Source organism: Octopus bimaculoides, chromosome 24 (genome assembly GCF_046866305.1).
Source record: "Octopus bimaculoides isolate indiv1 chromosome 24, ASM4686630v1, whole genome shotgun sequence".
Lineage (NCBI taxonomy): Eukaryota > Metazoa > Mollusca > Cephalopoda > Octopoda > Octopodidae > Octopus > Octopus bimaculoides.
In genome coordinates, this window is record NC_142951.1 from 17,555,818 (window position 1) to 17,627,906 (window position 72,089).

The 72,089-nt window shown below is 38.3% G+C and overlaps 1 protein-coding gene and 1 pseudogene across 2 annotated transcripts; both read right to left on the bottom strand.

The window, feature by feature from the left end:
- Nucleotides 1-1,372: 1,372 nt before the first annotated feature.
- Nucleotides 1,373-54,798, bottom strand: LOC106884428 (protein N-terminal glutamine amidohydrolase). Of its 2 annotated transcripts, none has more exons than XM_052976561.2 (6): nt 54,411-54,798; nt 23,747-23,846; nt 14,806-14,856; nt 11,684-11,829; nt 9,129-9,253; nt 1,373-1,518 (listed from the first exon to the last, which is right to left on the bottom strand). In XM_052976561.2, exons 1-6 carry the CDS (start codon nt 54,521-54,523, stop codon nt 1,397-1,399), a joined length of 657 nt encoding a protein of 218 aa, XP_052832521.2. In that variant the 5' UTR covers nt 54,524-54,798; the 3' UTR covers nt 1,373-1,396. The 2 variants fall into 2 exon arrangements, with proteins under 2 accessions (XP_052832521.2, XP_089197536.1); XM_089341410.1 differs by lacking the exon at nt 54,411-54,798 and adding an exon at nt 54,052-54,171.
- Nucleotides 17,153-23,596, bottom strand: LOC149131212 (uncharacterized; annotated as a pseudogene).
- Nucleotides 54,799-72,089: the final 17,291 nt, after the last annotated feature.

The window sequence follows — 72,089 nt, forward strand, 5'->3', positions numbered from 1 at the left end:
GTGTCTCTTTTGTGTAACCAGTATTAGAGAGGTCGAATTAAGGCAACTCAGAACTATATGTATTTGTTCGTTTCATATTTTGCAGTACCAGCACTAGAGACTGTCTTGCCCAACTGTTACTTTGAGGAACACAACTTGGTGGCTTTTTGTTGTGGCATGAGCACAAGCTGAGTGGTGCATTGTACAGAGGACAATAGAGAGAGCAATCAGAAAAGTAAAACAAAGATCAGGGAGGGAAAAATAGGAGAGTGGAGTGATGAGGTCAGACTTGGGTAAGGAATGAAAGTATTGAATAACCTAGAGAATGTACATTTGTTTAGATAACCAAAGAGAAAAAAGAAAACTCAGTTAATGGGATCTTCTATTAGTTGTTTAATCAATTTAACTGCCTTGTGTGCATTTGGTTGGGTATTTCAGACAAATATGCATTTAATGTACCCTTGCTAACTACCTATTACGCACAAATGAATAGTCTATGAGTTACTGTGTGAAGCAAGGCTGATTGTTTGAATTGCAAAAACAGTCCATCTGACAGACTTCCACGATTTCTGTCCTGTCCAATTTCATTTACAGGGCTCAGATCAAGTTAGGACTACATCTAAAGATGCTTACTCAAGATGCTGCCCTGTGAAATTGAACTTCAGGCTTCACAATTGTAAAGCTACCTTCGTAACTACTAAGACATACCTCTATGTATGTATGTATGTATGTATGTATGTGCTTGTGTTTATGATATATATTGCATCTTTGAAATTGGTTCTTGGAGTACATATAAAGCTATAATAGCATGTAAATATTGAGAAAAAGTCAACTTTTTATCCAGAAGGGTTTTTCAACCCAAAATTTACATGCTGTTGTTTACAGTTTTATATGTACTCTGAAAACCAATTCCAAAAAGGAATTATCCCACATTCTCTTGCACGTTTATAAATTCTTATGACACACAAACACTGATTCACAAGGTTGTGTGACTGGGAATTTTGCTTTGCAACCATATGGTTTCAAGTTCAATCCCACTGCATAGCATTTGGGCAAGTGTCTTCTGAAAACTGTATGAGGCCTTTTGTGCATGCGTGTGTGTGTGTGCTTGTTTTTGAAAGCATGCATACAAATGAACATAAGCATTTATACAACATGGCTTTGCTTGTCTCTGAGTTAAACAGTGATGATGCATTTCTTTTTGACACTGCCACAGGTCAATCTGCACTTTTGTAGATTTGTGGAATAAAAACATCACTTAGTTTAAAAATGCAGGTAAAAGTTGGCAGCAGAAAGTGTATCTAGCCATAAAAATCTTCTTCAAGTAATAGACCAACCTATAATAGTATGGAAAAACAGAATCATGACTGACATGGGACAACAACAACAACTATTTCTATGTTAAATAAGCTTTATTTCAACTCAAACCATTATTTTCATGCAATGCATACTTCTTAATAAAAGATTTCAAACTAAATATTGTTCCATAACCAATGTTAGGGTCAAGGCTTAGAAAATCCTGGAAGTTACTGTCAGTCTCTGTGAAAAAAAAACACAAAGAATAAAAATAAAACATAAGGAAACAACATGAAAGATATATACATGCTTGTAGCTAGTGTGTATATGCATGTGTGTGTGTGTGTGTGTGTATATATATATATATATATATATATATATATATATATACACACACACACACACACAAATATATCATACATTTACCTACTTAACTTTACTGTGAAAAACGTTTTCTTTCCAGTCTCTTCTCAAAGTCTCTAAATTTATTTGCTTCAGTCACTGAACCTCTGAAGAGTTTTGGTTGAACAAATTGACTCCAGAGTTTTTTTGTAGCCAAGTACTTATTCTATCAGTCTCATTTGCTGAATCAATAAGTTACCAGGATGTAAACACACCAACGCCAATTGTCAAGTGGTGGCAGAGAACAAACATGGACACAAAGACACACATCTACGCACGCGCACGCGCGCACATACACACACACACACACACATATTATACAACAGGCTTCTTTCAGTTTCCATCTAACAAATCCACTCACAAGGCTTTGGTTGGCCCAAGGCTATAGTAGAAGACACTAAGGTACCATGCAGTGGAACTGAACCTGGAACCATGTGGTTTGGGGAGCAAGCTTCTTATCGCACAGCCATGCCTATATATATATATATATATATATATATATATATATATACACACACACACACACACACACACACACACACACTTTGTGTATCAAGGCTACCATTGGTTTCATGTTAAGAAAATATCTTAATTTTTCAAGCTGATCACATGGAGGAATTAGTGTTCATCTCCATTTTGGATTAAAACACAGGTGTTTTCTATTCCAAAATGGAGTCAAACACTAATTTCTCTATGTGATCAGCTTGAAAAATTGTTAAGGTATTTTAGGTGGAAGGTGTGCCTTTGTCAACAGATGTGTCACTAGGTTGAGTTGTTGGTTTTATTTGGATATTTAACCTTTTGTTTTGAGAATATGAAGGTTAAAAGCTGTATGTTTAGTCCAATATTTAAATCTTTAAGGCTGACAGACTTAAGTAAACATACCTAATTACAAAGGTTTAAATACTGGACTGAACTTAGAGCTTTAACCTTCATATTCTCAAAACAAAAGGTTATATATGTATATATATATATATATATCCCATTAGTATTCATGAACCCCTATGGTCTAAAGACAACACACCTAATTACAAAGTTTTACATGCAAAAATAAATTCTGAACAATAACGAAACCCCAAATGTAATCAATAAAAATTATCCTTAACATCTCTCCAACACCATCTACCATACAGCCTAATTCTCATTAAACAGAGCCAAGCTTACCCTAGAAAATTTTAACCTAATAGAGACTATATAAAGTCAAGATGGACCCAACTGTACAACACTCTGATCATGGCTTACCTGACTGGAACTTTGAAGGCACTGTCAACACTATTCTTATTAAAGAATAATAATTTGTACTCTACCAAACATACTGAGTAATCCATCAGTTCAATGTAATATTGTTTTTATTATAACATAAAATCAAACATATATATATATATAAGGACATTACTATACATAAATGCCTCACGCTAAGAGGGACTCTAAAGTCAAACTACCATTGGCTTTAGAGTCCCTCTTAGCATGAGGCATTTATGTATAGTAATGCCCTTATATAAATAAGTGTATTTATAGGGGATAAATGATGGATTTTTCCCTTATGAGGTTTTTTCACGCTAACTACTTGATAAATTCTTATAAAGATTTTATCCTATACTTGAATTATATATATATATATCATCATCATCATTGTTTAACATCCGCTTTCCATGCTGGCATGGGTTGGATGGTTTGACTGAGTACTGGCAAGCCAGTAGGTTGGCTCCAATCTGATCTGGCAAGGTTTCTACAGCTGGATGCCCTTCCTAACACCAACCACTCCAAGAGTGTAGTGGGTGCTTTTTATATGCCACCAACACAGGAGTCAGTTGGGGGACACTGGCATCGACTACGTTCAGATGGTGCATTTTACATGCCACAAGCACGGGGAGCCAGTCAGGCAGTACTGGCATCAAACCACATTTGAATGGTACTTATTACATGCCACCAGCACGGGTGCTAGACATGCGGCACTGACATCAGCCACAACTATGATTTTACTTATTTCAATCATTTTACTGTGGACATGCTGGAGCACCGCCTTAAAGGGTTTTAGTCGAAGAAATTGACCCCAGGACTAATTCTTTGTAAGCCTAATACTTGGTCTATTGGTGTCTTTTGCCGAACCACTAAGTTACAGGGATGTAAACACACCAACATAGGTTGTCAAGCAATGGTAGGAGGGACAAACAGACACAAAGATATACAAATATATACATATATATATATATATATATATATATATATATATATACATATACAATGGACTTCTTTCAGTTTCCATCTACCAAATCCACTCACAAGGCTTTGGTCAACTGGAGGCTATAGTAGAAGACACTTGCTCAAGGTGTCATGCAGTGGGACTGAACCTAGAACCATGTGGTTGGGAAGCAAGTTTCCTAATCAATTCAAATAAACAAATAATTAAATTAACAAACAAGAGGACATGAATAAGGAATATAATAGCTTGACACTCAGTAAAAAGAGAGAGTTTTTGACATTTTAAGCATAGTTCTTCATTGGAAAGGAGAAAGGGGAAAAGTCCAAAGAAGGAAAAGAAAATTGGCAACAGCACATGTGTAGTTACATTGCTATATATATATATACAGAGAGAGAGAGAGAGAGAGAGAGAGAGAGAGAGAAAGAGAGAGAGAGAGAAGAAAACTAAGGATTAAATAACTTAAAAGAATACCTCAGTAAGCACTCCATGAAATAAACCTGGCTAACAGAATGTCCACTAAAGAGTATAGTACTACATATAGGCTATTTATACAATTTAACAAATACAACTGTAAATCCAAAGTTACTCACCAATTAAAAGTTTGGGATTTTAATCACAGAATATAACAGTAAATAAATAATGTAGAATTATATTCATAGATACTTTTTACATATGTGTGTAGTGGATACAGCAATATATCTCACTTTTAATTTCCCCACTATATATTGTTATGAGAAACACCTTTTTCTGCCCTCATCGTTGCTGACTCTTACTCTCTCTCTCCCTCTTTCCCTCCCTACCTCCCTCTCTCTCTCTTTGGCTGGGTAACCATGTACTCCCTCTACAGCAAGACATCTGTTTCTGTCTCTCTGTCACACTCTAACCTCCTCCAATGCCTCCTCCTCTCTCAAAATTCCTTGTCTTGCAAGTTACTTGGTGATCCTGTCAGAGTAGGTGCCACTTAAAAAGCATCTGGTCCATACTGTAAAGTGGTTGACATTTGGAAGGCTATCCAGCAGTAAAAACCTTGCCAAAGCTGACCTTGCCTGTGCAAGCACCATGTAAAAAGCACTCAGCCCACTCTGCAGGGAATCCAGCTGTAAAAACCATGCCAAAACAGACACAGAAGCATGGCCTATCTCCTGTCAAACCATCCAATCCATGCTAGCATGGAAGGCGGGCATTAAGCGATGATCATAATGACAATGAACTCCTTTCCAAGTTATTACTAAGTTTAATTCGTCCTTCTAGTTGAATTATTGCACTTAATTCGTTTTTTGTTTTTTTAATATGATCATATTTCATGAAGTTCAATCCTTGTTAGCTTCTAATTCTCAAATATTTTGGAGAGGCAATTTATTTCCTTTGGCTTCCACTGAATGTTGGGTTGCACTCAGCTAACCTTAAATACTTAACTTCCTTCTCTTTAAATTAAACAGACTTTACTATTGACTATTCCTAAATATCTTTCTCACAGACTTCACTAGCATTTAATAACACCAATACCTCCCAGGAATATGAATTCACTATAGGGATAATAAGTAATGAGAGGAAATCTAATATGCCAACTATTAGTTACTCAATTCCACTAATTCTGCTTGTGCCTGTCTTCCAAAAATTCAATAGATATTTGTAAGCTCTGACAAGAATGGTTCATAAGATCACTGTTCCATAAATTAGTTGATTAATAATAGATCAATTACTTTATTGAGTAAGCATGCAACCCATGGTATGTACTGGATACAGTTCACTGAATCATCTAAAACATTTGTAGGTGAATAAAATATCATATGAATATAATTCTCCATTCTGTATTGGATTACTGTGAGAGAGAGAGAGAGAGAGATCATTTAACATCCATTTTCCATGCTGGCAAGATTGCATTGGGCTTCAATGTTAGCTCTGACAGGATTTCTATAGGTGGGTGGCCTTCTTAATGTTGGCATTAAGAAGGCCACCCACTTTACAGAGTGTATTGTATGCTTTTTCTATGGCACTGACACTGGCTGTGTAACTTGCAAGACAGAAAAAGAAGAGAGGGAAAAAGAAAAAGCTCCCACTAGTAAGAGGAGAGTTTTTGAGAGGGAAAAGAGGAGGTGAGTAGCTTTATGCCAGGAGTTAAAACGCTAAAATGACAGAGGGGCAAGAACAGGTGCCTTGCTGTAAAGGAAACACAGCTGAAGGAGATAAAAGGAAGGTAGTGATAAGGGGCTAGAACACATTCTCAAGGTACAATAGGGTGAGCATAACAGTGGGTCATGAGAGAGGAGAGAGTGGATACTTTCATAAAAGTGTGAGAGAGGAGTAACAGATGATTAAAGATAGGGGAAAAGTGAATAATAATAATAATAACAATAATAATAAGAGCACCAAAGTCTAGATGTAGTAACCTTTCGGAGGAACAAACACAAGTGCCTAGTAAATGACGTGACAGTACCAGGAGGTCAACATATTATCATGAAAGAAAGAGAAAAGACTGATAAATATGGAGGCCTGAGATTGCCAAGATGTGGCAGCTACAAGAGTCAAATATAAAGGTTGTCCCTATTGTCATCAGAGCATTGGGTTCAATACCACCCAGCCTGAAGAAACATTTGGAAACTTTAGAAATACCCTACAATCTAGATGTATTTCAAAAGTCGGCATTACTTGGAACTGCATGCATAGTGTGTAAAGTGAAGTCTGTCTGATGTCCTTGTTGTGACTTGACAGACAGTACAAATCTCCGGTAGACACTATCTTCAATCAACAACATCACAATATTAGATACTGTGTGATGTCTTCAATAATAATAATGGTTTCAAATTTTGCCACAAGGGCAGCCATTTTGAGGGAGGGGATGTGTCGATTATATCAACCCCAGTGTTCAACTGGTACTTAATTTATTGACCCTAAAAGGATGAAAGGCAAAGTCAACCTCAGCACAATTTGAACTTGGAACGTAGCAACTGGCAAAATACCATTAAGCATTTAGCCCAGAGTGCTAACAAGTCTGCCTTAGTAATAATAATACTTTCTACTATAGGCACAAGGCCTGAAATTTTGGGGGAGGGGACTAGTCAATCACATTGACCCCCAGTGTTTCACTGGTACTTAATTTATCAACCCTGAAAGGATGAAAGGCAAAGTCAACCTTGATGGAATTTGGATTCAGAACATAGCGATAGGCAAAATAATAACAATAATAGCAGTTTCTAATTTAGGAGCTAGGCCAACAATTTTGAGATGAGGTGTTGGTCAATTATTGATTATATCAACTTGACTGATACTTTACTTTGACACCAAAAGCATAAAAGATAACTTGACCTTTGCAGGATTTGATCTCAGAATGTAAACAGCAAGAAAAAATACTGCAAAGTATTTTCTCTGATGCTCTAATGAGTCTGCCAGACATTGAGGATAATTAAAGAATGAAATGTAATTTTATTATAACTATTGTTGTTATTGTCACTACCACCAGAACAGCAATAACAAAAATTCTAATTTTTGACACAAGGTCAGAGGGGAGATGACATTGGCTCCAGTATTTGACTGGTACTTATTCTATCAATCCAAAAGGATGAAAGACAAAGTTAACCTTGGAAGGATTTGAATGAATAGGAAAAAAATTTGTTAAGTATTTTGTCTGGTGTGATAACAATTCTGCCAGTTTTCTACTCTAGGCACAAGGACTGAAATTTTGGTAGAGGTGGGGATAGTTGATTACATCAACCCAAGGACCCTGAAAGCATGAAAGGTAAAGTTGATCTCAGTTGTATTTGAGCTTAGAACAAAGCTGGAAGAAATGCTAAGCATTTTGTCTGGCATGCTAACAATTCTGCCAGCTCGAATAATAATCGTTTCTACTAAAGTAGCAAAATCTGAAATGTTGAGGAGAGGGCTAGTACTTGACTGGTACTTATTTCATCACCCTGAAAGAATGAAAGGCAAATTTGACCTCAGCACAATTTAAACTCAGAACCTAAAATTCTACCAAGTTCAACTTTGCCTTTCATCCTTTTGGGGTCAATGAAATAAGTACCAGTCAAGTACTGGGGTTGATGATAATAATAATGGGCAGCTGACACTTTCCATCATACCTAGCAAAATAAGCTGAGAATTTTCATCAAAATAATAATGGTTTCAAATTTTGGTACAATGCCAGCAAGTTTGGAGGAGGGGGTAAGTTGATTACATCGACACCAGTGTTCAACTGGTACTTATTTTATCAACCCCAAAGGGGAAATTCAAAGACAGACAAAATACCACAAAGCACTTTGTCTGGTGTCCTAATGATTCTGCCAACTAAAAAGGCTGAAAAGAAAGTTCCATTACAGTTAGTTCTATTCTGATATCCTATCCAACTATATGTTATAGAGGTATATAAGGTAGAACATACAAGAAATCATGTAAAACGATGTGAAAGTAACATTTCCTCATTTGTGGATCGCATGAATCAGTGGAGTAACAGATAAAATATTAAGTTATGTCCTTTCACAGATCCTATCAAAGTCATCCTTGTTTTCTAATTGTATAGTGTGTCCCGGAATTAACTATCTATTTCAATGAAATCAGGCAAATTTTTTAAAATCTGACAGAATTTTATGTTTATTACCTAATTATCATACCAAAACAAATAGATTATAAAACTTATGCCAAAACTTTATTGAAAATTTTCAACATGTGCTCTGTCTGTATCCCTACAAATATTAAATCTATCTTTAGCAGTGTGAAACAATTTTGAATCATTTCAGGAGTTATCTCATGCACTGCTAATTTGAATGCATTCTTTAAGTTCAGCTAAACTATTGTTCCATCCCAGAGATGGTGATAGAGAAAATGATTGCAACGAAATTGAAAAAGAGCTGTTGTAGACAGATAGGCAGGATCCAACAGGAATGAAAATAAAATAATTTTTTAAAATGATGATGATGATGATATAGAATTATAAACAAAATAAAATATTTATACTTTTAACACACATTAAACATGATAAAGATAAATAAAAGTGAGTTTTTAAAAAAATTGACTGATTTCACTGAAATAGATAATTAATTTGGGGACACCGGTATTTTGAATCAATAAAATGAAGTACTATGGTGTTATGTCTGAATCTCTCTCACTGAATATATGGTGTTATGTCTGTGATACAGGTCATTACATGTGTGCATGTGTTTGTGTGCTTCTGGTTCTTTGGAATTAGAGACAGATTGACACTCACATACAGATATGCATGATCAAATAGAGAGAGTAACAGAGACAGACTTACGTTCTGTTCTAATACAGGGATAAGGTGGAGGTTCCTGTCTCCATGCCCCTGTTGAATCCAACATGTGTTTCCGATTGGATGCAAAATGTCTTAAATATATCTTAGCATCAATCACTCTGAAAAACCTGAAAAGTGTGGATTAGGATTGACATTAAATAGTGCATAAATAATGACATTAAACATTGGATTAAGACATAAGATAAGCATTTAAGAAAGGTTAGCACTAATATTAAACAGAAAAATCAGATAATGATTAAGATTGAAAGTACAATCAGGAATAAACTAAATATAAAACTATACTTAGATTAACAATAAATGTTGGTTTAAGACAACGAGCAAATTTAAATAGAAGTAAAACTGATTAAATTTAAATGTAGTATTAAGATTAGGATTAATGTTAAATAGAGGATAAAGATTAGAGTTAATGCCAAAAAGTGGATTAATGTTTAGAATAAGATTGAATTTTATATCATTTTGTGTATCAGTTAAATAAATAAGACTGATACATAACTTTGGCTCAAAAGAGATATGTTGAGGGTAAGTCAATTTAATCAACTCCCAACACATTTTTCTTTTAATGACCCAAAAGAATGAAAAAGCAAAGAAAACACTGCAAATATTTGAACTTAGAATATGAAGGGATGTAACAAAATAACTAAATCACATGACCATCACTATTCCAGTAACCATCACCATCAACATCACCACTATCAACAACATTCTAGAACAGTGGTAAGTCCACTGGTATTAAATATAAACCCAAGCTCTCTCATCTTTTAAAAAAGTGTAGGACAGTAGATAATATAATCCAGAGATATATTGTTTAGAAAAGGCTAAACAATAACATACTCTTGGAGCTCTATTATCTTATCCATTCAGCTCAGACACACCTACAATAACCCCAGAATATGAAAACAGCATCCTTACAACACTGTCTTCTCAATCTACACGCATATTCAACACCCCAGAACACTACAACAATTTCCAAGCAGTATCGTTCCTATTCAATTCAGATACATCTACAACACCCCCAAAACACTGCTGTTACACCATCCATCCTGACAATACTATCTCTTCCACTAGCCCAGACTAACATAAGGAACATACACAAAAGAATAGCTATAACATCAATAGCCATTTACACTGCCTGAAATACACCGTTATGATAAACACCACCGACTGTCATGTTCTAAATCCACTTTGCACACCTCCAAAGTGGCTACCACTAGAATCTACTATTGAATTTACTCTTTTCTAAACATTTGGGCCAGATTCTTGGTCTCAAGATAATTTCCTCATACTAGCCTTCGAGAACCTGAAAAGAGTCACGTGGATTGTCCTTGCTGTAAACTATAAAACATATTCACACACAAAACTCATAGACATACTAACTCTTAGATGCAAATAAACACACAAACATAAACACAGATGACTCAATAACTCTTAGCTCAAATATACTATAGAACACATCGATAAACCATTAGCCAACACTATATGCCATAATGAATGTAAACATTACAACTATATACACAAGCTTATTATATATAGATAATGTTTACATTCATAACGTTCAGAGTGCGCTATAGGTACTTTCAATAGTACATTATAGTAATGAAATGAAACACTCAACACACCAGAAATTTAATAGTCCAACTAACTGGCATGTTAAATAGGCAAATTAGCCTATCCAGTTCAGCCACTCATATCAGTGGGTTTTTAAGCAGTGTGAGCATGGATTATTATGAGAGGTGCACAGCTGTTGATGACACTCCAAGCAGAGTTGAAATGCACAGCAACATATACAGATGTTCCTTTTTCCACTTCCAAGCATATTGTATAATTTAGAGATCATGTTCAAGTTTGTTGTAACATACATTGTTGGCTAAAAATCTATACAAGTGCAAACATGGCTGTGTGGTTAGGAGCTTGCTTTCCATCCATGTGGTCCTGTGCATGTGACATTCTCCAGCACTCGCTGCACAATCTGGGAAGGCCCACAACCTCCCTTGCCACTGCTAAGTAGATTACTGGAATTTTGGTTACTGTGACTGAACTTAGGATAAATACTGGAGTGGTTTCCCATTGCCTTCTCTAGGAAGGTGGGATCTGAATTCAGAATGTAGAGAGCCAGAAGATATACCATAAAGCATTCTGCCAACACTCTATCAATTCTGCCATTCTCCCACTTGCAAATTAACATGAAATGATGTCTTTTGCTCAAAAACACAATGCACTGCTCAGTCTGGGAATCAAACCACAACCTAGCAATCACATGTGCAATATGCTAACCACTAGGCCACATGCCTTCACAATAGAATACCAGGTTTTAAAAAAAAGTACTGGAGTCAGTTTGTTCAACTAAACTCTTCAAAGTGGTGTCCCAGTATGGCCACAGTCCAGTGACTGAAACAAGTAAACGATAGAAGATAAAGATATTCCATAGTACATAATAATAATAAAGAAATTAAACACTTAATACACCAATAATTTAATACTCTTGGATACAAACAAATCTGTACTTTGAAAAAGGGAACAGTCGCAATATACATATATACCTGTGATACTGTGGCTGTAGTATATCATCTGATTTAATTGCTTCATTAATATACATCTCCAGTTTACAGGGAAAAGGCAAACTACTATCCAGGTCATATACATAACTCTCTCCTTCTAGTCTCCACAGAAATATGACATGATAATCCTGGTTACATAAACAGAAAAGAAAAACATGAATTTCAATTTACATAATTTTTAGGACTATTAATTTCATCTTTACAATGTCATGAAGGTGGGGGAAAAGATCTAAGAATAAACCATTATTCTTGGCTTTCATTAATTTGGAGAAAGCATTTAACAGGATACTACATTCAGTAATTTGGTGGGCTCTGAGGAAACAAGGTGTAAATAAATGGTTTGTGTAGGAAATTCAAACTATGTACAAGGATGTTGTAAGCAAAGTAAAAGTTGGCAATGACTTCAGTGATGAATTTAATGTGGAGATAGTAGTCTATCAAGGATCAATCCTCTCCTATTCATCATAATCCTGCAAGCCACCACTGAGAAGCTGAAGACTGGCTGTCCATGTTGAACATTTATTTCTTATAGCCGAATCTATAGGGAAATAAGAGACAAAAATTCCAGGCATGAAAGCTAAACCTGGAATTGAAAGGCCTTTAGGTAAACCTAGCAAAGACAAAGGTTTTAATAAGTGGGAAAGACAGGACTCTGCTACCATCAGGGAAATGAAATAGCTTTGCTCAAGATGTAGAAAAGGAGTTGATAAAAATTCTATAAGCTATACTTGATGTAAGCTATAGGTATAGACGTAGTGTAATCCCTGACAGGCTATTTGATGATGTAAGCTTCATATGCAATAGAGGCATTGAAGCAGTATGTACAAGCACATCTGAAACCGAGTCTCATAGATGCCCAGATAGCTCATTAAAGGTAGTTGATAGCTTTTGTTATGAAGATGTAATTAGCAAGAGAGGTAGTTGCTCTAAAAATATTATCTTTAGATGACTATCATCTTTAGAACTCCTGCTGCCCATTCCCTCCTCTACTCTTCTGCATCTCTCTATCTTCCCTAGCTCATGGGTTTTGTTTCATCCACCCTTCAATCTTACCCATTTTGACAATCTGCCTCCTCATGCATGTGTGTGCTTATATTCATATACAAATACTATAGGTAATTTGGTTTTTAGAATATTTAGCCTGTGTCACAAGAGGTGGCTAAAAGAATTAGCAAAAGGAAGGATATGTAGCCATAAAACACTGCCATACCAGCAGGGAGAAATAGATGTAAAACAGTGTATGTGTGTGTGTGTGTGTGTGTGAATCTACCAAGATGCATATCAAATTTACCCATACCTCAGTAGAGTAAGAAAATGAACAACTCCAGCCAATTCTTGACTCCAATTGGGATTTTATAAGAGGTGTCTGCATTACATGACCAATCCCAGAGAAACAAGTAACCAATTTGCATATAAGTGTCCCAACATTCCATATATGTATTTAATAACATTTTGACTCAACTCCACTTGACTTCAAATTTTGTAGTAATAGGACACATCCATTTCATCAGATGCTTGGAAAATGAATAGAGAGAATTTTAAATGTAATACAAAATGACTTCTAGACATTCAAGCCTTCAATGGAACCTACACTTATCAATCTCTCTCATACTGCTAACTTTACCCCTGTACTTGGCTAGCACAGCTTTCCCAAGTTATTTGTCAATACCTAACTTTCTCAATAATCACTAGATCAGAGAACAAAGACCTTCTCTAGGTTAACAATACCTAGACATAGAAGTTTATTTCTGGCTAGATATTTTTGCAGCTGTCTTACTAGAAAATAGCATCAGAAGAGCTTCTTCCTGGCACAAAACCAAACTGCATAGCAATCTCTGTTAACTCTCTTAGTTCTGCTATAACTCAGTTGGTAGCTTCCTATAGTTGAATATTTCTGTAGTTTTCCCTTCTAATACATTGACTTTGACCTTGTAGCAGTTGACAATATTTCTATATCAGTCATTGCGTATGACACCCTCTTGCACTACACAGTTTATTATGTAGGTGATCAGTCCATATCCCACTCCAACAGATATGTTACGCATCTCAACAGTGATTCCTAATGGGCTAGGTGCCTTTCCTGCCTTTATATCCTTAATTGCTTATGTACCATACTGCTGTCAACTTGGACAGCTAGCCTCTATGTTAGATCTATTTGAGCTAGACTCTCTTTCTCCCATACATTTGTTTCATTCAACACCTTGTTGTAGCACTTTCAAATCTCTTTCTTTTCACTAAATGTTAGAGGAAGCATGTTGTCAGCTTTTTAGACATATTTTCACTCATACACTGTCTTGCAAGCCAAAATACCTCACATGTCTAATCCACCTGTATTAGAACATTGACAAACTTCTAACTATGGGCTTCTCCTCTTGCCAGATATACAGGGTATCTTGCTTCTATCATTTCCTTTTGCTGAACTGCAAACTTAAGGGGATGTAAACAAACCAATGCCAGTTGTCAAGCAGTGTGGGAGAGGCAAACACAAAAACATGCAAATATACATATATACACACACATTCAACAGGCTTTTACACAGTTTTTGATCTACTAAATTCACTTACAAGGCATTGGTTGGTCTGAGGCTAAAGTAGAAAACATTTGCCTAAGGTACAGCACATTGGTTGCAAAGTGAGCTAGTTAGCCACAGTCATGCCCATGCCTTATGGTGAGAAAAATAAAATCATAATCTGCTATAGAATAAAATTTTAATAATTGATGGAGAACCATTGTGGGAATTTAGTGCAGTAAATGATAAATGTAGAGCTTGGTGAAATTTCCTCAATAAAACCTGCAGTAATGTCAGCTAAAAATGGCTGCATTTAATGAAATAAATTTAAATAAATAAAAGTGTGACATTAAAAGTATATGCCAGTGAACCAATAGATAACAATGTCATTACCATAGAATTAGAAAAAAAAAGAACTAAGTTCTAATCCAGACTGGTATTTATATACATATCTAAGAATAAGACACTTAATGACAATTGGAGATCAAAGTGATCAAAAAAGAGTATAGATGTAAATATTAGAACATTTTCAAGTCTAAAAGTGAAGATGAAATAAAAAATAATAACTGTAAGGAAATTCTGTTTGATGACTTACCCATACAACTGGTTCATTAGGCTTCCCAATTTTCTGGTGCCAGATAGGAACCTAACAAGAAACAAAAAAACATTTATTTATTCTTTTACTATATATATATATATACTAGCAGAGGCCCGGGAATGAAATTGCTGCTTATATACTGGAAGAAAGAAAGCAAAATATGCTGTATAGAAATTTGAGGACATTCTGTAGATGGACTCTCAGATGAATGATGGCTGGGCGCCTCTCATGAATGGGAAAATTGAAGATGCGCCAAAAAGCCTCATTGGTACTTGGAAACTTTTACGAAAATTAAAATGGGAATTAAATGAAAAAAATGATTTACGTGAATATCCTCACAAGAATAATTGAAATAAACGGCGATTGTGGAACCCCCCACGTATGCACGCACGCACGCACACACACACATACACACACAGAGTATCACACATCAGATGAAATGGACGTTTGTGTGTGTGACAGAGAGAGAGAGAATGATAGAGAGAGGTTTGTTGTCAAGTATACGTACATGCATAAATATACATACATCTTTGTGTGTGAGTGTGTGAGTGTGTGAGTAAATACTACATACACACCGCTCTCTCACTCTGTCTCACACACACACGCACACATACATACAAAAATGATGGATGCATATGACAACACACCCCTTGACTCACTCACACTCTGTCTCTTACAAACACACACATACATAAATGTATACAAACATATTTACAAAGACACGTGTGTATGCGCGCGCGTGTGTGTTGTGTGTGTGTGAGAGAGAGAGAGGCGGGGTGAGAGAGAATATCGCGAAGAATGAATGAAATAAACATGAAATGAAAAAGTCGTATAAATAAAAGCTCTTGTACGGAATGTTTAAATTTGTGGACTTAGTAAATATTTTGAAACTTTTTAAAGAAGTGAATCATAAATATGAAGAGCCTAACATTTATCCGAGGTCAAATTATTCATGCATCACAAGTATGGAAGCATTTGGTGAAGTCGATTTCATTTGAAAAGCGAAGGTTTTTGCCGTTGCTACATCAATACCGGAAGTTGACATTGCATCACAAGTATGTAAGCATTTGGTACAAAAAAGTCAAAATAGAGAGTGAAGCTTTTTGCCGTTGTTACGTCAATACCGGAAGTTGGCATTGAGGAACCTTTTTAAAGAAGTGAATCATAAATATAAAGCAATATTATTTATTTTTAATTTAAAAAATCAAATAAAGAGCCTTACATTTATCCGAGGTCAAATTATTCATGCATCACAAGTATGGAAGCATTTGGTGAAGTCGATTTCACGTGAAAAGCGAATACACAGACATCTCTGTTTTATATATTAGATATATATATATATATATATATATATATATTACTGTTCTCAGTCATTAGGCTGCAACCATACTAAGATACTCTCTTCAGAAGTTTTAGCTTATGATAAATAGATGGATAGTCAGACAGTCAGAAAGATACATACATATATATATATATATATATATATATATATATATATATATATACGTGTGTGTGTGTGTGTGTGTACTGTTGTTTCAATATCATGGTTGTAAATGAGCATCACAGTCATACTAGCAACAGTGTTTATTTCGAGTCTTCTATGAAAAACATTTCTAACCACTGAGAAATATTACCTTGCTTTGAAACAGGTGAGGATTGATGACAGGAAAGGTATCTATCTGGCTGTAGAAAATCTGCCTCAATAAATTCTGTCTGACAATTCCAAACATGGAAATGTGGACATTAAATGATGATAACACACACATATACAAATGTACAGTCATACACACACACACATAAACATACATGCACATACATAAGCACAACATGAAACATCAAAACAACATATAAAGGCGAGAATAGTTGCCAGGGAAGCATATCATGTATGCATGCCTTTAATATAAATGATAGAACAGGTTGGAGGGCAGAGAGTGGAAAGATACATTACATTGTGTAACATCATTCGTTCTTGGCTAGCAACTGTTATTTCCTATTTACTTACCTCTAGAAAGTATGAAAAATGGCTAATATTTCATTCAAACTTTGCTTTTATTATATTTATTCAAAGCTCAAAGAATCCTTCTCTATGGAATCGAACAGTGCATTTGCTAATAATGATATTTCTAAAATTTACCTATTCCATTGGGAAAACTGGTGAATGTGAACATTCTCATTAACACTAAGTAGGAGGACAAAACGGCATTTATTCTAAGATTACACAAGAGAAACCATAAAAGACTTAGAAGTGAGTAGTTTTTTGTGATTTATGCTTATTCTGTAAATTACTTTCTTGAATCAGCCCCCAAATATGGTCTCACATCATGTTTTTGTTATATGATTCTTGTTAGCAACATTCAAAGTCCTGCATGTCCTGGGGAAAGTACTTGCCTAGCTCTTCTGGGTACACCCCCATATTCTCCTTGAATTTATCAAGATAAGCATCAAGGGTATAGACTCTGAGGGACATCCTGCAGCCTACTTTGTCATAGTTTTTCACCAAGGTCTCAACAAGCTCCACCTAGTCTTGGGCCTTCTGATTCCCCAGGAAGCCCCCAAAACACTAATAAAACTGTTCCATGCTGGTTTCTCCATCCAAGTGAACTTCTTTGAGACTTCCTTGCACTCTATGATCTTTAATTGTGGCCTGACAAAGACACAGGCTTTGACTTTTACCTCAGACAGCTTAGGGAAGAAGTCTTGAAGCTACTTGAAGGCTGCAGACTCCTTATCTAGAGCTACAACAAACTGCTTCATAAGGCCCAATTTTATGTGCAGTGGAGGAAACAAACTTTCCAGAGGTCCAACAGTGACTTCCCACACTGAACTCGATCCACTGTGACCAGTGCTACCTGTGATATTGTGCTGCAGTGTCCCTACTATCCCCAAGACAAAGATAACATGGAAACTTGGTAAAGCTACCAAGGAGATCCATCACGAAGACCATCATCTTCAAGTCTCCAATAATGTACCAACTGTTATGAAGCAGCTCAACTTTGAGGCTCCTGGATCAGCTGTCAGAGAGTACATTTTCACTTGCCTTTACGTCCAGATCACAAACACAAAGTTTGAAGGGAATAGTAGTTATTCCCTTTGATTTCTAGATAGAAGCAAATAGGAAGTAACATTTATTGACCAAAGACAAAAAAAAATAAATTTTGTTACAGTGTTATCTACTTATCAACCATACATACATGCTATCTATCTATAATGCATGCATGCTACGTGCAGTTGAGGAAACAATACTTTCCAGGGATCCAACAGTGACTCCCATTGCATGCATGTACACATACATACATATATATATGTATATATATAAATTTTATAAGGAATATTCTAAAAGAATATGTGACTGAACTTATATTAAGTGCTCTATTATTTTGAGCAAATAAATATATATATATGTGTGTTTTTATATCATTAATAAATTTATAAAATTATCAATAATATTCATAGGAAATCAATATTAAAATTTCAAAAGATATATGTCTAATATGACATGGTAATATTTTGAATTATAATTAAATTAAAATTTAAGATATACGAAATATAAATATATATAAAAATATAAATGTACATAAAGATACATGTGTATATAAATGCATATAAAAATTTATGCGTAATTGAGCATAAATATTATAAAGTCTAAAAATAAAGATATTAAACATCTGACGATCGTTTCACGGACATTATTGCAACCACAATGTAATAAAAAATAAGCATACTGGCAATAATTCCGCTCTTCGGAGATGAATGGAATTATAATATATGTGTTAAGAATGAATGGTGTATATAATAAGGTGATATTAATTAAAATATTAAAAATATTGAAAATATTAAAATGTATACTGTCCTTTAAAGAAATTGTAAAAGTAATCCTCCTATAATTTGGAAATATAGCTGAGTTTGTGAGTGTGTGTGTGTATGTGTGTGTGTGTGTGTGTATGTGTTGCATCTGTGGAAATCCACATTCTCCACTTTTTCGTAAAATTTTTTTACATCAATGGAATTTTCTCAATGTGAACTTTCCAGTGCAGTAATTAGATCTTTTAAATTCCATTTACTTTGTGTGATTTAAGGGAGATTTGGCTGTTGTTTCTAGCAACTTTTATATTTCTTCCCTTCTACCTGGAACGGTGTTCTTACACACGCGCTCAACATATAATATAGAGAGTAAGAGTAAAAGAGGGAGGGAGAGAGAGAAAGTGATACATACAAAGTCATAGATTGAACTTTCCTCTCAGTATTCTTTATCTATTTTTCATAACATAGATACGTAAAAACACACACAACCACACATACGTGATCTGTGACAACAACATAAACATTACTCCCGTTCTCTGTTCCTTTCTTCCCCTCTTCTTCTCTCACTCTCTCAAACGCATACACGTGCAAGTAAACACAATCATTCACAAAAATATAACTTTGGAAGGTCATAACTTTCAGAAAAATGAATATGTTTTAATGAAATTTTGTATGCATATATTATTTATTATGTAGGTTCCGAATATACAAAAATTTTCGGTGAAAGTGTTTTGGGAGGAGGTGGGGGTCAATTTTCGGAAATTCCACTTAAATTCCTCTTAACTTCCAGGAAAATGAATATTTTTTCGTGAAATTTTCTACAAATATACCTTGATGTATGTACATTTTGAGCATGTAGGAATTTTGAAGGAAACAACTGCAGGTTATTTTTGAGAAGTGTTCCCACTCGGTGGTGTTTCGGAGCAAGTCGTCCATATTTGTTTCATTTTTCTGTATTATGTGCGTATGTGCATCCGTAGATTTCTAATGAAGCAATAGGCAGTGAAGAGAAGCCGTCATAAGAAAACTTTTAACTACCTCTATTCCTTTCTGCCCCTCTCTCTACCTCTTCCTCTCTCGCTCTCTCAAACTCATACATGTGCAAGTACACAATCATTCAGTAAAATATAACTCATGTTCGTCAATGTTTTGTAAATATACCACGATTTTCACTAGGGTGTTAGGGTTAGAGTTTTAGGGTCAGAGTTAGGGTTTACAGTTACGGCTACGGTTAGGATTGGTGTTACGGTTACGGTTTTAGGGTCAGGGTTAGGGTTTAGGGTTAGTGTTAGGGTTAGTGTTAGGATTAGGTTTAGGATTAGGGTTGGGTAATCGTGCGGGTGTTAATCTGAAAAATTACAGATATGTGAAAATTACCGACCCTTCCATCTATTATAACTTTTGTTCTGTTTAATATATACATAGATTATGCCTCCAAAGAAGAGAGTTTGCTGGGAAAAGAAAGCAACCGGTTTAAAATGACAGCAACAGACTGCAGCAATTCACCACATTCCAGAAGCTACTTTGAACATAATGCAAAATGGTGCATCAACATCTACTGCCCAATCTGATAGAATTCTGGCAAAACTATGTAGCAACAGATCGCCAGCAATTGCTTCATCACAAATTGCCATCCTAGCTCCTGTGAAAAGGGATTACCCTGCTATGGGCAGTGCAAAAAGTTGTTTTGCACAAGCATTTCTATAGCCAATTACACGGATGAAATTTACGTATGCTTAATAATTTTACGCAAAACAGCCTTCAGACTTTCCCTATTAATTTCATCGTCTTTTGAATTATGAACATATTTACATCATAAGGGTTTTTTCGTTGTAAGGCTTTCTTTTTTAGTTGATTTTCACCGAGCAAGAGTTATCGTAGATGGCGTAATAAGTCACACCTGGACAAGGTCGGGTTATACTGCTAGTTATTAATCATCATCATCATCATCATCGTTTAACGTCCGCTTTCCATGCTAGCATGGGTTGGACGATTTGACTGAGGACTGGTGAAACCGGATGGCAACACCAGGCTCCAATCTAATTTGGCAGAGTTTCTACAGCTGGATGCCCTTCCTAACGCCAACCACTCAGAGAGTGTAGTGGGTGCTTTTACGTGTCACCCGCACGAAAACGGCCACGCTCGAAATGGTGTCTTTTATGTGCCACCCGCACAAGCCAGTCCAGGGGCACTGGCAACGATCTCACTCGAAAATCCTACGGGAGCCAGTCAGGCGGTACTGGCAACGGCCACGCTCAAAATGGTGCATCTCATGTGCCACCCACACAAGAGCCAGTCCAGGGGCACTGGCAACGATCTTACTTGGCTTGCCGGGTCTTCTCACGCACAGCACATTTCCAAAGGTCTCGGTCAGTAGTCATCGCCTCGGTGAGGCCCAATGTACGAAGGTCTTGCCTCACCACCTCAGCCCAGGTCTTCCTGGGCCTACCTCTTCCACGGGTTCCCTCAACTGTTAGGGTGTGGCACTTTTTCACGCAGCTATCCTCATCCATTCTCACCACATGTCCATACCAGCGCAATCGTCTCTCTTGCACACCACAACTGATGCTTCTAATGTTCAGCTTTTCTCTCAAGATACTTACACTCTGACGGGTATTCACATTGACATTACACATCCAACGGAGCATACTGGCTTCATTCCTTGCGAGCTTACGTATGTCCTCAGCAGTTACAGCCCATGTTTCACTCCCATGTAGCATGGCTGTTCGTACGCATGCGTCATACAGTCTGCCTTTTACTCTGAGTGAGAGTCCCTTTGTCGCCAGCAGGGGTAAGAGCTCTCTAAACTTTGCCCAGGCTATTCTTATTCTAGCAGCTACACTTTCAGCGCATCCACCCCCACTACTAACTTGGTCGCCCAGATAGCGGAAGCTATCGACTACCTCTAGTTTTTCACCCTGGAATGAGATAGAAGTTGTTCCCTGTTTGTTTACAGTCTTTATTGCACCTGAACATCTGCCACAAACAAAAACTAACTTGCTAGTTAACCTGCCTTTGATGTTGCTGCACCTCGTATGTGTCCATAGCTTGCACCGGGTACATCTTATAGAGTTACTACCTACTCCTTTTCTACATACTGAGCAGGGCCATCTACCTGAAGAGGTTTGTGTTTTATCTACCTTCCTACTTATTAGGATTTTGGTTTTAGCTGGGTTGACTCTAAGGCCCTTCAATTCTAGACCTTGCTTCCACACCTGAAACTTCTCTAGTTCTGATAGTGACTCCGCAATTAGGGCAAGGTCATCAGCACAGAGGAGCTCCCAGGGGCCACCTGTCTTGAACTCCTCTGTGATTGCCTGGAGGACTATGATAAATAAGAGGGGGCTGAGGACGGAACCTTGGTGGACCCCTACCTCTACCTGGAATTCATTGCTGTACTCATTTCCAACCCTCACCTTACTGGCAGCATCTCTGTACATGGCTCGCACAGCTCTCACTAACCATTCTTCTATCCCAAGTTTCCTCATTGACCACCAGATAAGGGATCGGGGGACCCTGTCAAAGGCTTTCTCCATGTCAACGAAAGCCAGGTACAGAGGTTTATCCTTAGCTAGGTATTTCTCCTGCAGCTGTCTCACTAGAAATAAGGCATCAGTAGTGCTTTTACCTGGCACGAACCCAAACTGCATCTCATCTAAATTGATTCGCTCCCTAATTAGTTGGGCTATGACCCTCTCTGTAACTTTCATAACCTGATCTAACAGCTTGATGCCTCCGTAATTATTTGTATCTAAAGCGTCACCTTTACCTTTGTAGCAGTTGACTATGATGCTGCTACACCAGTCATTGGGTATGACTCCTTCGTGTATCACCTGGTTCGTAATACGGGTGACTAGGCTATAGCCAACACTGCCAGATATTTTGAGCATTTCTGCAGTGATTCCTGATGGGCCGGGGGCTTTCCCGGTCTTCATACTCTTAATTGCTTTATCTACCCCGGTACTATCAACTCGGATAGCTGGTCCCTCTATTGGGTCGACATACGGCAGGCTCTCTTCCTCCCATTCATTCTCTTTATTAAGCAATCTATCGTAGTGGCATCTCCAGACCTCTTTCTTTGCATCCTCATTTAGTGCAAGCGTACCATCATCCATGCGAACACATTTCTCTCCTACAACATCACTATTCTCTCTCCTACACTGTCTTGCAACACGAAATACCTCGAGTCTTTGGTCCTCACGGCGCAGAACATTGGCAAATCTTTTCTTATCTGCTTCAAAATGTAAAATAAAAATATGTGTCAGGTATTAACAGAAATAAAAAGTACCTTTGGAAAAGGGTTTATAAAATATTTCTAAAATACATCAAAGACACTGATCCAGGTAGAATAATAACAGATCTTAGGGGAGGTGCGAGATTTAGTCATTCATTGTAAAATTTATATGTTATACAAACTATAAGGGAAGAGAATCTGAAGAGGTTGTAGTGAGGCACAAAGAAATCAGTGCCATTTTGGAACAGCGAGAACTCGCCTGCAACCATTGCCATATGTGAGACAAAAACATGATCTTGTCCGTACATTCCCATACTTTTTTCCTTACATTTCCTGTGAATATTATTGATAATTTTATAAATTTATTAATGATATAAAAACACACACACACACATATATATATATATATATATACACACACACACACACACACACACATACATACAAGGGACATCTTTCAGTTTCTGTTTACCAATCTCATTCACAAGGCATTAATCAATTTCTGGCTATGGTAGAAGATACCAGTTAATGTCCAGGCCATGTGAACAAACCCTAAGCCACGTACTCCTGGATTCAAATCCATAGTATTACATCTTGAGTAAGTGTCATTTTCAACAGCTTTGGTTCATTCAATACCTTGTGTGTGACACTGGTGAGAGGGAAACTGAGTAAAAGCATCTCTGATGGACTGTACCTGTAATTCAAAGATGTAGTCTTGTGACATTTCATACTAATTCCACCTGAGAATGACATTAATGTTGGTGGTTGAGATGGTGGTGCTGATGATAGCAGTAATGAGGATAATGATGATCATCATTTTATGTCCTGTTTCAGCAAGGGTTAAACATCATCAGAGTCCAGGCCAGTTGATGATGTGATGATGTAACAAAATGAGATACTTACTGCCCTATCTTCATTTGAAATAAAGACAACAGAACAGAATTCTAGTTCTTCAGGTCGGTCAATGTTGACAGCTTCACACAGTTTCCATACATTCTCTTCGCTACAATAGAGAGACAAAGAAAGAGGCTGAGGAGATACATATTGGGATAAGATAGAGTGGGTGAGAGATGATGAAAAGGAGAGACAGAGTAATTGAGAAATGAAAGAGCAGAATAGACAAACTGAAAGAAAAACAAAATGAGGGGAGAAGGGAAAAAAAAGTGAAAAATACAAATTGAACAAAAAAAAAAAAAAAAAAAACAGAACAAGAGATTCTTCCCTTGACAATTTATTTATTCTTTAACTTGTTTCAGTCATTTGACTGCAGCAATGCTGGAGCACTGCCCTTAGTCAAAGAAATTGACCCCAGGATTTATTCTTTGTAAGCTTAGCACTTATTCTATAGGTCTCTTTCGCCGAACTGCTAAGATGCTGGGACGTAAACACACCAACATCAGTTGTCAAGCGATGGTGGAGGAGGACAAACACAGGCACGCACACAAATATATATATATATATATATATATGAGTAACAAAGATGTATAGGTGTCAATTCATTATGGTCATTTCAAGTGACTCCTTTAATTGATTAATGAAAACATTAAATCATTTGAAAGAAACCATTCTCTTCAGATGACAGCATAGACTTCAAACATAATGAATACAACCATTTCCTTAACATATTCACATCAATAATGGAACTCAAAATATTTACATTGTTTCTTTTGTTATATCTGTGGCAGAATGAGTTTAGAAAATATAGTAGACTTGTTAAGTCTGCTATAATCTAGAGAGTAGCAGAGGCAATAGTAGTGGTGGTGGTGGTGGGGGAGGATAAAAAGAGTGGTGAATTAGTTACTTATATTTAGAAGATTTTATGTAGAATGTAGTCTTCAACCATTTAGAATTAAATCCATTGAGAGTTGTCAACTGTATTCTAGTTAATGGTGATAAATCAATTAATGTCAGACAATCTACTAGACTCTCAATGTACTGGAACCATATAGCTAGCTTTATCAACACAAAAGGGTAGGTCATAAAGGTAATAGTAAGGGAATGCCTGATTGGGGAAGGGGTGATAAATGGAATAAAGAAGGATGGGGGTGGCCACTACTTATTTTGATTTTCATATTAAAGGGGAATATAATGAAAAACCAAAAGTGATAAGTAATATAAACCTTATGGGTGGAATTTAGAATTGAAGGATACAGGAGGTAGTGAAATATAACGTAGCAAATTTATAATATTAAATTGAGAAAATTCAAATCAATATATAGAATAAAGATAGAAATTAAATTTAAACCCTAATAATGGGATACTTCAGTATATAAGAAAAACTATTAAGATTTTACCAAAACATAGTGTATAGAAGATCATGATAAAAACATTCTATAATGAGTGTATTATGGAATCTAATTATCATATGATATAGAAATACATAGTATATTTTAAACTAATATAAGAACTATTCTCTTCATTATGGGTGGATAAAATATCATAAAGATGGTATCCAATATATAGGGTAATTGAATTAGAGATATACTAAATGTATAAGGGAGTACATTCAGATACAATACTTAAACCAATTTGGGCATGTAAACACTTAATGAATATATTGAATGATCAAAAAATCTACTAAAATAAGAATTCCCCTATCTAGCAAATTATATAAAAATTCTTTATAAATTATCAAAAGAAAAATTGTTTATAAATTATAAACACTAAGAAAGTTTATGAAAGGATATACAGATGAATGAAGATATCAAATATAAATATACAAAAAATTATGAAATATATGTAATTACAAATATAAAAAAGATATAAAATTATACAGTGAGTTTTATGAAAAGAAATTATAAACTGCCAAACCCTTTATTAGCTATAGAAGCCACATAAATGAATAAGAGGGTAACTATAAACACGTAAAATTTAATAATATAAAATATAAAAAATTTATAGAATATTTCTTTACAGAAAGATATAAAAGGTATAAAAGAGATGTAAATAAGGATATAGAATAAAATAAAATAATTATGTTGGTATATTGAAAAGAATTCCTAGACATGTTATTATCTGTAACTATTCTCTTATCACTTTATCTACCAAGGCATTATCTTCTTTTGAGTCAATCAAGAAGTAAATAGCTTCTGTTCCTTTGCTTGCACATCCAGTTCCTGACACTTGTCTCTCTTTAACAGTTGATGCATTGCATTCTGCAGTCGGTGCTGTTTTACAACATACAGTCACTAATCAAACTCAACCTCTGGCATTCTTTTCTCATCAATTAAAGCCAGCTGAACATCGTTACAGTACGTTTGATCGTGAACTCTTAGCGATCTACCTGTCGGTTCATTATTTTCAACATCAACTCGAGGGCCGAGATTTTGTGATTTATACTGATCACAGACCTCTTACATTTGCTCTGTCATCTAAATCAGACAGACACTTGCCTCGTGCTTTTCGCCACCTGGACTACATTTCCCAATTTACAAGTGACATTCGGCATATACCTGAAAAAGAGAACGTATATGCTGACACACTCTTTCATTTCCTGCTGCAATCGATTTAACTGCCATTGTGCAGGATCAACCAGCTCTGGACACATTGGATCTAATTTCTACCAAGTTGTCCTGTTGCAAGTTTGCCTGTCTTCCACTTCCGTCTGCTGAAGGCACAATCCTTTGTGACACAGCTACTTGTACCTGTGAACCACCAGCATTCCATTTTTGATGCCTTGCATTCACTGTCAAATCCTGGAATCGCTGCCTTGGTGAAGCTTATTACAGCTTGGTTTGTCTGGCCTAATATGCTTGGGTACACTCTTGTGTGAAATGCTAGTGTTCTAAAATCCATTGGCACATTCATGCTCCTCATGGACAGCTTTCTCCACCGGAGACTCGCTTTCGCCATGTCCACATTGATCTGATTGGACCATGGCCTGTCAGTCGTGGTTTCTCTTACATACTGACATGCACTGATCGTTTCTCTTGTTGGCCTGAAGCCATTCCAATAGTGGACATTTCCGTTGAGTCAGTTGCTAGAGCTTTCATTTCTAATTGGATTGCTTGTTTTGGTGTTCCAGCTAGGATAACCACTGACCATGGACACCAGTTCAAAGCTTCCTTATTTCATGAATTATCACAAATCCTAGGTGTTCACATTCATATGATCAGCTAACATCCAGCTTCCAACAGGATGGTTGAACGTTTTCACAGGCAATTAAGGCCACTCTACACGCCACTCCAGGACAGAATTCCTGCCTATCATTCTTCTTGGTTGTCGCACTGCCATTAAGACAGACTTAGGTTTATCCTCTGCCAAACGGTACCACCTTGGCACTTCCTGGTACAATGTTAGCACCAGCCAATTCATCGCATCTTGATCCAATGTCATATGTCACCAGACTTTGCTCGTATATCTCAAGTCTTTCACTAATGTATCCACGTGACCAATCTATTCCCTCTCACGTCCCACCGACATTGACAAGTGGACTCATGTTTTTATTCAGGATGATTGTTAGAGGACTGCTCGTTTCTCTCTATAAAGGGGCGTTTCGTGTGCTATCACGCACACCCAAAACTTTTAGTCTCAACATCAATGGTCGGGCAGAGACCGTGTCAGTCAACAGACTTAAAAAGGCATATTTTGAGGTTTCCACACCCTTTGATGACACTGGCCATGCCCACTTTTGATCCTTTACAACCACCTACACATCCACCCGCATATGCACCTTTGACCACACCATCACCTATACCTTTGTTGTCACGACCTAGCACAAACAAACCTTATGTAACCAGGACAGGCCAACGCTGTGCATTGGCCCAAAAAACTTACCAAAACTATTTATATCTGGCAATCTCATTTGTGTTTCTTGTGACAGACAATTGCTTTCTTGTGTTACTGAACAATTCCAATACTCTGCCATTGAACATTTTGTCAAATTTTGTGCATATCAATTTATATTTCTTGCAATTATTTTTTCTTTTTGACTTGTCATATTTTTGTACCATATCTCGTTGTTTGCTATCAGTTACCATCTTTTCTTGTGCCTGCTCCAGTTATTCTCTATTTTTGCACTGGCGATCTCAGGAGAGAGCCCCTGTAGCAAGGCACAAAGAAGCCAGTGCCATTTTGAAACAGTGAGATCTTGCCTAAAACCATTATTTAAGGAAAAGACAACATTTTCCCTCTCATTTTCCTCATGCTGAAAACACTTCGTAGCCAGGAGCTCACAGCAGACTTTTGTCCCACTATGATACCAGATGCATTGTCTCCAGAGGTTATTGAACCTCACGTGTATGGGAGAGAAGGCTAACTATGCACTGCTGGGAAGATGGTTACTGAAAGCAAACCCCTTATACGAAGCACCTATGAATAAACGGTTATTGAATTTACTCCGCCTGAGAACTTCATTCTTCATATTTCCAGCGCCTTGAATCAACAGAATAATTATAATGGAAGAAGATACCCCAAAAGTATCATAAAAACCTTCCTTCCATTATAGGGTAAATATATAATATAATTATGGAAATTTTATAGATTAAGGGGGTTAAGGGTTATTAGAATGCATTATTCAATAGATTTCAAGAAAACAGAGTGAAACCGGAACCATGTGGTTGGGAAGCAAGCTTCTTACCACACAGCCACACTTGTGTCTATTGTTAAAATCTTGCTGAAACCCACAGTACCTTTCATTTGAAGTGTTCACTAAAACAAGATACCAGTCAAGGACTGAGAGTTTATATAATCAATATTCACAACCCCTACAGTAAAGCACGAGATAAAATGTACATTATAAGATTTAATTACATTCCTCATTCAAAAACCTGCTAAAATCAACTAAACTTTGGAAGAATATATGTGTGTGCATGTGAGGGATATCCACTCATGGCCAAGGAATATACCACCACTGACAATTAAGAACTTTGTGTCCTCAGATAAATTTATACTTTACACTTGTGGCTCCGCTGGTGACTAATGAGCCCAACCCTTGATAAACATAGACATTCGAATATACTGCAAACCAAGCTTCCCTTATTCACTATAATGGCAGTGCATCTTCAAGAAGCTTGCTTAAATTTGCTATCTAAAATGTGCATTCTTTTCGAAAATATCCATTCCTTCTTTACTCGTTTCCACCATATATACATTTGTGTGTGTGTGTGTATGTATGTATGTGTGTGTGTATATATATATATATATATATATCATCATCATCATCATCATCATCGTTTAACGTCCGCTTTCCATGCTAGCATGGGTTGGACGATTTGACTGAGGACTGGTGAAACCGGATGGCAACACCAGGCTCCAATCTAAATTTGGCAGAGTTTCTACAGCTGGATGCCCTTCCTAACGCCAACCACTCAGAGAGTGTAGTAGGTGCTTTTACATGTCACCCACACGAAGGCCAGTCAGGCGATACTGGCAACAGCCATGCTCGAAATGGTGTCTTTTATGTGCCACCCGCACAAGAGCCAGTCCAGGGGCACTGGCAACGATCTCGCTCGAAAATCCTACGAAGGCCAGTCAGGCGGTACTGGCAACGGCCATGCTCAAAATGGTGCATCTTATGTGCCACCCGCACAAGAGCCAGTCCAGGGGCACTGGCAACGATCTCACTTGGCTTGCCGGGTCTTCTCACGCACAGCACATTTCCAAAGGTCTCAGTCAGTAGTCATCGCCTCGGTGAGGCCCAGTGTACGAAGGTCTTGCCTCATATATATATATATATATATATATATATATATATATATATATATTGTTGATGTCATAATATACAAACATTTGAGAGAACATGGAAAAATTCTTTTTGGGAATATTGGCTCTCAAGGCACACCACATAAAACTATGAATCCTTTCTCTTCTAGGCACAATGCCCGAAATTTTGGGGAAGAGTTAAGTCGATTGCATCGACCCCAGTATTTCATTGGTACTTAATTTATCGACCCAAAAGGATGAAATGCAAGGTCAACCTCGGCGGAATTTGAACTCAGAACACGAAGACAGATGAAATACAACTAAGCATTTTGCCCAGAGTGCTAACAATTCTGCCAACTCACTGTCTTACATAAGGCTATAAATAACAACATATAAATATTGGATTGAAGAAAACTCTTTCAGACAGCCTCTGATTTTTTCAATCCAATATTTACATGCTTTTATATATATATAAATATATATAATAAACAATGATGATGATGATGATATGTGTGTGTGCAACATAGAGGGCAACTGGAAATTCCTGCATGACAGCTTACTGAGTGCCCCAGACCAAATCTGACTGGGGCAAAGTTCCTTCCAGACCACGTGATGGTGGAATAATACTGGAGACAGGTTTATATGCCAATGGAGAAGCAGAAAAGAAGAAGTTTGCCAATGTTCAGTGAAGTGAGGACCAAAGAACTGAAGTATTTCAGATTGCAAGACGTATGAGAGAAAACTGTGATGTCATAAGAGAGAAATGTGTCCGCATGGATGATGGTGCACTTGTGTTTGATGATTCTGCAAAGAAAGAGGCTTGGAAATGCCATTAGGAAAGTCTGCTGAGCATGGAGAATGAATGAGAGAAGGAGAGCCTGCCAAATATTGACCCAATTGAGGGTTGCATCAACAGTACCTTGTTAGATAAAGCAATTAAAGATATGAAAGCAGGGAAAGCCCCCAGGACATCAGGAATCACCACTGAGATGTTTAAAATAGCTGGTGGTGTGGGTTATGGTCTAGTCACCCGTATTGTAAATCAGGTAGTTCACAAAGGAGTCATACCCAATGACTGGTGTAGCAACACAATAGTCAACTGCTACAAAGGTAAAGGTGATGCTTTAGATAGAAATTACTACAGGGATATCAAATTGCTGGATCAAGTGATGAAAGCCATGGAAAGGATCATAGCCCAACTAATTAGGGAGAGAGTTAGCCTAGATGAGATGCAAGTTTGGTTTTGTGCCAGGTAGAAGCACCACTGATGCTATATTTCTGGTAAAGCAATTGCAGGAGAAATACCTAGCCAAAGATAAACCTCTGTACTTGGCTTTTGTTGACTTGGGGAAAGCCTTTGACAGACTTCCCCAATCCCTTGTCTGGTGGTCAATGCAGAAACTAGAAATAAACGAGTGGTTGGCAAGAGCTGTACAAGCCCTGTACAGGGACGCTGTCAGGTGAGGGTTGTCAATAAGTATAGTGATGAATTCAGGGTAGAAGTAGGGGTTCACCAAGGACCAGTCCTCAGCTCCCACTTATTCATCATAGTCCTGCAGGCAATAACAGAGGAATTCAAGACAGGCTACCCCTGGGGGCTCCTCTATGCTGATGGCCTTGCTCTAATAGCTGAGTTACTACCAGAACTAGAGATGAAGTTTCAAGTGTGGAAGCAAGGCTTAGAATCAAAGGGCCTTAGAGTCAATCTAGCAAGAACCAAAGTCCTAGTAAGTAGGAAAATGGACAAATCACAAACACTTTCAGGTAGATGGCCCTGCTCAATCTGTAGAAAAGGCATAGGTAGAAGCTCCATAAGATGTACCCAGTGTAAGCTATGGACACATAAGAGGTGCAGCAATATCAAAGGAAGGTTAACTGGGAAGATAGTTTTTTGTGGCATATGGCACAAGGGCAATAAATATGGAAAATGAACAGAAAACAGATTCCATCACATACCAGGGGGAGAAACTGGAAGTAGTTGATAGCTTCCACTACCTAGGTGACCAAGTCTGTAGTGGGGGAGGATGCTTGGAGGGTATAGCCACTAGAATAAGAATAGCCTGGACAAAGTTTAAAAAGCTCTTACCTCTGCTGGTAACAAAGGGCCTCTCACACAGAGTAAAAGATAGACTGTATGATGCCTATGTGTGAACAGCCATGTTACACAGCAGTGAAACACGGGCCATGACTGCTAAGGACATGTGTTGGCTTGAAAGAAATGAAGCTGGTATGATCTACTGGATGTGTAATGTCAGTGCATACACGACAGAGTGTAAGTGCCCTGAGAGAAATGTTGGACATAAGAAGTATCAGTTGTGGTATGTTAGTGAGATGACTGCGCTGGTATGGCCATGTGCTGTGTATGGATAAAGACAGCTGTGTGAAGAAGTATCACACCCTAACAGTGGAAGGAACCTGTGGAAGCGGGAAACCCAGGAAGACATGGGATAAATTGGTGAAGCACGACCTTCAAACATTGGGCGTCCCGAAGGCAATGACAAGAGACTGAGACTTTTGGAGATATGCTGTGGTTGAGAAGACCCGGCAAGTAAAGTGAGATATAGCTGTGGCCGATACCAGTGTTGCATAACCAGCCCATTTAAAAGTACCCTTGAATTGCCAGGCAACATGCTGTGCTTAACAAGACCTGTTGAGTCAAGTGAAATTGTAGCCATGGCCAATGCCAGTGCTGCCTGACTGGCACCCGTGCTGGTGGCACGTAATAAGCACTATTCAAGCATGGGTTGATGCCAGTGCTGCCTGACTGATTCCTAATGTCGGTGGCACATAAAAAACACCATCTGAACATGGTCGATGCATGTGTGAAAATAACGTGTTTTTTTTTTGGCAAACCATTGTATATTCGAACATGTCTAATTTCATTTTCTATTTTGTATGTGATATAAGCTTCATTGTTTTTTTCTTACATATTTATTACTATTAATAGTGTTTTTTTCCTGGTTATTTAATACTAATAATATTTTGTCTTAAACCTGTTTCAGTTGCTGACAACGTTTTGTGTTGAAATTTTTCTCTTAGTGCTCAAGTATCAGTTGAGCACTAGGGTCGAAGTAATCTACTTACCTCCTACACTAAAACTGCTAACCTTGTCCCAAAATTTGAAAGCATTATTACAGCTTATGTTAGCCTTTGTACCTATATTAGAAAGGATTATTACAGCTTACGTTTTATTGTCTTTTTTCATTTAATATTCTTCATTTATTCATCATCGTTTTTACATATTAAATACACACTTTGTTAACAACTGTTTTGCAATATTTCATTTTATAGCTCTCTACTTTAAATTTTACATTCTCAACTGTTTGCATGCTTCGCTTGCATTCATTTTCTTTTCACCATATGAAATACTAAGATTACATTGCTATTATCTATATATATATATAAACAGAGTTGTGTGTATGTGCACATGTTCCTTATACATTCAAAAACTTAGTTGCTGATTTTGATGTATGGGGTATCAAAAGATTCAGTAATCTTTCAGCTACCAAATAAACTCTATTTTCATTTACATATTTGAATTAAAAAAATTTAACATTATAATCTTTCCATAAGTTAACTTTCGTAAACAACATTTTATAACACAACCATGACATTGCATTTTTTATACGAGTGTGTATGTGTCTGTGAGTGTGTGTGTGTGTGTGTGTGTGTGTGTGTGTGTGTGTGTTTGCACATTCATTACATTAAGCCAATGACTGAGAAGTATGTGTATGAGTGTATGTGAGGGTGTATCAGTATACATACATTTTTATGATGACTGACACACACATCTAAAGACAGAGAGAGACACAGAGGGGCATAGATAGGACTGAGGTGTGCGTAAATGTATGCCTATGTGTCTGTCTTAATATGTGTGAGTGTCATCATCATCATCATCGTTTAACGTCCGCTTTCCATGCTAGCATGGGTTGGACGATTTGACTGAGGACTGGTGAACCAGGTGGCTACACCAGGCTCCAATCTGATTTGGCAGAGTTTCTACAGCTGGATGCTCTTCCTAACGCAAACCACTCCGAGAGTGTGCTGGGTGCTTTTACGTGCCATCGGCACGAAGGCCAGTCAGGCGGTACTGGCAACGGCCACGCTCAAAATGGTGCATTTTACGTGCCAACTGCACAGGAGCCAGTCCAGCGGCACTGGCAATGATCTCATTCGAATGTCTTTTCACGTGCCAGGAAGGTGACGCTGGTAATGATCACACTCAAATGGTGCTATTTACGTGCCACCGGCACGGAAGCCAGGCAGCTGCTCTGGCAACGATCACGCTCAGACGGTGCTCTTAGTGCTCCACTGGTACAGGTGCCATCACGATTTCGCCTTCGCTTGCCCCAATAGGTCTTTGCAAGCCGAGTTTAGTGTTCAATGAAAGAGATGTTGGCATGGGTGCCAGTCTACAAATTTAGTTCGATTTCGATATCACTTGCCTCAACAGGTCTTCGCAAGCGGAGTTTAGTGTCCAATGAAGGAATGTTATGCATAAGTGGCTGGCTACATCCATGGCAGAGGCCTTGGAGTTTGGTCTCACTTGGCTTGCCGGGTCTTCTCACGCACAGCATATTTCCAAAGGTCACGGTCACAAGTCATTGCCTCGGTGAGGCCTAATGTTCGGAGGTCATGCTTCACCACCTCATCCCAGGTCTTCCTGGGCTTGCCTCTTCCACAGGTTCCCCCAACCGCTAGGGTGTGGCACTTTATCACACATTTATCCTCATCCATTCTCGCCACATGACCATACCAGCGCAATCGTCTCTCTTGCACACCACAACTGATGCTTCTTAGGTTCAACTATTCTCTCAAGATACACTCTGTTGGGTGTGCACACTGACATTACTCATCCATCGGAGCTTACTGGCTTCATTCCTTGCAAGCTTATGCATGTCCTCAGCAGTCACAGCCCATATTTCACTGCCATGTAGCATGGCTGTTCGTACACATGCGTCATACAGTCTGCCTTTTACTCTGAGTGAGAGGCCCTTTGTCGCTAGCAGAGGTAAGAGCTCTCTGAACTTTGCCCAGGCTATTCTTATTCTAGCAGCTACACTTTCAGTGCACCCACCCCAAATACTAACTTGGTCACCTGAATAACGGAAGCTATCAACTACGTCTAGTTTTTCTCCCTGGAATGTGACAGAAGTTGTTTTCTGCACATTTTCAGTGTTTATTGCACCTAAATATCTGCCACATACAAAAACTAACTTCCTAGTTAACCTGCCTTTGATATTGGTGCACCTCTTGTGTCCATAGCTTGCACTGGGTACATCTTATATAGTTTCTACGTAGACCTTTTCTACAGATCGAGCAAGGTCATCTACCTGAAGGGGTTTGTGTTTTGTCTACCTTCCTACTTATTAGGACTTTGGTTTTAGCTAGGTTGACTCTAAGGTCCTTCGATTCTAGTCCCTGCTTCCACACCTGAAACTTCTCCTCTAGTTCTGATAGTGACTCAGCAATTAGTGCAAGGTCATCAGCATAGAGGAGCTCCCAGGGGCATCCTGTCTTGAATTCCTCTGTTATCGCCTGGATGACTATGATAAATAGGAGGGGGCTGAGGACTGAACCTTGGTAGACCCCTACCTTTACCCAGAATTCTTCACTGTACTCGTTGCCAACCCTCACCTTACTGACAGCGTCCCTGTACATGGCTTGCACAGCTCTCACTAACCACTCATCTATCCCTAGTTTCCTCATTGACCACCAGATAAGGGAGCGGGGAACCCTGTCAAAGGCTTTCTCCATGTCAACGAAAGCCAGGTACAGAGGTTTATCTTTGGCTAGGTATTTCTCTTGCAGCTGTCTTACCAGAAATATAGCATCAGTGGTGCTTTTTCCTGGAAAGAACCCAAACTGCATCTCATCTAAACTGATTCTCTTCCTAATTTGTTGGGCTATGACCCTCTCTGTGACCTTCATTACCTGGTCCAACAACTTGATACCTCTGTAGTTGTTTGTGTCTAGGGCGTCACCTTTACCTTTGTAGCAGTTGACTATGGTGCTGCTACACCAGTCATTGGGTATGACTCCTTCGTGTATCACTTGGTTAACAATACAGGTGACTAGGCTATAGCCGATACTGCCAGATATTTTGAGCATCTCTGCAGTGATTCCTGATGGGCCAGGGGCTTTTCCTGTCTTCATACTCTTAATTGCTTTATGTACCATGGTACTGTCAATTCGGATAGCTGGTCCCTCTGTTGGGTCAACATTCGGCAGACTGTCTTTCTTCCATTCATTCTCTTTATTGAGCAATCTTTCGTAGTGGCATCTCCAAACCTCTTTCTTTGCAGCCTCATTTAGTGCAAGTGTGCCATCATCCATGTGAACACATTTTTCTCCTACGACATCACGATTCTCTCTCACACACTGTCTTGCAACACGAAATATTTCAAGTCTTTGGTCCTCACGGCGCAGAACATTGGCAAATTTTTTCTTATCTGCTTCCCCTCTGGCTAAATAAACCTGTCGCCTAGCTTCCCTACTGGAAATGAGGTGGTGAAGCACGACCTCCGAATATTAGGCCTCACCGAGGCAATGACTTGTGACCGTGACCTTTGGAAATATGCTGTGCGTGAGAAGACCCAGCAAGCCAAGTGAGACCAAACTCCAAGGCCTCTGCCAGGGATGTAGCCAGCCCACTTACGCGTAACATTCCTTCATTGGACACTAAACTCCACTTGTGAAGACATGGTGAGGTAACTAAATTTGTAGGAACACTAAATTTGGCTTGCGAAGACCTGTTGGGGCAAGTGAAAGCGAAATTGTGATGGCACCTGTACCAGTGGAGCACCGTCCGAGCGTGATCGTTGCCAGAGCAGCTGTCTGGCTTCCGTGCTAGTGGCACATAAATAGCACCATTTGAGTGTGATCGTTACCAACGTCACCTTCCTGGCACTTGTGCAAGTGGCACGTGAAAAGACATTCGAGCAAAATCGTTCGTCGCCTTCCTGACACTTGTGCCAGAGCACGTGAAAAGACATTCGAGCGAGATCGTTGCCAGTGCCGATGGACTGGCTCCTGTGCAGGTGGCACATAAAATACACCATTTTGAGCGTGGCCGTCGCCAGTACCGCCAGTACTAGCATGGAAAGCGGACGTTAAACGATGATGATGATGATGATGATACATATATATATATATATGTATATATAATACGATAAACGTCGCCCTTTCAAAGCCTAGCCAGGCTCATGGGTCCGGTTTCCTGGTTTCTATGGAGACAGGTGGTGTAGAAAACAAATAGATGCATTAGTATAACGTTCGGGAATTGAAAAAGTCTTTAATGCTTCGAGCCTAAGCTCTTCCACAGAAAGAAACAAGGAGAGAAAAAAATGTGTGTAGTGGTTATCATGGCAAATGATATATATATATATGGAGGCGCAATGGCCCAGTGGTTAAGGCAGCGGACTCGCGGTCATAGGATCGTGGTTTCGATTCCCAGACCGGGCCTTGTGAGTGTTTATTGAGCAAAAACACCAAAAGCTCCACGAGGCTCCGGCAGGGGATGGTGGCGAACCCTGCTGTACTCTTTCACCACAACTTTCTCTCACTCTTACTTCCTGTTTCTGTTGTGCCTGTAATTCAAAGGGCCAGCCTTGTCACACTGTGTCACGCTGAATATCCCCGAGAACTACATTAAGGGTACACGTGTCTGTGGAGTGCTCAGCTACTTGCACGTTAATTTCACGAGCAGGCTGTTCCGTTGATCGGATCAAGTAGAACCCTCGACGTCGTAAGCGACGGAGTACCAACAACAACAACAATATATATATATATATATATATATATATGTATATGTAATTTAATTATATATAAAGGGAATTAACTGTGTATTAATGCCTCACGCTATCGAGGGACTAAATAAATAAAAAAACTACCAAAAATAAGCAACATATTTACCGAAAGTGAGGGAATGCAGCTTTTCAAAATTTATCTCTTAAAAACATTTAACTCAAAGGTAGACCACTGGTTTCTCAATCAAATACAGAAAAAAACTGTAAAGTAACCTGTATTCTTTTGTTCATCAGTACACGTATGGTCAAGATATATAGAAATAAACAAGAATCAACCTACCACGATGTAGCCATCACAGCAACAATGACTTTTGTTCACAATTATATATCCCTGAAGGAGATTTGAATTTATCCAGTTGCATCTCGGTAACATGTGCTTATACAGAATAATATTCAGCACTGACTACTTGATAAATTCTTATAAAGAATTTATCCTATATTATATTATAAATAATTAGAATATATTCAGTGCTGAATATTATTCTGTATAAGCACATGTTACCGAGATGCAGCTGGATAAATTCAAATCTCTTTCAGGGATATATAATTGTGAACAAAAGTCATTGTTGCTGTGATGGCTACATCGTGGTAGGTTGATTCTTGTTTATTTTTATATATCTTGACCATACGTGTACTGATGAACAAAAGAATACCGGTTACTTCACAGTTTTTTTCTGTATTTGATTGAGAAACCAGTGGTCTACCGTTGAGTTAAATGTTTTTAAGAGATAAATTTTGAAAAGCTGCATTCCCTCGCTTTCGGTAAATATGTTGCTTATTTTTGGTAGTTTTTTTACTTATTTAGTCCCTCGATAGCGTGAGGCATTAATACACAGTTAATGTCCTTTATATATAATTAAATATATATATCTATGAAGAAACGATGAATTTTTTCATTACGAAATTTTTCGTTATTTTTTCATTATGAGGTTTATTCACGCTGACTACTTGATAAATTCTTATAAAGAATTTATCCTATATTATATTATATGTATATGTATATATATATATGTATGTATATATATATGTATGTGTGTATATATATCATCATCATTATCATCATCGTTTAACGTCCGCCTTCCATGCTAGCATGGGTTATATATGTATATATATGTATGTATGTATATATATATATATATATATATATATATATATATATATATATGTATATATATATATATATATATATATCAACACCAACAAAAATAGTAACCATAAACAGAAAAAAATTCATTTTTTAATGTCAGGACAACAAACACCGGAGAAAGAAACACTCCAAGAAGTAACATACCCAAAACAATTGGACACATAGACCCTAAGATAATTAATCTTTCCAGAAGAGATCTTGACAATGATGAAACCCAACTTCTGTTAAAAGGCCTGAAATTTACACCTACACCAACAGTCAACCACCATGAACTAAAGGAAGATATCCAGAAATTCTGTCGCAAATTACGACTTGTCGAATTCTTCACCACCAATATTAATAATAAAAATAATAATGAAACCGAAGATTCTTTAGTGAGGAATAAATCAAATTTCACCCCACCAAAAGGCAGAAATATCTACCTGGACCAATATATTGACACCCTATCAAACTTCCCCCTAAAACAAAATACCAAAATTAGGCCGAACATTAACAAATCAGAGATATCTGCACTTAAACGCATACAAAACGATGAAACAATAATAATTAAACAAGCAGATAAAGGGGGGTGCAATCGTCATCATGGATGTGGAATACTACAAGGATTTAGTTGAGGAACAACTAAATGACACAACCTTCTATTGTGAAATACCCTCGAACATAGGCCACCACATCATGAAGAAGATCAACCACCTAGTTTCTAAACACTACAACTCACTCACTGACAATGAAAGAGACTACATCACCAACTTCGAACCAAAACCCAGTAACTTTTACGGCTTACCCAAAATACATAAGTCAGAAAATATTCAACAGGGAGTAAAGGAACAAGGAAGTGAATACATAAAAGTGCTACATCCAAAAGATTTAAAACTTAGACCAATTATAGCTGGCCCAGTATGCCCTACTCACCGTCTAAGCAATTTCGACATTCTTTTGAAGCCACTTTGTACATACATACCCAGTTTCATTTGGGATGACATCGACTTTTTATCCCATCTTCCCAAAACCACTGAAACAAATTCAATCCTACTGAGCTTCGATGTAGTAAGCCTATACACAAATATCCCACATGATTTAGGAATAAAGGCGGTTGAATACTGGGTAAACAAACACAGAGAAGCAATTCCCAACAGGTACACGGTGACATTTATACTAGAATCAGTGAGACTTATCCTGGAAAATAATACGTTCTTCTTCAATGGTAAGAACTATATCCAAATTAAAGGCACGGCTATGGGGACGAGGTTTGCCCCCGTTTATGCGAATTCGGTGATGGGTTACTTGGAACAAAAACACTACCAGGAAATAGAGGAGAGATATAACACCGAATTTAGGAAGCTTATAGAAAAAGCATGGAAGAGATACCTGGACGATTGCTTCATAATCTGGACCAAACCTCAAAGCATTGTGGAAGAATTTAACACCCTCCTGAACAACCTACACCCATCCATCCAATTTACAAAGGAGATGAACAGTAGCAAATTACCATTTCTAGATATAATGGTAATTAAAAAGAACACCGCCATTACCACAGATATATATTACAAACACACAGACACACACCAATACTTGAACTTTAAATCGTGCCATCCACCCCATACAAAACGCAACATACCATACTGCCTAGCCAGGAGAATATACACTATTGTAGAAGATATAGAGACCAGAAATCAACGCCTGATGGAACTGAAAGAATTTCTGCTGAAGCAAAAATACCCATCACGACTCATAGAAAATGGTATTCAACGAGCTTCGAAAATACCCATACAACAACTGAGGACACCGCAAAGAAAAGACAAACAGGAAAAGATCATTCCATTTATAGTGACACAAAATCCATGCCACCAGAACATCTTTAATATCGCCAAAGCGAACTTACCGATCCTTGCACAAAGTAAGGAATTGAGAAATATCATTACAGATCAAAATATAACTCTCAGTAAGAAACAACCTAAAAACTTGAAAAAACTATTAACAAAGGCAAGGTTTGACCTCAGCAACAAAAATCAAACATTCACTGTATCCAAATGCAATGATAGCCGATGCGGCACATGCCGATCAATCCATGCCGGCCCATATATGAACACAAAAACGGAAAATATTCACCAATGCGAACATGAACTGCAAAAGTAGAAATCTAATCTACTGCATCAAATGCCCTAATTGTGAAGAATTGTACGTTGGCCAGACAGGTAATGCACTATCGGAACGCTCACGGGTACATCGACAACAGATTAAAAACCCAGAAGTCCGCCAAATACCACTGAGTAACCATCTAGCAACATGTGGTCATCAAACTTTTATTATATTTCCATTCCATAAACTTTACAACCGGAATGAAATTGAAAGAAAATGCAAAGAAAAGGACTTTATTAAGAAATTCAAACCCACTCTTAACAAACAATGATTAAATCCATCTTACTTGGGGTTTAAAAATCTTATCCCTGTAACCAAAACACAAAAAATCTCTCAGATATCATCATTTCTATAAATAGATTTGGCATCATTTCTAAGAACAGCCAAACACCTACTGGGGTTTAAAAATCTTATCCCTACAACCCACACAAAACAATAAATTAAAATATCATCATTTCTAAAAATAGATTTGACATCAATTCTAAAAATAGCCAAACACCTACTGCTGCCGTCCAAAGGAATTGGTATAAAAGACAGAAAACCAGCCAACTTATTACAGTCTGTTACAGTCTGTCATACCGGCCATGACGAAGGGAAATAGCCCTGAAACTCGAGTCGCCTTTATATATTTATATTTATATATTTATATATTTGATCCTTTATATTGAACACTCAATATTTCATCTACATTCAATACTTTCTTTCATGGTGCCATCCATTTTTATTTTATTTTATTCTATTTTATATTATATATTATATTATATATTGTATATTCCATATTCTATACCCCACATTGGTTCTGCAGGAATATAAATAAAACATAAAAAACAGACAGTGTTGGAACTCTTTTAAACAAAATAATATATATATATATATATATATATATATATATATATATATATATATATATATATATGTATATATATATATGTATATATCCAAGAAAGTTAGGGGTTGTGAATCCAACCCACTAAGGGATAACATCTATCCAGTATACTGCTGGAAGAATACCCAATTATTATTACACTAGTATTTTTTCATTGCATGGCAATTACATTACCAAGTGCAATAAATGGGTGCGGGTAAAAAGTTATTTTACTATTAATTTATATAGCAATAAGAATATGGATGGGATTAATAGGTGGTATTCATCAACTAGCAGACATTGCATTATGTCAATTTACTTGTTTATTTGTTTACTAAAAGGACAATAATAACAATATACAAACACATGTGACATGAACTTTATAAAATCTCTGAAGAGGCCTAGAGAATCATCCCTGTAACTCTATTTCATCTTTTAATTACTTCAGTCTACTAGAGTGATAAAGATAGAATAAGGCATGTCACCTCTGGACTGAAACAGCTGTAAGATATAATCCCATTTTCTGTCACTATATGTTATTTTTGTAATTACTGATATGACATTATATGTCATGTGTTTGTATATTGTTATAATTGTCCTTTTAGTATATATATATATATATATACAATTAAACCTTGGGAGAGGCATTATGCCGGTAATAAACACACGCACTGGTTCAGTCCTTTATTAATTTATATAGTTTTTTGTTAAATTATTTCATTGCACTCTTGCAATCTCTTCAGTAACTTGTCTCTCCACTTCCATTTATTTTGAATATATGATCTAGCGTTGTTTTGGCGTTGTTTCGAAACTGTTTGGTGCCAACTGCAAAGCCAGAAATGTAGTCTACAAAATAAACTGTATGGATGGTGAGTGTAAAAACAGAAACACGACATACATAGGTGAAACGGCAAGAAGTTTGGCTGAGCGTGTAAACGAACATTGGAGGGACTATAATAATCAAAAACAAACCTCGGTGCTCTACCAGCATGCCAAAGAACAACATGGTGGTGTACTGGACAGAATTAGCATAGAAATCCTGTCTAGACACCCCGGTGACGCATCGTTGCGACAAATACAGGAGTCAGTCCTCATAACTGAAACGCAACCAATTTTAAACACCAAATACACGTAGATGAGGGCCTTACAATTGCCCATGGTTGCATGTGTTGTTCACACATATGATGCAGAATATGAACGTAAATAAATTAATTAAAAAAGTCTCTATCTGATCTGATATAAACGAAATTGTTACAAACACACATATGGACGCACATACTTACATATAAGCACGAACACATACCAAACAGTTTCAAAACAACGCCAAAACAACGCTAGATCATATAGTCAAAATAAATGGAAGTGGAGAGACAAGTTACTGAAGAGATTGCAAGAGTGCAATGAAATAATTTAACAAAAAACTATATAAATTAATAAAGGACTGAACCAGTGCGTGTGTTTATTACCGGCATAATGCCTCTCCCAAGGTTTAATTGTATTTCATTCAACACACGTATCCACATCAAGAATCTTGCACACGAAATATATATATATATATGTGTGTATATATGTATATGTATATATATATATATATATATATATATATATATATATATATATGTAAATATGTATACCATAAATCCTCGAGTATAATCCGCATTTTTCCCCCAAAATTTAAAGGTCAAAATCCCTAGTGCGTACTATATACGAGGTTAAAAATGAAAAATATTTTCTAAGCAATGTCCGAGTCTCTATTCAGACGCATTTTGTGATGTCGGGCGTGAAAATACCTTAAGCTAAGCCTGAAAGCAATGAAGTCATAAAAGAATCATCCATAGCTTGCAGTAAGCAACATTTATTAAAATAAAAGTGTTGTATATTGTCTGCACTGGATGGTACTCAGGATGATGTTGTATGGAAAGATGCAATAAATGAAAGTGAATCTTCTGGTGATGACTATGAATCTGACGATGACGGAGATTTACACTACAATGATGCTGACATGTTTACGGACGCACAAATGGAACAGTTATTTGATGCTGAAAGTGACGTTTAATTTGAAGAATTTGAATAAATGTTTTTGCTTTTGCAACTGATAGTGATAAATATGTAAAGGCAATTTACTTAATATTTATTTTTCACTGACGTTATTACTGTTATTTCTTTATTTTCTGCAAACAAAGTGCACAAAAAAGATACATGTTTGCATTATGTTATATAGACAATAATAATAAAGAACGTTACCGTATATATGTTTACAAACCAAGGACGTTATATAGACCTCCTTGACTCAAGTTAGAGAAGGGGTGCGTATTATACACAAGGTTTAGGTTTTTCAAAGGTACAGCCCGCTAAAAATCCCCTGAGTATTATACTCAAGGGCAGACTATACTCGAGGATTTACAGTATGTATATATATGTATATATTTTTTTCCCTCTAGTTTCAGCTCAGAGTTGCGGCCATACTGATGCACCGCCGTTTTGCTACACTGTTATTACTCAGAGCCTCGTCCAATATGTGGCACTTGGTGAAGATTGGAGTTTGATGTAGCTACTCTCATTTGCAACTCTTGCCATGAGGTAGGTTCATCTGGGACTCTCGACAGGAAGAGGTTCAGCTTTGATTTAAAAACGCCTACATCTACTTTGTGCAGGTTCCTCAGGCTCTTTGGGAGAATATTAAAAAGCTGTGGGCCCCTGAAACCAGGCTGTTGCAGTAACTGGTCCTGAAGTGCGATGGTGTTGCTGGGATCTTTGGCACTATGCAGTATCGTCCCATTCTGGCATTGGTGTAGCTTTTAATATCAAAATTTGGCACAATTCCTTCCAGGATTTTCCATATGTATCTTACTGCATACCTTTCCCACCTTCTCTCCAGGGAGTAGAGTCTTAGCTGTTTTAGCCTTTCCCAGTAGCTAAGCAGTTGCAAAGAGACGATCTTCTTTGTGAATCTTCTCTGGATTGCTTCAAGGTCTGCTGTTAATTTCACACTGGTGGGTGACCATAGCTGTGAGCAGTAATCCAGGCGGCTGAGGACCATCACGGTTTCCTTATCTCTGGTTCTGAATGTTCTCAGGATCCATCCAGCCAGTCGTCTGCACTTTGTCGCCATCCTGGTAATGTGCACTTGGAAAGAGGTATCATCACTTATGTCGATACCCAGGTACCTCACTGATTTAGGCTCTGGGATTGAAATTCCCTGCGGAAGTTTCATATTCAGTTTCAGATGCTGGTAGCACAGGACTTGGAATTTTTCAGCATTAAACTGCACATTATTATCCTCAGCCCATCTGTAAATTGAGTCCAACTCCTGCTGCAGATGTACAACATCACTGGGTTTTCTGCGAGACTTTCGTATCATCTGCGTAGTTTGCAAGGGTGGCTATCCGGGCACTTGAGGGCCACTATAAAAAGCAGTGATCTCAAGACAGTGCCCAGTGGAACATCGCTCACTATTTGTGTTTTCATAGAGGTGGCTCCATTAGCCACTACTGCGTGACTTCTATCTTTCAGAAAGTCATGTAACCACTCTCCAAGTTTTCCAGCTATACCAAGATCACGCAGTTTGTGGCATATCATACCATGATCCACTTTGTCAAAAGCTTTTCCAAAATCAAGGTATATTACGTCCACATTTGAGTTGTTGAGTAACTGCCTCAACACCCAGTCATAATGTTGTAAGAGCTTGGTCAGGCAGCTCTTACCTGGTCAAAAGAGATTCTGGGTATCACTCAGCATGTTATTTTCTTCAAGGAATGCAATTAGTTTTCCTCTGACTATCCGTTCCATGACTTTGCTGATGTGTGAAGTCAGAGAGATAGGCCTATAGTTTTTGGTATCTGCTCTGCTTCCCTCTTTATGGATTGGGCATATTATTCCCTCCTTCAGCTTGCTTGTCAACCTGCCATTTGCAAGAAAGCTCTGGAAGAGAATCTGGAGGGGTTTTGCGAGGGCATGCTTACACGATTTGAGGAGGATTGCTGCGAAACCATCAGGACCAGCAGTTGAATTTGTGTCCACTTCATCTATAGCTAGTAGTACATCTTCTTTGCTAATGTTGATGTATTCCATCGTAACTGCCACTCTGGTTATAGGTGAAGCAGCAAAGAAGTCCACTGGTTCATTCACTTGTCTGTGTTCCAACAGGGTGGTAAAGACACTTTTGAATTGGTCATTCAGTACCTCACTGATCCTAGATGGACTGTCTGTGAGGGAACCCTCCTTTTCAAAGCATACAGAGGATGTTTCTTTCGCGTAATGCAAGGTCTTTGGGTTTGACTTAATGTTTTTTATAACCCAGGCTTCTTTGTCTGCTCTCTCTCTCACACAGGATTGTTGCAGCCTTTTTTCAATCTCCATCAGTGTCATTTTTAGGTGGGACCTTTCGCTACTTTTGGGATGCTGGTTGAGTCAATTTGCAACCTTCATTCGTCGTCTCATGAGGATCTTCCTCTCCCTTGGAATCTTGTTCTATTTGTTTTGGCCTTGTGCTCTGGGACATATTTCTGGCATATGGCTTGCACAATAGACATGAAACATTCTAGTTTCATGTCAATGTCTAGTGTGGAGAGACATTTTGACCAATCCTCTCTGAGGATCTCTTTCTGGATCGATTTCCAGTCTGCTTTGTGGAAGTTCAGATTGGAGAGATTTTGGGTGCTTCCTTTAGGTTGTATGTCTCTGGTTTCTTTCAGCCCAAACATAGACAGCTCTATTATGTTGTGATCCGAGACTAATGTTGGCGTCACTTTCACATCATGAATGATGTCCATATTGTTTGTGAAGCAGAGATCCAGAATGTCATTCACTCTAGTTGGTCTGAGAACAGCTTGCTCCATGAATAGGGCATTGGTGAGGTTGAGCAGGGACTCCACCTGTGCTTGCTTGCGAAGAGTCATTCCTGAGAGTATGAGATCTTCAGGCCATTTGACGTTGGGGAAGTTGAAATCACCCATAAGAAATATGGTCACGTGGTGTTCCAGTTTCATGAGGATTTCTTTAATTCTTCTGAGGCAATCTTCAAATTTGCCTATGTGGTTTGGAGCATCCGGTGGGCAATATGTATTGCATATGACTATATTATGTTGTCTTATGTATACAATTAGAGTGTCACATACTAAATTTGAGTATGACAGTAAGACCTGGGGTGTGAGGTCGTCATGGATGTATACAGCAACTCCACCATGACTCCTTTCCCTTCTGTCTGTTTGCAGTATGACATATTTGGTACATGTACTTCTGCATCCTCTATATCAGGGCTGAGGTGAGTTTCCATGAGTGCTATCCATAGGACTTGATTGCATGCAGCAAGGTTTCTCAGGAAAGAAATTTTGCTTTTATTATAACACAACAGGCCCCCAATATTTAGTAAAAATATTGGCGCGATGACTGTGCAGGTGTTAGGGGAGGCCATCCCATGTCTGTTGATTGTGGTGGTCTTGCGCAGTGGTAGGCAAGGTTCCTTGTTTGTACTTGGTGTAGCCAGGTCAACTGCTGCACAATCTTTTGTGCCACTGCGTTGTGCATAATCTCTGAAGAGCGCACTTCTTCGGTGAATTTTTTCCTTGGAGACATTTGTTGTCTTTCCTCAGGGAAGTTTTTCTCCTTAAGGCCTTTGTAGTTTTGGCAGGGTGTCGGGTGGGCAAACCGGCAGTTTTTGCCATCTTCTCCATGCCAACATTTGCCTTGCAGGTTCTTGAGTGCCTTCCAAATTTCTTCTTTCTTGTAGGCTTTTGGATGGCATTGGATCCTCCTTGGGGTTTTCTGTTTTTTGTTTGATGGGTTGGGGTTTTGGTTTTGGTTGTTTCATTTTTGCCTTTTCCTTCCTTTCCATCTTTATGCTTGTGTTTGTGTTCCGTTCTTCCTTTTCTTGTGGTGGGAACTTTTTTCCTCTGGTTGTTCAATTGGGTGAGGGCTCCTTTACTTTGTAGGACCACTGGCACAGAGGGGCTTCTAGTTGCTGCTTCCTTGGCTCCACTATCCTTTTCTGCCTGGTTGTTCACAGGGGTGGGTGATCCATTCTTTTGAGGAACCACTGGATCAAAGAGACTTCCAGGTGTTGCTTCCTTTTCATCTTCTCCATCCTTATCAGCCTTTCCACAATAGTTTTCGATTATGACATCCAGGGTGTCAATGTGTGGTCTGATGAGTGTATAGGATTGAAAGAATTCATTCTTCTTCTGCTCTATCTGATCAGTGGTTCTGTGAAAGCCATTGTTTTTCAGTGCAGCAGTGATGATGTTGTTTGGCAGATCGCCACTAGCAATCATCCATGCTCGCAACAGAAGATTTACTTCTTTCTTCTCCCACTTTAGTGCCAACTTTGTTTTTTAAGCCTAGAAGAGCAGTAGAGGATAGAGAGGAAGTGAAAGATAGCGGGCGGTAGAAAAGAAGAAACACAGAGGGGGGAATAGGGAAAGAGAGGAGATATGAAGGAAAGAGAGAGGGAGATATGAAGGAAAGAGAGAGGTGATATGAGGAAGAGAGGGGGTGATATGAGGAAGAGAGGGGTGTGGGGTGTTAAAGAGACAGAAGGAGGTAGAGGAAGGGGACAGAAAGAGAGACAGAGTGAGGAGAGGAGGGGAAGAGAAAGAGAGACAGAGTGAAGGAGAGGAGGGGAAGAGAAAGAGAGACAGAGGGAGGGAGAGGAGGGGAAGAGAAAGAGAGACAGAGGGAGGGAGAGGATGGGAAGAGAAAAAGTGACAGAGTGAGGGAGAGACAGGAATGGATTAAGGATGTGAGAGAAAGGGAGAAACAGAGTGAGAAGAGGGGGAAAATGAGAAGTATATGAAGGAGAGGGTGAGGTGACAGGAGGAGAGGAAGATGTGAGATGGAAAGGAAAGAGAACTGAGAAAAAAGGACTATATGAAAGCGAGGGAGAGAGGTAGGTGTAAAGAGATAAAAGGAGGGAGAGGAAGCAGTAGTTATGAAAGAGAGAGTGGGAGCAGGTAACAAAAAACGAAAATGTACTATATTAAACTTTTAGTGTAATATATTAGGTTTTTTTTTTTTAATCAATATATTATGGTAGACTGTTATGAAGTAACAAGTACTACGTTTTTGTCAGTTTTAGCACATTTTTTTCGTCGATTTAGGCAATCCCTTGTAACCATGTGGTTTTTTGACGATAACTCTAGCTTGTGTTGCCGACTTTAATGTAATATATTCAACTTTTAGTAAGTAGACCGTTGTTATATAACAAGTTCTACGTTTTTGTCAGTTTTAGCTGATTTTATCGTCGATTTATGCAATCTCTTTTGGGTTGTTTCAGGAGAACGAAAAAGCACGTCTTTCTTCAATGAAACATATATATATATATATATATATATATATATATATATATATATATATACAAGCATACATACACAAACATACATCTTTTATCTTTTCTTTTTAGTCATTAGGCTGTGGCCATGCTGAAGTACCACCTTGAAGAATTTTTAGATGAATGAATCAATCCCAGTATTTGTTTATTTTTTTAAACCTGGTACTTATTCTATCAGCCTCTTTTGCCGAACCAGTACATGATGAGGACATAAACACACCAACACCAGTTGTCAGGCAGTGGAGGGGGACAAACAGACATATATACAGGATGGGGCATGAAGATCTCCCACATTTTGAAGGATATAAAGAACACAACTATCTAGGGAAAAAACTGATTATATTTCTAAAAAATACATAAAAGATAGTTTTGTTTTAATGGGATTTAAAAAGTATATCAGACAAATAGTGGTTGTTGGCAATACATTGATGGAGTTGTTCCCGAGGACCATTAGTACTCCAGATTGTATGGTAGCAGTAAGAGCACCCATTCAGCAATCTTCAAAGTGTTTCACTCAAAAGTATAGTGCAGCACTAGGGATATCAAATTGGAGTTTAAGGAGGATTCTGCATACCCATTTGAAACAACATCATAATAACTGCTGAGCCGTATATGCGAATATTCTTGCACAAGTTCTCACTGCAACTGTTCTTCTGAGTACTGAGGATCACTTCCATATCAATGGAGCTGTAAACAAGCAGAATTTTTGCTATTGGGCTGAACAATAATCCTCATGAACTCCACCAAAGACCACTTCACTCTCATCACATAACTGTTTGCAGTTGCTGACTTTGGTGTGATTGACCCGTACTTTCTTGAAGGTGGTACAACAGTAACTGTTACCTCCAGCTGGTATGTTGAAATGTTGAAGGCCTCTCTGCACCCCAAACTGGACAATTTGGACACTGAACATATGTGGTTTCAACAGGATGGGCCACAGCTCACACAGCATGATGTTCACTCGGAGTGTTGAGGGAAATGTTTCCTGGGTGTTTGATCTCTTTAAGGGAAGATATTGGGTGACTGGCAAGGATACTATCAGGTCAACCCATAAATTCTGTCCGAATTTTGAATAAAGAAAACAAGTGATCAAATGTTATATATAATTGAAATTTAATCATCAATGTACTTTCCCTGATTATCTATGACTTCCTTCCATCTATTTACAAGCTTTTTAATCCCATCAATGTAAAACTCTTCTGGTTTCAAAGCGAAGAACTCTGAAATGTCAGTTTCGACCTCCTCCTGGCTTGCAAAAGTTATGTCCCCCAAATAATTCTGTAAACTACGAATCAAGGCGGCGAGCTGGCAGAAACGTTAGCATGCTGGGTAAAATGCTTAGCAGTATTTCATTTGCCATTACGTTCTGAGTTCAAATTCCGCCAAGGTTGACTTTGCCTTTCATCCTTTCGGGGTCGATAAATTAAGTACCAGTTATGCACTGGGGTCGATGTAATTGACTTAATCCCTTTGTCCCCTCTATGTTTAGCCCCTTGTGAGCAATAAAGAAATAAGAAACAAATGGTAGTCTGAAGGAGCAGGGTCGGGAGAATAAATTGGATGAGGAATTTTTTCCCAACCAAGCTCTTTGATCTTCTGTGATGTGACCTTTGCAGTGTAAGGTTGTGCATTGTCCTGATGAAACATCACTCTCTTTTTTTCTTCAAAGCTTAGTTCAAACGCTCTAATTGCCGACAGTTGACTTGAGCATTGATTGTTGCATTAAGTGGTAACAATTCAAAGTGAATTACTCCTTTACAATCCCACCAGATAGAGAGAAGAACCTTTTTCCCATGAAGTTCCCTTCTTGGTTGTGGTTGAGCTTTTTCCCTTTTACCAAGCCACTGTTTACGGCATTTAACATTTTGATAGAAGATCCATTTTACGTCACAAGCCTATCCAAAAAGAGTGAAATGAGTTCACGAGAATGGAGAGAAGAGCAGATGTCAACTCGGGATTTGCAGTTGCTTTCGGACAATTCATGAGGCACCCATTTTCCAAGTTGTTGAAGATGACGATGAACAGTTTGCACTAAGCTTTATTGTCAATTCTTCAACTGATAATGCAGGATTTTCTTCAAGTAATGCCTCAAGGAGCTTATCATTAAACTCAACTGGACATCCTGTTTGATCTTCATCTTTTGAATTTTGCAAACCACCTTCTGCAAGTTCTTTCATTCAAGCATTCTTTCTCATAAACTGAGTGTATGTTTCGAGTCACTTCAGCTGCAGAGTTTCCTTTTTTGTACTCTTAAAGCATTATGTGCCTTAAATGCTCTTTGGATACTTCCATGTTAGAAAGGGTTTTGATCAAAGAAATTTTAATTCTATTTTTCCGTAAAATATTTAATTTGTTTAAATGTACACAAATGCATAAAAATAATTTTTAATTCCATTAGACATTCTAAAATACCATTAAATTTCATTCAATTTAAAAAAAGGTAAAATTGGATAGACCTTATGGGATGACCTGATAGGTTTAATTAAGCCCTTATGACCTTTTCCATTGGAGATACCTAAATGAAAAATTTTCCAACATCGCCCTTGAACTCTTGAGGATTTAAAGGAAAGGATCAGAGAGGAAATCAGCACAATTCTACCCAAGATGACACAGGGAGTCAGGGAGAACTTCCAGGAATGACTCCATCAATATATTGCCAACAACAGCCGCCATTTTATCTGATATAATTTTTAAAACCCATTAAAGCAAAATTATTTTTTATGTACATTTTAGAAATATAATCAGTTTTTTCCTAGATAGATGTGTTCTTTTTTTATATCCATTCAAAATGTGGGAGATCTCTATGCCCCCACCCTATATAAGACTACATGTATATATACAGGCTTCTTTCAGTTTCCTTCTATCAAATCCACTCATAAGGTTTTGGTTAGCCCAAGGCTATAGTAGAAGGCAATTGCCCAAGGTGTCATGCAGTGAGAATGAACCCAGAACCATGTTGGTAGGGAAGCAAGCTTCTTACTACACAGCTACACCTGGGATATATATATATATATATAAAGTGGGGAGCAAAATTAGTAACCAAGATAAAATGAGTAATTTCTGATTTCTCATTATTTTCTCCCTGCCTGTTCAAAATTGTTATATTGCAAGTATTGCATCATTATTTTTTTGTATTGTTACATTATATTTAAGAGTAAAAATTGGTCAGCATAGTTGTTGAAGTTGAGGGAGTCAGGTGAATGGTACTTTATTTTCAAGAAATTTTTCCTCAACTTTGACCCAATTGTAATGGACTCAATGACTGGCACCTGCGCCAGCGGAGCACTAACAGCACTGTCCGAGTGTGTCCATTACCAGAGCAGCTGTCTGGCTTCTGTGCTAGTGGCCTGTAAATAGCACCATTTGAGTGTAATCGTTATCAGTGTTGCCTTCTAGCACTTGTGCTGGTGGCACGTTAGAAAATCATTCGAGCAAGGTCATTGCCAGTGCCGCTGGACTGGCTCCCGTGCAGGTGGAATGTAAAAAACACCTTTTTGAGCGTGGCCGTTGCCAGTACCGTGTGACTGGCCCTCGTGCCAGTGGCACGCAAAAGCACCCACTACACTCTTGGAGTGGTTGGCGTTAGGAAGAGCATCCAGCTGTAGAAACTCTGCCAGATCAGATTGGAGCCTGGTGTAGCCATCTGGTTCACCAGTCCTCAGTCAAATCGTCCAACCCATGCTAGCATGGAAAGCGGACGTTAAACGATGATGATGATGATGTTGCTAATAAAATATTTGGATAATTTTTGTTAAGCAATCAATATTCTTTTCTTTGTTGGATTCCAAGCCAATTTTTTTGCCCATAATGTCTAATTTGATAATTTTTCAGTTTCAAAAAAATGATGTCTAAAATGTAATGCCTAATTTCAATAATTTCTTCTCTTTAACTGTACAGTGAGTAAATATATCACAAAGAGAAACACTCCAGTAGATCATGATGAAGCTTTACAGAGTGTTTCATGTTGAGTTCCTTTTTTTTATTTAGTCAAGTTTCATTAATTTCATATCATGTGCCATTTTTCTATGATCCTCTTTCATTTGACCTATATATATATATATATATATATTTACATTTCTGATCTTTCTGGGATGGATATTGATGCGTATGAGGGAGAACTGAAGTAACAAATTTAATTTATTTTGTCTTATTCATTTTGCTCCAGCCAAATTTGTCTTTTATATGCTCAAAGAAAACATTATTCTCTGAAATAGTGTTCAGATTGTTATGTTTTTAATGCATTTTAGGAAGGCCAATTCCTTAGCTGATATAGTTTTTGTAAGGTAGTAAACATTTGTAAAAAGATATGTTTAGTCTCAAAGTTAAATATGTAGTAAAAACTCTTCATTGTGCCCCCCCCCCCCTATATATATACACACACACAAATATATATATATATATACTCTATAGTATATATATATATATATATATTTGTGTGTGTATATATACAGGGGCGGGGGCACAATCAAGCTTTGTGAGTTGATTTGGTAGATAAAAACTGAAGTCCATTGTACATATATATATATATATATATATATATATCGACGTGTATGTGTCCCCACCACCACTTGACAACCGGTAGTGATGTGTTTACATCTCTGTAACTTAGCGGTTTTGTAAAAGGGATGAATAGATTAAGTACCAGGCTAAAAAACACAAGTACTGGGGTCGATTCATTCAACTAAAAATTTCTCCAAGACGGTGCCCCAGCATGGCCGCAGTCTAATGACTGAAACAAGATACACACACACACACTTTAAACGCCGAAAATCCGTATTTCCTTTCACACATAACGTGACTAAAACTTGTCTTGCTGATCTCCCTTTTTCTGCCCACTTGTTATAAAATTTAGACATTTTCTAACAAAACAGTATGAATGAACTATGTGTACGCATATATGTGTTGGAGGTGATGTTTCTTTTTGTAATCCAGAACGTAATTTTTTTTCGGGACAACCTTCAGGGTATAATTATCGCAGGTATAGGTGCTGTCTTCTATGAACAACTTGTGCTACTTAATTTTCTTTATGTACAATGTTTATCTTTTTAGGGTATTAAGGAAACAATGCCTAAATTGGATTTTGAATTTCGGAGAACGAGATGCTTAAATACCAATTCATTATCTGTAAGAAATACGACAGGAAATCTATAAACTTTTAATTATGTAATATTATGAACACCGGGAATAAATCATTTTTAATCCCTGAAGCAAAATGTCCTCAAACTAGAATACCTACCCACTTGTAACTTAAGAGTGCTATTACGACGTAGGTACACCACTTACCAGCTAGAGACAATGTTCGTTAGTTTGCATCTAAGTTGTGCAGAGTGAGGTTGAACCATAACCGAGGTATTTCAGTGTAATGGGACAAATTTTCTAACCGGACGGAACACCGGGCAGACCTTTCAAACCGGGAGTATGATAAACTAATAATAATAATAATATATATATATATATATATATACATATATATATATATGTATGTATATATATATATATATATGCAAGAATATCTGTAAACAACTACAGTTTTCTCTCTTTAAAATAAGCAAAAAAATAACCGTACGCTAATACATAAATCAATTACAGAAACATTTATAAATTTCCCTATAAACACACACATATTAATATATTTATCTCACCAGTAATATTTGACGTGCATGCACTGTTTAGCAGGTGGTACAGGACCCCTTCGTGCTATATCTATGGGAAGCTTTTGGCTCCAAGAACTGCTTTCACATTTATTTTCAGACATCTTAGTGCGTGACAAGCCTCATTCTGGGAACTGAGTAGTCGTGGTTGCAGTAGTGATGGTGAGGCGGAATGGTATTGGGGGCGGAGTTTCGGATCAGGACACCCACATAAGTTGAATTTTCTCCGTTTTCACAGCGATTTTTTTCAATTACTTTTTCACCGCGGCCTTCGAAATGATGATGTGGGGGGGCGGGCATCATTTTATGAACAAATTTTTGAAAATTTATGATTTTCTTTTTCACTTCCCCTACTTTCAGACCGATTCTGGCTAATCTGTTCTGTACTTCGCACTAAAAAACCACGTGAGAAGCCTGCCTTATAGGTAAAAGAAAAGAAAATATTTTGGTCAAACTAAAGGGTTTGACCCGGTGGGAAATAAAAAAAAAAAAAAAAATCTAAATGGTGTAAAACAACTTGCTGCGAACGAATATGAAAAAAAACGCGCGCTCGCGAACGGGGGTGGGGTGGGGAAAGGCCTCAGAACATTCGCATCCTGAATGTTCCGAGACGCCTCACCGGAGCCAAGAAACAAAAGAAAAATAGTGTAATAGATGTAAAACGACTTGCTCTGAAAAATATGAAAAAAAAAAAAAACGCGCTCCCGCGAAAGGCGGGGTGAGGAGAGGATTCGGAACATTCGCATCGTCACATATCGTCATTCCATGGCCACTGAATTATAGTGTTTGACCCGGTGACAAAATTGTTTTAAAATTAGTTTAATAGGTGTAAAACAACTTGCTGGGAACGAATATGGAGGAAAAAATGCGCGCTCGCGGACGGGTGGGGACAGGGCTCGGAACATTCACATCGTCACACATCACACACACACACACACACACAAAGAGAAATGGTTGCTTCGCTGCAACATTTAAATATATGTGACGATGTGAATGTTCCGAGGTCTCTCCCCACTCCCCTATTAAACTAATTTTTTTTAAATTTTGTCACCGGGTCAAACACTATAATTCGGTAAATAAGATATTGTTTTGTTGATAAGAGGGTTCAGTCCCACTGTGTGACATAGGGTAAATGTCTTGTACAACAGCCCAGGCCAACCAAAGCCTTTTGAGTGGATTGGTAGACAATAACCATCAGACATTGCAAAATAGTGAGAGTAGATTGTCCTTCTGTGAAACCAGAATTGATGAAAGTGACAAACCAAAATTTCACAAAACTGTAGTAATGATTCAAAATCAAACCACTAGGCAACCAGTCAGACAATGACGAAGAAGCCACAATAGATTCAGGTAATTGGCCTATTAAGCAACCAATCAGCATCAAGCTATCATGTGATTCAATTTTCTAGAACTGTCTGCTTGTGCCCTATATAAAGTCAAATTTTGCACCTAAACTCTTTGCATCGTGTTGAGACCAGCCAGCCCCTTCACACATCTCATCTCTTGTCATGCAGAATGTTGAGGTAGTTGAATATTGTGTCATCAGTCTCACCACATCCAGCTGATGGCTGACATTAGACTGGAATTTTTATCACCACGAATATAGCAAAATTATTTTCCAGTTGTGATGGGCCAGCCACAGATTGCATAAGTACTTGTAAACTCCAAGCAGTATGTCTCTCCTAGTATATATTTATTGCCGTTAGCATTTGTAAAAGACCAACACAGTTAAAACCCTACATGTGCTTAAAAAATCCTCACATCAACAACAACTAGCGATATTGGTGACCCTAGATACAAGCAACATTCAGTTATATTTGACTAAGAAACAGCCAACCATAGCTGTTAAAATAAATCTGACTCATTTAGTGTATGAACATCAACTCACCATGGTGAGAAGAAAAGATCAAAAGAGGTAAAAGTCAATACGCATATAATTTTTACCTTCTGCAGAACACTGTTAAGTGCATCTTTCATCTTGCTCAAAATAAGTCATATCTACCCATCAACACTGAGAATACTCTCTTCTTGTCTAAAATGTGATTCCAAAGTGAAGTTGATCCTGAACTTCTCAAAGTTCACTATAATGGGCATATTCATATTCATATTCCCCTCCATTTGTGTGGTTTCAACTAATTTCAGTTACAAAAAAAAAAGGCAACTTCTCATAGCAGTATGGATATTTCCTCTTTAAGTACATCTAACATAGAATATCTAATACTCTTATCTCTTCCATTTCCTTTGAAGTGCCAAAATTTCGTACAGTGACTCAAGAAAGAATTCAGCCATAAAGAGACACATGCAGTGGCACTTGCCTTGTTATTTTGTACACACTCATGGCTGAAGCACTTCAATAAATCATTCAGTCAACATATTCAACAATGTTCTTTCACATTCACAGCTTAGATATGGGAAAGCAGCAGCTTTCTTTTGTCAATAACTCACGCCATTCTGGCAAGGAAGATGCTTCACTATGTATGCCATGCTCCAACACATTATTTTCCAACGTGAGATGAATATGAGACAGCATGATTCAGCAAACACTTTGATTACACTGGTCAGCAAAATTAAATGTATTATACTCATTATGTATGCAAACCAACATTTTGCAACTAATTTTTCATGCTGATTTCAAAATTTCACTCTATTTGTATGCAGCACATACTAGTTTTTCAGTAGATACATGCAAATATTTACATATTTGTATATATGAAATCATTTATGTCATAAATAAGGACATATTTTTAGAAAGTAAAGGAGTTTATTGAGTTAAAACTCATCACTATCATTCTGCAAAGAGTGAATACACAAAAAATGGGTCTGACAAAGTTAGAACAGCAGAGTTAGAAACATTGTGATTTGGATTTCCTGCAGTGTTCTTGATCTGGTTGATCATGGTAAAGTGTCCAGCAGTAGTCAGGTAGCATACTGTAATTCCAGAAGCCTTGGTACCATTTCTCCATAGCACTAATGTCCTGGTGAAATCTTTCACCATGTTCATCAGACACAGCTCCAAGGTTATCTGTGAAGAAACCCAGATGGGAGTCCAAGAGGTGGACTTTCAGTGACATGCGACAACCCATTGTTGAGTAACATTTCAGAAGATTCTTGATGCCATCCTTGTAGTCCATTGCCTTCTTGTTGCCCAAAAAATTCTCACAGATCCAATTGAAAGCATTCCAGGTAGGCAATTCCAGTTAATCCAGTGTTGTCTTGAAGTTGACATCTTTGAGTACTTCTCTAATTTGGGGTCCAACAACTTTCAACTTCACCTGTGTTATTTTGGAAACTTTTCTACAATATACTCAAACCTTCTCTTCCTTAGTGTCTTTACAAACTGTTTCATCAGTCCAAGCTTTATGTGCAAAGGAGGCAATAGCACATAAGAATGGAGGGCTTCAAATTACCATTAGGAAAAAGCACAGTTTTTAAACTTCATTTTGAAGAGTCAATAAACAAACACCACTCTGCACAATCATGATTTTGTAATAAACATTCAGAAAGTTCATCAATGTTACTGCAAAAGCAAAGTGGGCCTTCAACAGAAAAACACATTTGTCGAACCACATTTCTCTGCCTAAAATAAGTTATATGAAAACTGTGCTCTAGCAGATATTTCTCCTTCAGTCTGGATGCCAACAATTCTGCTTAATCTTTTGAGAGGGACAGGTCTCTGACAAGGTCATTCAGTTCAGCTTGGAAAATTTCTGAGGTTCAAATTATCATCATCAGCCACATAATCGTCCTCAGCAGACCTATTATGACAGTCAGCATCATCATCTGATGTTTCAGTACCATCATCTGGTGGAACTGGAATTGACAGGCTTCCATTGTGAGGCACAGGTCTCATTGCAGAATCCAAATTGGGATACACAAATTTTGTATCTATTCTTCATAGAAAATCCTGTAACATTTACTTTGCAAAAATAACAGTCATTTAAATGGTCTTTCAGCTTCCTCCATATCAAGTTTTGTCTGATGAAATAGGTGTTTCAACATCTCAAACTGTTCAGTCATAATTGGTCTGATGAAATATTTCATCATTTCAAATTCAATATAAGTATAACCGTTTGTATCTATTTCTTACCTGTTTTACAGTGTTTACAATGTCAAGTGCTCCATATTTCTGTTCTCTAGCAATTATTTACATTTCATGATTTTGCATAACTGTTTGCAGCTTTTTTTCAGATTACTTAATTTTTACTGCTCTTTACTTCTTAACATCAATAGCATACATACATACATCATGCATACATCTAATTACACGTATGCTACATTCTGATATTCTCACACAGAAGTGAATGCATACAATGCTTCCATGCTTTGCCTCCAGCCAGTTACTTTTCCCGATAAGATCTCATGGCCATGTTCACATAGTATAAGTTTAAATGGCAGTACATTCAGCATCTTTCTTACAATTTCCTTCAATCTACTCAAAAAGAATACAAATGCTGTTTTCATAACTTTCTTTTCTAAGGAAAACATTTTTTAATCTTTTATCTCTTACTTGTTTCAGTCATTTGACTGCAGCCATGCTGAGAGACCGGGGTTTTAGTCAAACAAATTGACCCCAGGACTTATTCTTTTGCCAAACAAGTAAGTTATGAGAACATAAACACAACACCAGTTATCAAGCAGTGAAGGGGGACAAACACAGACACAAAAACTCACATACATAGATACACAGACACACACACACACACACAAATAATAAGGGTGGCTTGTTAACAATTTTTCAACCGAAAGGCAAAAGTACATACATCACTAAAGTGACTAAGGGTGCTATTCAGCGCCAGTATTGCTAAGAGTAAGAGTCAAAACAACTCAAAACCACAATAAAGTACATATTTTAACCCAAGGCACTGCTGAGAGCCACTGACAAGTGTTAATGTAACTGCAAAATCACTGATGATTTGGCTATGCCTGGTACTTAGAGAGCTTGCCTCCCTTGTCAGTAAATAAGACGGTGTGTTATTGTAGCTACGAGTTGTTTTGGCTCTAATTTCTACGAATACTGGTGCTGAATAGCACCCTCAGTCACTAAAGTGACTTATATATTTTTGCCTTTCAGTTGAAAAATTGCTAACAAGCCACCCTTATTTATAATTTACACCTTTACCATTTACGAAATCAGCATATGATTTCTACAGCGATCTTACAAGTTGACAAGGGTAAGCCATTGATAAGCATTAATATAAACACAAAATCACCGGTGATCTGGTTATGCACGGTGCTTAGGGAGCTTACCTTCTCTTGTCAGTAAATAAGACTGTGTTATTGTGGCTGTAAGTTATTTTGACTCTTATTTCTAGCAATACTGGTGCTGAATAGTGCCCTCAGTCGCCTTGGTGATGTATATATTATATATATACATTATACAAATTATATATATACTTTATATAAATTATTACCTTTGATGGTTTTTATTCCCATGCTGGCCACTTGATAAAATCGGTATTTGAATATCGATCTTATCCTTATTTATATAAATTCATATATTTATTTCGTCATTATATTTACTGCGGTGATATTCTGACCATATTGCACGAGGAGTTTTTAGGCGGGCAATTTAAAGTGGTCGTGTGCATATGTGCATATATATGTATGTATACGTTCGAATATGTAAGTATATCGTATGCTGTGTGTGTGTATATATATATATATATATATATTTGCATTTATGTGCTTTTCTGAGTATATTCCAGTGATGAGGCAAAGCATTTCTTATGCAAAGCCAGAAATCCGGGATCTGGAATTATCCAATAATTTTTTGCTAGTTTATTTTGTCTCTTCCTCTTCTCTCCTGGTGCTATATAAACATTTATTGTGGTTTTAGAGTCAAGCTTTGACTGCTATTTTCAGTGTGGTGGTATCTCTTAGATACCCTAAATTATAATTTTAAATAATCATTACCTTTGATGGTTTTTATTCCCATGCTGGCCACTTGATAAAATCGGTATTTAAATATCGATCTTATCCTTATTTATATATATACAATAGTTTTTTTTCATGGATCTCCCCTCGTAAGATCTCATGGCCATGTTCACATAGTATAAGTTTAAATGGCAGTACATTCAGCATCTTTCTTACAATTTCCTTCAATCTACTCAAAAAGAATACAAACGCTGTTTTCATAACTTTCTTTTCTAAGAAAGACATTTTTTAATCTTTTATCTCTTACTTGTTTCAGTCATCCCCCTTGTAAACATAAGGACACAGGAAATGTGTCAAGACCAATAGGAAGCGGTGCAGCTTCCTAGGTCTAACCAACAGTAGTGTTATTCCCTTCAGGGGACTGTCACATTAAGTTGACAGTATACAACTACTTCATCGTATCACTACTGCATAAATCTCTCTGAGAGATTTAGAAATATATTCTTTCTAAATTTGAAATCAGTGAATGTATTTCACTAGAATTATTATATGTTTACAATAGCTTGACAGGTATCTTCAGAGTTTCACGTTCCTGTTCGTCAACAGTTTTGTTTAGACAAAACTGTCTGACAAACAGGAACATGAAACTCTGAAAAACAGTTTTTGTGATATGTGTGTGTGTGTGTGTGTGTGTGTGTGTGTGTGTAGAGTGTTAAGTGTGATGTACAAAAATAAATATTGAAACAAAAAAAAGTCGTCAGAATTTTGGAATAACTTCTTTCATTTATTTTATACATATATTAGCGCTTTCGTTCGTCTTTCGAACTTGTCAAATATAATTCTGTGAAAATACAGAGATCTTGCTTATTTATATAAAACAGGTGTTTTTTGGGTTTTGTTTATAACAGAACATTGTTTTGTTTTTTTGGGGTGAGTGTATATAAAAAGAAAGGACAAAGAATATAAAAGGAAAGAACTAAAAGCAAAGAAAATACAGGAAGACATTTTTTGTTTTCTTTATATTTTTTATTCATTATTCTGTCTTTTCTTCCCTCTTCTTCCTTTTTTCTTTTCTTCCTTCTTCTACCATCCCTAGAAACCCTCTCAAAACAATACAGTAAGTAGTAAACAAGCTTTTACCTTTTTTTTTTACACTCCTTAAAAAGACCATTTCAATACAAAGGCCCTTCTCTCTCTCTTTTACCACATCCATCTCTCTATCTGTCTGACTATCAGTCTATCTATCTATCTGCTTATACATCTTCCATTGTCTCCAAAGCCTCACCCCGAAAAAAAAAAACAATGTTCTGTTATAGACAAAACCCCAAAAAACACCTGTTTTATATAAATAAGCAAGATCTCTGTATTTTCACAGAATTATATTTGACAAGTTCGAAAGACAAACGAAAGCGCTAATATATGTATAAAATAAATGAAAGAAGTTATTCCAAAATTCTGACGACTTTGTTTTTCAATATATATATATATATATATATATATATATATATATATATATATATATATATATATATATGTAGTGGATCTTGCATGCATGAAGTGGATTCGATCCACGCCAAATTTAAATCAACACTGCAACAGAACTTTTCCCACGGTGGAACAATAGTTTTTCTCTGACCGCAGTTTAATATTTTCCAGATGCCTTTAGCTAGGACCGAAACAATGTCTTCACCACTTGACCCTTCCTAACCTCTTCTACATCACCAAAAGCTAGAATAAAGATAAGACCACCAACTAAATCTATTGTTCTCAATAGTATATCTATCCTTCTAGATCGTTATTAAAGCAAATAAACCCCAAGAAAAATTTAGTTTAGTGACCAGTCGGTGACGACAACAGAGCGAAGCAACTAGTGACAACTCAATTAGTTAGTGAACAGACATCTAGAGATATAGTCACAAGCAGGCAGCCACTAAAGACAAAACGACCAGAGGGAGAAAGAAAGTTACAAGCAGCCAACTAGCTCAATTTCTTTTCTCTGTAACATTACCATATCTCTCTCTATATATATACTACTATGAGAACGTGTACACACATATACAGGCCGAAATTAACTTTCTTTACCTTGCATGCTTTATGAACTGTGTTATACAATTACACTAACCGACCCGTCATGGTATGGCATTTATTAAAGTAACGGTAAATAAATATTTCTTTTCAACTTCGATCACTGTTCATCGTTCATCATACAAGTTACACTGGCAACCCACATCGCTACATAAAAACCTTATCGTTACAATTGGTGACCCCGTGAAAAAAGAATTGCTGTCTTCTGAAACTACATCACCAACAGTCACAACTGTCGACCCCAATGCACTTCACAACAATGCAACACTGCCGACACACAAGGTATTCGCCGACCATGAAAGCCTATAAGTGCAACATTTTGAAAGCTACATGCCCAGAAACTAACTGGAAGGAAATACGGAAGCCCGCACATGCAACCTTTTCGGCACACCCACGCTTTTCATCTCGTCCAGACGTACAGGCCCTGCATTGTCTATGAACTTTGGCACATACATAAGACTCTCTCATAGACTTTCAACAACTCTTTTTTTCTTTGCATGCACATATTTCCATTTTCAGCAGTAGATTTTTCACAAAGGACGCTATTTTCAGCTAAGTTTGTTATTTTTGCTTATTTTATTGTTCTGTTTGCACTGCATACTTTAATTTGTTTACGAGTTACACATTCCGGGAAGCACATATTCCACGATGCACACATTGCGCGATGCACACATTCCGCAAAGCATATTCCGTGATGCACACATTCCACGACGACTCATTTCACTAAAACTGCTAAATTCATGTGCATATCTTTTTCTGAATGTTCTGTTATTATTCATATTTTGCATGTACTTTTTCCATTCGCTTTGAAAATGTATTGTTGCATACACACCCGCATGCACCTTTCCTCAGTGCCTGGCTTTGCACACACATCTGCACACATGGTTCATACACACACGAATGCTATCTCTGTCACATTCATGCACGACTCATGCCTTTCTCGTTTGTTTTCCATGCTCAATGTAGACACAACTCATCTCTGTAAGACCCTAGGTCGGTCACGCATACATAGAGAAAGTTGATTGTCCCTTACAACGCGCCAGCATACCACACTTTTGTTCCTGCACGATCGAGGTTTATAATACCTCATGCAGCGGCTGGCAGCCTCAGCTTTACTGCATTAATCACTGGCATATTCAACACTGCACACTGATTTGTAATCAATGTACTATTGCACTCATGCACTTGCATCTGTATTATGCATCTACTGCCTTGTTTTGCAACATGCCTGCATCACCTCGATTTCAATCCCGACTCAAAGGACGTCGGATGTTCACATGCTCTGCGTTCATGTTTAGACATAATTTCCTCCGTTAGACCCCTGTTTGGTCACGTAATTAACAGAGAAAATGATCTGTCTCACGCATCACTCCAGCATGCTTACACTGTCGTCCTTGCTAACTCAGCAATTAACCTCGACAACAGCACCAGACGCATTTGACATTGTAAAATCATTCCAGGGCATTTATCATGCATTTCTTCGTCTCCTTTATTCGTTCGCTTCCCTTCCAGGAACCTCACTGGCAAGGAGAGTGATGTAGTGGATCTTGCATGCATGAAGTGGATTCGATCCACTATAGCCAAATTTAAATCAACACTGCAACAGAACTTTTCCCACGGTTTTTCTCTGACAGCAGTTTAATATTTTCCAGATGCCTTTAGCTAGGCCGAAACAATGTCTTCACCACTTGACTCTTCCTAACCTCTTCTACATCACCAAAAGCTAGAATAAAGATAAGACCACCAACTAAATCTATTGTTCTCAATAATATATCTATCCTTCTAGATCGTTATTAAAGCAAATAAACCTCAAGAAAAATTTAGTTTAGTGACCAGTCGGTGACGACAACAGAGCGAAGCAACTAGTGACAACTCAATTAGTTAGTGAACGGACTGCTATAATCATCACCACTGTCAGCACCTGGGAGACAACATTCCACAACCCTACAACACCCTATCGTTACATGTGTCTCACCTTGCTAACTATCAGCCATTTTGTATTTTGTATTCCTATTGTATGTCAATAGGAATACAAAATGGCTGATAGTTAGCAAGGTGAGACACACATAAGAAAGAAGAAAACAAAGGACCACTGATGAGGTCACAGAAGTGTGACAAAAGAACTCTGGCCGAAATAAGATTAATGTAATATAAAGCTGAAGCAAATTAACACCAAATATACAGAGCGTGTGTTTTTATTGGCTAAACTGGCAATATGACCATCCCCAAGTACAACAACATCTGTTTCAACACATGATTTCACATCAAATATCTTGTAAAACAAATATGTATATATATATATATATATATATATATATATATATGTATATATGTATATATGTATATATATATATATATATATGTATATATATATATATATATATGTATATATATATTATATATATATGTATGTATATATATATTATATATATATATATATGTATAATATATATGTATGTATATATATATTATATATATGTATGTATATATATATATATATATATATATATATATGTATAATATATATATACATATATGTGTATAATATGATTTATGCATTGTTGTCTCTCAAATATTTAAAATCTACAATTAAGAGCCCTATCTACTCGCTGGCGGTACCTACCCACCCCTACCCATTTTCCTTTATTCAAAAATTCTTATCGCTCCTTAAAATTATGGCTTTTAAGTGTTGATTTCTCAGCCCAAGAATTACAGCGTGATGTGCTGCTTGACTGGTCCCCCCTCTCTCTCTCTTTATATATATATATGATGATGATGATGATCTTTTCTCCCGCCATGCCTCTGTCTACCCCTCCATCCTCTCTCTCTCTTTCGTAGTTTTTCCTTAAGGTCTTCAGGTTCTGGCTATATATAAATGAGAAACCCATTCTAAATTATCTCGCTGACATACTACGATGAAATCTCCAAGATGCAGATAAGATAGAGATTTTTTATTTATTTACGGCCTCAAACATCTCATAATACCTTCGCGCTTTAGTTTGCCCTCTATTATTTATCTTGTTTCTCTCCATGAAATTCAATTGAATTCAGTTGGTCTTAAATTCATGCTTATTCATTTTCTAAGCTTCCTAAATTCATGCTACGTTATATTCTAATCACCTAGAATTCATTGCTCTTTAAAAATTACGATTTATGCATTGTTGTCTCTCAAATATTTAAAATCTACAATTAAGAGCCCTATCTACTCGCTGGCGGTAACCCGCCCTCCCACCCCCTCCACCGGAAGTTCATTCCTCTGTCATCCTGTCAACCTCGGCTGTCTCCCGGAACCCATCTAGTGGCCTTGGCCATCCTCTCCCCTACCTTTGGGTAGCGCATTAAGTTTGAGAAATGTTTGCAGGTTGTAGGTACTGTTTTGCTTATGAATTCTTCCAATTGCAAGTTTTCTTTTCAGGTACACGACACTGCTTTTCCCCTTCCCAGGCTACAGGCCCACACCCCCAACACCCATACTGTTAGGATTGGCACTCTCAACGTCGGCACGCTGAAAGGTAGATCTGGTGAAATTGTTGAGATGCTTGAACGAAGACGCGTAGATATGTGCTGCATCCAGGAAGTAAGATGGAGAGGAGGTTCTGCGAGGTTCCTCACAGGCAAAGAACACAGGTACAAGATTTTCTGGGCAGGGAACACTGACGGGGTCGGGGGCGTAGGAATACTTCTAGCGGAGAAATGGGTGGATAAGGTAATCGAGGCCGTTAGAGTAAGTGACAGAGTACTTAAGATCAGACTAGTGCTTCATCATAGATTAGCTACTGTCATCTCAGCCTATGCACCTCAACCGGGGCTACCAGATGGTCTGAAAGACCAATTCTATGACACCCTCTTGCAAACTACCTCGTCGACGAGTGACAGGGACCTTCTCTTTGTGGCTGGAGAATTCAACGGTCATGTCGGACGTCGTGCTGGAGGCTTCCATGGCATACATGGAGGCTATGGCTTCGGTTCCCGCAACGAGGAGGGAACCAGACTGCTGGAGTTCTGTGATGCAACCAATCTTATGGTCTGCAATACCAACTTCAGGAAACCTGCCAGTCACCTAGTCACCTACCGCTCCGGCAGACACTCTAGCCAAATCGACTACATCCTCGCCAGAAATAGGGAAAGAGGGCGGCTTATAAATGCCAAAACCTACCCTGGCGAAGAATGTACCCCACAACATAGATTAGTAGTTAGCGACTTTGGGATCAAGGCAAAATGGGTGCCCAGAATTAGACAGGCTTGGAGAAGAAGGGTGTGGAAGCTTAAAGACCCTGCAAACAGACAGAGACTTAGAGACAAGTTACTTGAAGCATTTAACGAAATAGAAGGGGATATAGCATCATACAACGTGGAAGACAATTGGAGATTTCTGTGGGACAACCTGTTGAAAGCCACCGACCAGATTTGTGGGTGGTGTAAGGTCCCCTCCCGACCCAGAGTAACGTGGTGGTGGAACAAGGAGGTAGACAGGGCTATTAGACAAAAGAAACAGGCTTGGAAGGACTGGAAGAACGGTGGTAGCAGGGAATTGTACCAATGTGCCAGAAGGGAGGCTAGGCGACAGGTTTATTTAGCCAGAGGGGAAGCAGATAAGGAAAGATTTGCCAATGTTCTGCGCCGTGAGGACCAAAGACTCGAGGTATTTCGTGTTGCAAGACAGTGTAGGAGAGAGAATAGTGATGTTGTAGGAGAGAAATGTGTTCGCATGGATGATGGTACGCTTGCATTAAATGAGGCTGCAAAGAAAGAGGTCTGGAGATGCCACTACGATAGATTGCTTAATAAAGAGAATGAATGGGAGAAAGAGAGTCTGCCGTATGTCGACCCAATAGAGGGACCAGCTATCCGAGTTGATAGTACCAGGGTAGATAAAGCAATTAAGAGTATGAAGACCGGGAAAGCCCCCGGCCCATCAGGAATCACTGCAGAGATGCTCAAAATATCTGGCAGTGTTGGCTATAGCCTAGTCACTGGTATTACGAACCAGGTGATACACGAAGGAGTCATACCCAATGACTGGTGTAGCAGCATCATAGTCAACTGCTACAAAGGTAAAGGGGACGCTTTAGATACAAATAATTACAGAGGCATCAAGCTGTTAGATCAGGTTATGAAAGTTACAGAGAGGGTCATAGCCCAACTAATTAGGGAGCGAATCAATTTAGATGAGATGCAGTTTGGGTTCGTGCCAGGTAAAAGCACTACTGATGCCTTATTTCTAGTGAGACAGTTGCAGGAGAAATACCTAGCTAAGGATAAACCTCTGTACCTGGCTTTCGTTGACATGGAGAAAGCCTTTGACAGGGTCCCCAGATCCCTCATCTGGTGGTCAATGAGGAAACTTGGGATAGAAGAATGGTTAGTGAGAGCTGTGCGAGCCATGTACAGAGATGCTGCCAGTAAGGTGAGGGTTGGAAATGAGTACAGCAATGAATTCCGGGTAGAGGTAGGGGTCCACCAAGGTTCCGTCCTCAGCCCCCTATTATTTACCATAGTCCTCCAGGCAATCACAGAGGAGTTCAAGACAGGTTGCCCCTGGGAGCTCCTCTATGCTGGTGACCTTGCCCTAATTGCGGAGTCACTATCAGAACTAGAGGAGAAGTTTCAGGTGTGGAAGCAAGGTCTAGAATTGAAGGGCCTTAGAGTCAACCTAGCTAAAACCAAAATCCAAATAAGTAGGAAGGTAGATAAAACACAAACCCCTTCAGGTAGATGGCCCTGCTCAGTATGTAGAAAAGGAGTAGGTAGTAACTCTATAAGATGTACCCGGTGCAAGCTATGGACACATAAGAGGTGCAGCAACATCAAAGGCAGGTTAACTAGCAAGTTAGTTTTTGTTTGTGGCAGATGTTCAGGTGCAATAAAGACTGCAAACAAACAGGAAACAACTTCTATCTCATTCCAGGGTGAAAAACTAGAGGTAGTCGATAGCTTCCGCTATCTGGGCGACCAAGTTAGTAGTGGGGGTGGGTGCGCTGAAAGTGTAGCTGCTAGAATAAGAATAGCCTGGGCAAAGTTTAGAGAGCTCTTACCCCTGCTGGCGACAAAGGGACTCTCACTCAGAGTAAAAGGCAGACTGTATGACGCATGCGTACGAACAACCATGCTACATGGCAGTGAAACATGGGCTGTAACTGCTGAGGACATACGTAAGCTCGCAAGGAATGAAGCCAGTATGCTCCGTTGGATGTGTAATGTCAATGTGAATACCCGTCAGAGTGTAAGTATCTTGAGAGAAAAGCTGAACATTAGAAGCATCAGTTGTGGCGTGCAAGAGAGATGATTGCGTTGGTTTGGACATGTGGTGAGAATGGAGGAGGATAGCTGCGTGAAAAAGTGCCACACCCTAACAGTTGAGGGAACCTGTGGAAGAGGTAGGCCCAGGAAGACCTGGGCTGAGGTGGTGAGGCAAGACCTTCGTACATTGGGCCTCACCGAGGCGATGATTACGGACCGAGACCTTTGGAAATGTGCTGTGCGTGAGAAGACCCGACAAGCCAAGTAAGATCGTTGCCAGTGCCCCTGGACTGGTTCTTGTGCGGGTGGCACATGAGATGCACCATTTTGAGCGTGGCCGTTGCCAGTACCGCCTGACTGGCTCCTGTAGGATTTTCGAGCGAGATCGTTGCCAGTGCCCCTGGACTGGCTTGTGCGGGTGGCACATAAAAGACACCATTTCGAGCGTGGCCGTTTTCGTGCGGGTGACACGTAAAAGCACCTACTACACTCTCTGAGTGGTTGGCGTTAGGAAGGGCATCCAGCTGTAGAAACTCTGCCAAATCAGACTGGAGCCTGGTGTTGCCATCCGGTTTCACCAGTCCTCAGTCAAATCGTCCAACCCATGCTAGCATGGAAAGCGGACGTTAAACGATGATGATGATGATGATGATGATATATGTATAATATATATATATATATATATGTATAATATATATATATATATATGTATATTATATATATATATATATATATATATATATATATACTAATATATACTTTTGTTATTTACACCACCTGTCCTCGTCTGTTGTTATTTTTTGTATATTCTCCCATATATATATATATATATATATATATACATACAAATATACATACATATATACATAAAGACATATGCATATATATATATATATCATCATCATCATCATCGTTTAACGTCCGCTTTCCATGCTAGCATGGGTTGGACGATTTGACTGAGGACTGGTGAAACCGGATGGCAACACCAGGCTCCAGTCTGATTTGGCAGAGTTTCTACAGCTGGATGCCCTTCCTAACGCCAACCACTCAGAGAGTGTAGTGGGTGCTTTTACGTGTCACCCGCACGAAAACGGTCATGCTCGAAATGGTGTCTTTTATGTGCCACCCGCACAAGCCAGTCCAGGGGCACTGGCAACGATCTCCCTCGAAAATCCTACAGGAGCCAGTCAGGCGGTACTGGCAACGGCCACGCTCAAAATGGTGCATCTCATGTGCCACCCGCACAAGAACCAGTCCAGGGGCACTGGCAACGATCTTACTTGCCTTGCCGGGTCTTCTCACGCACAGCACATTTCCAAAGGTCTCGGTCAGTAGTCATCGCCTCGGTGAGGCCCAATGCATATATATATATATTTGAGGTGTATTCCATTAACAACACATTAGAGTACAAAATAGAGCTCATTCACCCTTAAAGTTACCAGATATCCGGCAGTATTATGGTCATTAAAAAGCTATTGAATTGTACTCCATCTTACTTTTGACTCTATTTACTCTTTCATTTATATATAAATATATATCATCATCATCGTTTAACGTCCGCTTTCCATGCTAGCATGGGTTGGACGATTTGACTGAGGACTGGTGAAACCGGATGGCAACACCAGGCTCCAGTCCGATTTGGCAGAGTTTCTACAGCTGGATGCCCTTCCTAACGCCAACCACTCAGAGAGTGTAGTGGGTGCTTTTACGTGTCACCCGCACGAAAACGGCCACGCTCGAAATGGTGTCTTTTATGTGCCACCCGCACAAGCCAGTCCAGGGGCACTGGCAACGATCTCACTCGAAAATCCTACGGGAGCCAGTCAGGCGGTACTGGCAACGGCCACGCTCAAAATGGTGCATCTCATGTGCCACCCGCACAAGAACCAGTCCAGGGGCACTGGCAACGATCTTACTTGGCTTGCCGGGTCTTCTCACGCACAGCCCATTTCCAAAGGTCTCGGTCCGTAGTCATCGCCTCGGTGAGGCCCAATGTACGAAGGTCTTGCCTCACCACCTCAGCCCAGGTCTTCCTGGGCCTACCTCTTCCACGGGTTCCCTCAACTGTTAGGGTGTGGCACTTTTTCACGCAGCTATCCTCCTCCATTCTCACCACATGTCCATACCAGCGCAATCGTCTCTCTTGCACGCCACAACTGATGCTTCTAATGTTCAGCTTTTCTCTCAAGATACTTACACTCTGACGGGTATTCACATTGACATTACACATCCAACGGAGCATACTGGCTTCATTCCTTGCGAGCTTACGTATGTCCTCAGCAGTTACAGCCCATGTTTCACTGCCATGTAGCATGGTTGTTCGTACGCATGCGTCATACAGTCTGCCTTTTACTGAGTGAGAGTCCCTTTGTCGCCAGCAGGGGTAAGAGCTCTCTAAACTTTGCCCAGGCTATTCTTATTCTAGCAGCTACACTTTCAGCGCACCCACCCCCACTACTAACTTGGTCGCCCAGATAGCGGAAGCTATCGACTACCTCTAGTTTTTCACCCTGGAATGAGATAGAAGTTGTTTCCTGTTTGTTTGCAGTCTTTATTGCACCTGAACATCTGCCACAAACAAAAACTAACTTGCTAGTTAACCTGCCTTTGATGTTGCTGCACCTCTTATGTGTCCATAGCTTGCACCGGGTACATCTTATAGAGTTACTACCTACTCCTTTTCTACATACTGAGCAGGGCCATCTACCTGAAGGGGTTTGTGTTTTATCTACCTTCCTACTTATTAGGATTTTGGTTTTAGCTAGGTTGACTCTAAGGCCCTTCAATTCTAGACCTTGCTTCCACACCTGAAACTTCTCCTCTAGTTCTGATAGTGACTCCGCAATTAGGGCAAGGTCATCAGCATAGAGGAGCTCCCAGGGGCAACCTGTCTTGAACTCCTCTGTGATTGCCTGGAGGACTATGGTAAATAATAGGGGGCTGAGGACGGAACCTTGGTGGACCCCTACCTCTACCCGGAATTCATTGCTGTACTCATTTCCAACCCTCACCTTACTGGCAGCATCTCTGTACATGGCTCGCACAGCTCTCACTAACCATTCTTCTATCCCAAGTTTCCTCATTGACCACCAGATAAGGGATCGGGGGACCCTGTCAAAGGCTTTCTCCATGTCAACGAAAGCCAGGTACAGAGGTTTATCCTTAGCTAGGTATTTCTCCTGCAACTGTCTCACTAGAAATAAGGCATCAGTAGTGCTTTTACCTGGCACGAACCCAAACTGCATCTCATCTAAATTGATTCGCTCCCTAATTAGTTGGGCTATGACCCTCTCTGTAACTTTCATAACCTGATCTAACAGCTTGATGCCTCTGTAATTATTTGTATATATATATATATAAATCAAAATAAGCAACACGGATTTCAAAGATGATTGCAGTACGCACGTTTCATGCTACTCCATTTATTTAAGTAATGCGATCATTATATTAAATGCAATATGAAGAGCAATC

Coding starts and splice junctions, on each gene's coding strand:
- LOC106884428 (XM_052976561.2), bottom strand. CDS start 54,523: ATGTCTGAAAATAAATGTGAAAGCAGTTCTTGGAGCCAAAAGCTTCCC. Junction 11,830..14,805: donor CTAATGAACCAGTTGTATGG/GTAAGTCATCAA, acceptor TTATGTAACCAG/GATTATCATGTCATATTTCT. Junction 1,519..9,128: donor TCCCTGTATTAGAACAGAAC/GTAAGTCTGTCT, acceptor TTTTTTTCACAG/AGACTGACAGTAACTTCCAG.